Genomic DNA, 72,089 nt, shown 5'->3' on the forward strand with positions numbered 1-72,089 from the left:
ACCGAAACAGAAGCAGACCCCCAAAGAAGGCACCAGAAGACTGAAACAGAAGCAGACCCCCAAAGGCACCAGAAGGCCACACCAGAAGCAGACCCCCCCAAAGGTACCAGAAGACCGCACCAGAAGCAGACCCCCCCCAAAGGCACCAGAAGACCGCACCAGAAGCAGACCCCCAAAGACCGCACCAGAAGCAGACCCCCAAAGGCACCAGAAGACCGCACCAGAAGCAGACCCCCAAAGGCACCAGAAGACCGCACCAGAAGCAGACCCCCAAAGGCACCAGAAGACCACACCAGAAGCAGACCCCCCAAAGGCACTAGAAGACCGCACCAGAAGCAGACCCCCCAAAGGCACTAGAAGACCGCACCAGAAGCAGACCCCCAAAGGTACCAAAAGACCCCACCAGAAGCAGACCCCCAAAGGCACCAGAAGCAGACCCCAAAGACCGCACCAGAAGAAGACCCCCAAAGGCACTAGAAGACCGCAGCAGAAGCAGACCCCCAAAGGCACCAGAAGACCATACCAGAAGCAGACCCCCAAAGACCGCACCAGAAGCAGACCCCCAAAGGCACCAGAAGACCACACCAGAAGCAGACCCCCCAAAGGCACCAGACGCAGACCCCCCAAAGGCACCAGAAGACCCCCCAAAAGCACCAGAAGCAGACCCCCAAAGGCACCAGAAGACCGCACCAGAAGCAGACCCCCAAAGACCGCAACAGAAGCAGACCCCCCCAAAGGCACCAGAAGACCGCACAAGAAGCAGACCCCCCCCAAAGGCACCAGAAGACCGCACAAGAAGCAGACCCCCCAAAGGCACCAGAAGACCGCACCAGAAGCAGACCCCCCAAAAGGCACCAGAAGACCGCACCAGAAGCAGACCCCCCAAAAGGCACCAGAAGACCGCACCAGAAGCAGACCCCCAATGGCACCGAAGACCGCACCAGAAGCAGACCCCCCAAAGGCACCAGAAGACCCCACCAGAAGCAGACCCCCAAAGGCACCAGAATACCGCACCAGAAGCAGACCCCCAAAGACTGCAACAAAAGCAGACCCCCCAAAGGCACCAGAAGACCACACCAGAAGCAGACCCCCCAAAGGCACCAGAAGACCACAACAGAAGCAGACCCCCCAAAAGGCACCAGAAGACCACACCAGAAGCAGACCCCCCAAAGGCACCAGAAGCAGACCCCCAAAGACCGCACCAGAAGAAGACCCCCAAAGGCACTAGAAGACCACACCAGAAGCAGACCCCCAAAGGCACCAGAAGACCGTACCAGAAGAAGACCCCCAAAGACCGCACCAGAAGCAGACCCCCAAAGGCACCAAAAGACCACACCAGACGCTGACCCCCCAAAGGCACCAGAAGAAGACCCCCCAAAGGCACCAGAAGCAGACCCCCAAAGGCACCAGAAGACCGCACCAGAAGCAGACCCCCAAACACTGCAACAGAAGCAGACCCCCCAAAGGCACCAGAAGACCGCACAAGAAGCAGACCCCCCAAAGGCACCAGAAGACCGCACAAGAAGCAGACCCCCCAAAGGCACCAGAAGACCGCACCAGAAGCAGACCCCCCAAAAGGCACCAGAAGACCGCACCAGAAGCAGACCCCCCAAATGGCACGCACAAGAAGCAGACCTCCCAAAAGGCACCAGAAGACCGCACCAGAAGCAGACCCCCAATGGCACCAGAAGACTGCACCAGAAGCAGACCCCCCAAAGGCACCAGAAGACCGCACCAGAAGCAGACCCCCAAAGACTGCAACAGAAGCAGACCCCCCAAAGGCACCAGAAGACCACACCAGAAGCAGACCCCCCAAAGGCACCAGAACGCACCAGAAGCAGACCCCCAAAGACTGCAACAGAAGCAGACCCCCCAAAGGCACCAGAAGACCACACCAGAAGCAGACCCCCCAAAGGCACCAGAAGACCACAACAGAAGCAGACACCCCAAAGGCACCAGAAGACCACACCAAAAGCAGACCCCCAAAGGCACCAGAAGCAGACCCCCCAAAAGCACCAGAAGACCGAAACAGAAGCAGAACCCCAAAGAAGGCACTAGAAGACCGAAACAGAAGCAGACCCCCAAAGGCACCAGAAGACCACACCAGAAGCAGACCCCCAAAGGCACCAGAAGCAGACCCCCAAAGACCGCACCAGAAGCAGACCCCCAAAGACCGCACCAGAAGCAGAGCCCCAAAGGCACCAGAAGACCATACCAGAAGCAGACCCCCCAAAGGCACCAGAAGCAGACCCCCAAAGGCACCAGAAGACCGCACCAGAAGCAGACCCCCCAAAGGCACCAGAAGACCGCACAAGAAGCAGACCCCCCAAAGGCACCAGAAGACCGCACCAGAAGCAGACCCCCCAAAAGGCACCAAAAATTTGGCCTCACTGGACCTAGAGTTGCCACCTCATCCCTTTAAACCGAAACACATATGAATTGCACAGGTTCTGAAACCAATTTAATGCAGATAAGGCACCAAGTGAGTTTAATTACCACCTGAATCAGCCACAGAACCCGTGAAATTCACATGTGTTTGGTTTTAAAGGGATGAGAGGGCAACTCTAAGCCCTTGTACACACGGTCGGAGATTCCGACAACGAAATCCGTCAGATTTTGTCCGACGGATTTTGTCCGAAACTGTTGTATACACACGGTTCACACATAGGTTCTTTACCACATGATCAGCTGTGTCCAATCACAACAAATGTTAGATGACATGCTAGTACATTTTTGGCAGACAACGGTCTGTTGTCAGATTTTTGCATCGTATGTACACAAGCTTGTTGCACAAAAGTCCAAAGTACAAGCACGCATGAGCGGAATAAATGCTCACCAAACACGACATTAGCAGAAGGTGCCCAAAGGGTGGCGCCCAAGAGCTAAAATTCCACGTAGTACATCACTGCATTCGTGTTTGTTGGCCGACAATTGTGTATAATCTTGTATGCAGGACAAGTTTACGGCACACGCCTTTCGGACAAAAGTCTGACGTTTTGTTGGCCAAAAATCCAATCATGTGTACGAGGCTTAAGGCTTGGTAGACAGATGTGGCTCGCAGCAGGGGTCCAGTTATAGTCCATTCACACAGGGGCAACATGACTTCGAGCGAGACTTTGGGAGGCAACTTGGACACGACTTGAGTATGAATCACAGCACGACTTGAGGCAACTTATAAGGCAATTTGAAGTTGCTTCCAGGACAGGGGACTTTACCAGTGGTCAATCACATAATAATCAGCTCTGTGGGAGGGAGGGGTTTGCCTATTTTTACTTCCTGGAAAGTTACTTCAGTTAAGACAGGGGATCAGACTTGGAGGCAACTTCTATTGAAATCAATGGGTACAAGTTGCCTAGAAGTCAGATTGAAGTAGTTGCCACCTGTCCAAGATTAACCCAGACAGTATGGGTTTTGAAACATGTGCCCGGGTCTCTGACCACCTGAGACCCGGGCACATTATTCCTTTCAGACCCGTCAGTGGCTCCCTTCCTGCGCGGCCGTGTCTCCTCAATTTCGGGGTCCGCAGCGGCATAGCGCTTATTAATTTCTGCTCCTGTTTAGCTGTCTGAGACTCTGAGTACAGAACGCGAGGCGGGAGGCAGAGGCGGAGCCTCCATGGTGCTCTCCTCCAATCCCCTGGCTGGCTGCAGAAGGGACAAGGAGGTGGGCGGAGCCTCCATGGTGCTCTCCTCCAATCCTCTGGCTGGCTGTAGAAGGGACAAGGAGGTGGGCGGAGCCTCCCCATTCCCTGCTGCTCTGGAATGTGTGCAGAGATCGCGCTGGACTGCAGCCAAGCTTGTAAGGTACGTTTTTTCATTGTCAGGTTTTCAAAGTACTCTCACCTCTCATTCCCCTTCTCCCCACCATACACTATACATACACCCCTCCCCCCACCATACACCCCCCTCCCCCCACCATACATTATACATACACCCCCCTCCCCCACCATACACCTCCCTCCCCCACCATACATTATACATACACCCCCCTCCCCCACCATACACCCCCCTCCCCCACCATACATTATACATACACCCCCCTCCCCCACCATACATTATACATACCCCCCTCCCCCCACCATACACTATACATACACCCCTTCCCCCACCATACACTATACATGCACCCTCCCCCCACCATACATTATACATACACCCCCCTCCCTCCACCATACACCCCCCTCCCCCCACCATACATTATACATACACACCCCTCCCCCCACCATACACTATACATACACCCCTCCCCCACCATACACCCCCTTCCTCCACCATACATTATTATTATCATTATACAGGTTTTATATAGTGCAAACATGAGGGCAGACATCACATTTACATTACAATTTGGTACAAGAGGAATCAGAGGGCCCTGCTCGCTAGAGCTCGCAATCTAAAAATATACATACACCCCCTCCCCCACCATACACCCCCCCACCATACATTATACATACACCCCCCTCCCCCCACCATACACTATACACACACCCCTCTGCCCTACTGACACCGCCCTCCTGCCCTACTGACACCGTCCTCCTGCCCTACTGACACCGTCCTCGTGCTCTGCTGACACCGTCCTCCTGCTCTGCTGACACCGTCCTCTGCTCTACTGACACCGTCCTCTGCCCTACTGACACCGTCCACTGTCCTACTGACACCATTTACTGCTCTACTGACACCGTCCTCTGGTCTACTGACACCTTTTACTGCCCTACTGACACCGTTTACTGCTCTACTGACACCGTCCTCTGCCCTACTGACACCGTCCTCTGCCCTACTGACACCGTCCTCTGCCCTACTGACACCGTCCACTGCCCTACTGACACCATTTACTGCCCTACTGGCACCGTTTACTGCTCTACTGACACCATTTACACACACCCCTCCCCCCACCATACACTATGCAAACACCCCCCCCTCCATACACTATCCATATATACAGTCCCCCCATATATACTGTTCTCCACTCCCCAGACAGCATCCATATATACAGTTCTCACCGGGTGACACCGTCCTCTGCCCTACTGACACCGTCCACTGTCCTATTGACACCATTTACTGCTCTACTGACACCATCCTCTGGTCTACTGACACAGTTTACTGCTCTACTGACACAGTTTACTGCTCTACTGACACTGTCCACTGCTCTACTGACACCGTCCACTGCTCTACTGACACCGTCCTCTGGTCTACTGACACCACTTACTGCCCTACTGACACCGTTTACTGCTCTACTGACACCGTCCACTGCTCTACTGACACCATCCACTGCTCTACTGACACCGTCCACTGCTCTACTGACACCATCCACTGCTCTACTGACACCATCCACTGCTCTACTGACACCGTCCACTGCCCTACTGACACCATGTACTGCTCTACTGACACCATTTACTGCTCTACTGACACCATTTACTTCTCTACTGACACCGTCCACTGCTCTACTGACACCGTCCACTGCTCTACTGACACCATTTACTGCTCTACTGACACCATTTACTGCTCTACTGACACCATTTACTGCTCCACTGACCCCGTCCACTGCTCTACTGACACCATTTACTGCCTTACTGACATTGTCTACTGCCTGCCCTACTGACACTGTCCACTGCCCTACTGACACTGTCCACTGCTCTATTGACACCATCCACTGCTCTATTGACACCATCCACTGCTCTATTGACACCATCCACTGCTCTATTGACACCGTCCACTGCTCTATTGACACCATTTACTGCCTGCTCTACTGACACTGTCCGCTGCTCTACTGACACTGTCCACTTCTCTACTGACACCATTTACTGCTCTATTGACACCGTCCTCTGGTCTACTGACACCATTTACTGCCCTACTGACACTGTCTACTGCCTGCCCTACTGACACTGTCCGCTTCTCTACTGACACTGTCCGCTGCTCTACTGACAGTGTCCGCTGCTCTACTGACAGTGTCCGCTGCTCTACTGACACCGTCCGCTGCTCTACTGACACCATCCGCTGCTCTACTGACACCCTTTATTGCCCTACTGACACTGTCTACTGCCTGCCCTACTGACACTCTCCGCTGCTCTACTGACACCGTCCACTGCTCTACTGACACCGTCCACTGCTCTACTGACACTGTCTACTGCCCCTACTGACACCATCCACTGCTTTACTGACACTGTCTACTGCCTGCCCTACTGACACTGTCTACTGCCTGCCCTACTGACACTGTCCACTGCCCTACTGACACCATTTACTGCTCTATTGACACCGTCCACTGCCCTACTGACACCGTCCTCTGCTCTACTGGCTGACAGTGTCCACTTTTAAGGTAGGCTATTTTTACTGACATTTCTTTCATTAATCGAATCATATTTTATGGGTACACTAAATGCTTTTGTTTTATTTAATCATGCCCCTTTAAGTCCCCCCACTTTTAATGCAATTTGGCTATAGCAACTGTTCACTGTAGCACACTTAATTACTACTCTTTTTGGGTAACCCAAGGTATTTTACAATCCTATAGCGTGTACTACAAAAAAATTGCCATGCGCCGTGAAAATGTTCAGGTTTGGCTTGAAGAAAAGGTGGCAACCCTAGATTGAAGTAGTACAGGAACTTTTACCCTTGGCTTTAACCTTTCCCTTCACCTTTCATATATTTCTTATTACCTTTTACTCTATATAACTCCCCCTCTATCCCAATAATCAGGCCACACAGGAGTTTTGGAGTATAAATGGCCATAGCAGCCTTTATTAACAACTCTTCAAACCAATAACTTAAATAACTTTATTAAATATATATATATAACCACTGTTTAGTAACAGCAATTTGAAAGAACTCCCAGTCAGTTGGTCTTTGACGGTACCACGTTCCACCTTTTAAACATAACATTCTCCACCATTACACTGTGGGACCACATTTACCATACCAGGCCTCCGGCCGTTTATCAGCCCGGAGACAACCACCTTTCCCGCAGTGCCACCAAATCCCGTATTCCAGCCTACCCTTCCGCTGGGATACACCAAAAGGGGGCCCATATCGCTATGAGCTCCCCCCCACATTTCCATCATCTGTTTTCTTTTGCCCCAGCAAAGACCAAAAGACACCACCGCTACAGCTGCTATGATGACCCTCATCACCGAAACCTGCAAGAAAAAGCAAAACACAGACAACAAGAATGACAACAAACACATAAATACCAGCATTCCCCACAAAAACAAAATCTAGTGCCATCCACTCCAGTGCTACCTGCCCCCAGTGCCATCTGTTGTCAGTGCTATCTGTCCCCAGTGCCACCTGTTGTCAGTGCCATTTGTCCCCAGTGCCACGTATCAGTGCCATCTGTCATCAGTGCCACGTGTCATCAGTGCCACATAGTGCCATCTGTCATCAGTGCCACATATTAGTGCCATCTGTCATCAGTGCCACGTATCAGTGCCATTTGTCATCAGTGCCACCTGTCAGTGTCATGTGCCATCTGTTGTCAGTGTCACGTGTCATCAATGCCACTTATCAGTGCCATCTGTCATCAGTGTCACGCATCATCGGTGCCACGTATTAGTGCCATCTGTCATCGGTGGCACGTATTAGTGCCACGTATTGGTGCCATCTGTCATCAGTGCCACGTATTAGTGCCACGTGTCTTCAGTGCCACGTGTCATCAGTGCCACATATTAGTGCCATCTGTCATCAGTGCCACATATTAGTGCCATCTGTCATCAGTGCCATATATCAGTGCCATCTGTCATCAGTGCCATGTGTTATCAGTGCCACGTATAAGTGTCATCATTGCCACGTATCAGTGCCATCTGTCATCAGTGTTACGTGTCATTGTCCTGGTGCTCCAGGGCCTTCAAAAGTGTAATAAGTAGTCAACAAGTTAGATGTGTAATTTATGCTCCTAGAACACCTGATGGCGCTCCCTGCATGTTGGGCCTCTCTATGTGGCCAGGCTGTGAAAAAGTCCCACACATGTGGTATTGTAATACTCAGGAGGAGTAGCAGAATTTTTTTGGGGGTGTCATTTGTGGTATACACATGCCATGTGAGAGAAATAACCTATTACAATGACAATTTTGTGGAGAAAAATTAAAAAATTTTTAAATCTTAATTTTGCAAAGAATTGTGGGAAAAAAATGACAACATCAAAAAGCTCACTATGCCTCTTACTAAATACCTTGGGATGTCTACTTTCCAAAAAGGGGTCATTTGGGGGGTATTTGTACTTCCCTGGCTTGTTCGGGTCACAAGAAGCGAGATAGGCCACCAGTACATCAGATGTGATCAATTTTGCACGATTCGCACCACAGCTTGTAGACTCTCTAACTTTCACAAAGACCAAATAATATCCACTAATTTGGGTTATTTTTTACCAAAGATATGTAGCAGTATAAATTGTGGCCAAAATTTATGAAGAAAAATTAATAATTTGCATAATTCTGTCACAGAAACAAAGAAATATGCGTTTTTTTCAAAATTTTCGGTCTTTTTTCTCTGACCACCTGAGACCCGGGCACATTATTCCTTTCAGACCCGTCAGTGGCTCCCTTCCTGCGCGGCCGTGTCTCCTCAATTTCGGGGTCCGCAGCGGCGTAGCGCTTATTAATTTCTGCTCCTGTTTAGCTGTCTGAGACTCTGAGTACAGAACGCGAGGCGGGAGGCAGAGGCGGAGCCTCCATGGTGCTCTCCTCCAATCCCCTGGCTGGCTGCAGAAGGGACAAGGAGGTGGGCGGAGCCTCCATGGTGCTCTCCTCCAATCCTCTGGCTGGCTGTAGAAGGGACAAGGAAGTGGGCGGAGCCTCCCCATTCCCTGCTGCTCTGGAATGTGTGCAGAGATCGCGCTGGACTGCAGCCAAGCATGTAAGGTACGTTTTTTCATTGTCAGGTTTTCCAAGTACTCTCACCTCTCATTCCCCCTCTCCCCACCATACACTATACATACACCCCCCTCCCCCACCATACACCCCCCTCCCCCACCATACATTATACATACACCTCCCTCCCTCCACCATACACTATACATACACCTCCCTCCCCCCACCATACACTATACATACACCCCTCCCCCCACCATACACCCCCCTCCCCCCACCATACACTATACATACACCCCTCCCCCCACCATACACCCCCCTCCCCCCACCATACATTATACATACACCCCCTCCCCCCACCATACACCCCCCTCCCCCCACCATACATTATACATACACCCCCTCCCCCCACCATACATTATGCATACACCCCCCTCCCACACCACACACCCCCTCCCCCAACATACACTATACATACACCCCCCTCCCCACCATACACCCCCTCCCCCACCATACATTATACATACCCCCCTCCCCCCACCATACACTATACATACACCCCTTCCCCCACCATACACTATACATGCACCCCTCCCCCACCATACACCCCCCCTCCCCCCACCATACATTATACATACACCCCCCTCCCCCGACCATACATTATACATACACCCCCCTCCCCCCACCATACACTATACATACACCCCTCCCCCACCATACACCCCCTTCCCCCACCATACATTATTATTATACAGGTTTTATATAGCGCCAACATGAGGGCAGACATCACATTTACATTACAATTTGGTACAAGAGGAATCAGAGGGCCCTGCTCGCTAGAGCTCACAATCTAAAAATATACATACACCCCCTCCCCCACCATACACCCCCCCACCATACATTATACATACACCCCCCTCCCCCCACCATACACTATACACACACCCCTCTGCCCTACTGACACCGCCCTCCTGCCCTGCTGACACCGTCCTCCTGCCCTGCTGACACCGTCCTCCTGCCCTGCTGACACCGTCCTCCTGCCCTGCTGACACCGTCCTCCTGCCCTGCTGACACCGTCCTCCTGCCCTGCTGACACCGTCCTCCTGCTCTGCTGACACCGTCCTCCTGCTCTGCTGACACCGTCCTCCTGCTCTGCTGACACCGTCCTCTGCCCTACTGAGGCCGTCCTCTGCCCTACTGACACCGCCCACTGTCCTACTGACACCATTTACTGCTCTACTGACACCGTCCTCTGGTCTACTGACACCTTTTACTGCCCTACTGACACTGTTTACTGCTCTACTGACACAGTCCTCTGCCCTACTGACACCGTCCTCTGCCCTACTGACACCGTCCTCTGCCCTACTGACACCGTCCACTGCCCTACTGACACCGTCCACTGCCCTACTGGCACCGTTTACTGCTCTACTGACACCATTTACACACCCCTCCCCCCACCATACACTATGCAAACACCCCCCCTCCATACACTATCCATATATACAGTCCCCCCATATATACTGTTCTCCACTCCCCAGACAGCATCCATATATACAGTTCTCACCGGGGGACACCGTCCTCTGCCCTACTGACACCGTCCACTGTCCTATTGACACCATTTACTGCTCTACTGACACCGTTCTCTGGTCTACTGACACCACTTACTGCCCTACTGACACCGTTTACTGCTCTACTGACACCGTTTACTGCTCTACTGACACCGTCCACTGCTCTACTGACACCGTCCACTGCTCTACTGACACCGTCCACTGCTCTACTGACACCGTCCACTGCCCTACTGACACCATTTACTGCTCTACTGACACCGTCCACTGCTCTACTGACACCGTCCACTGCTCTACTGACACCATTTACTGCTCTACTGACACCATTTACTGCTCCACTGCTCTACTGACCCCATCCATTGCTCTACTGACACCATTTACTGCCGTACTGACATTGTCTACTGCCTGCCCTACTGACACTGTCCACTGCCCTACTGACACCGTCCACAGGTCTACTGACACCGTCCACTGCTCTACTGACACCGTCCACTGCTCTATTGACACCATTTACTGCCTGCTCTACTGACACTGTCCGCTGCTCTACTGACACTGTCCACTTCTCTACTGACACCATTTACTGCTCTACTGACACCGTCCTCTGGTCTACTGACACCATTTACTGCCCTACTGACACCATTTACTGCTCTACTGACACCGTCCACTGCTCTACTGACACCGTCCACTGCTCTACTGACACCATTTACTGCTCTACTGACACCATTTACTGCTCTACTGACACCGTCCACTACTCTACTGACACCGTCCACTGCTCTACTGACACCGTCCACTGCTCTACTGACACCGTCCTCTGCTCTACTGACACCATTTACTGCTCCACTGACACCATTTACTGCTCCACTGCTCTACTGACACCGTCCACTGCTCTACTGACACCATTTACTGCCCTACTGACACCGTCCACTGCTCTGACACCATTTACTGCCTTACTGACATTGTCTACTGCCTGCCCTACTGACACTGTCTACTGCCCTACTGACACCATTTACTGCTCTATTGACACCGTCCACTGCCCTACTGACACCGTCCTCTGCTCTACTGGCTGACAGTGTCCACTTTTAAGGTAGGCTATTTTCACTGACATTTCTTTTATTAATCATATCATATTTTATGGGTACACTAAATGCTTTTGTTTTATTTAATCATGCCCCTTTAAGTCCCCCCACTTTTAATGCAATTTGGCTATAGCAACTGTTCACTGTAGCACACTTCATTACTACTCTTTTTGGGTAACCCAAGGTATTTTACAATCCTATAGCGTGTACTACAAAAAAATTGCCATGCGCCGTGAAAATGTTTAGGTTTGGCTTGAAGAAAAGGTGGCAACCCTAGATTGAAGTAGTACAGGAACTTTTACCCTTGGCTTTAACCTTTCCCTTCACCTTTCATATATTTCTTATTACCTTTTACTCTATATAACTCCCCCTCTATCCCAATAATCAGGCCACACAGGAGTTTTGGAGTATAAATGGCCATAGCAGCCTTTATTAACAACTCTTCAAACCAATAACTTAAATAACTTTATTAAATATATATATAACCACTGTTTAGTAACGGCAATTTGAAAGAACTCCCAGTCAGTTGGTCTTTGACGGTACCACTTTCCACCTTTTAAACATAACATTCTCCACCATTACACTGTGGGACCACATTTACCATACCAGGCCTCCGGCTGTTTATCAGCCCGGAGACAACCACCTTTCCCGCAGTGCCACCAAATCCTGTATTCCAGCCTACCCTTCCGCTGGGATACACCAAAAGGGGGCCCATATCGCTATGAGCTCCCCCCACATTTCCATCATCTGTTTTCTTTTGCCCCAGCAAAGACCAAAAGACACCACCGCTACAGCTGCTATGATGACCCTCATCACCGAAACCTGCAAGAAAAAGCAAAACACAGACAACAAGAATGACAACAAACACATAAATACCAGCATTCCCCACAAAAACAAAATCTAGTGCCATCCACTCCAGTGCCATCCACCCCAGTGCTACCTGCCCCCAGTGCCATCTGTTGTCAGTGCTATCTGTCCCCAGTGCCACCTGTTGTCAGTGCCATTTGTCCCCAGTGCCACGTATCAGTGCCATCTGTCATCAGTGCCACGTGTCATCAGTGCCACATAGTGCCATCTGTCATCAGTGCCACATATTAGTGCCACCTGTCATCAGTGCCACGTATCAGTGCCATTTGTCATCAGTGCCACCTGTCAGTGTCACGTGCCATCTGTTGTCAGTGTCACGTGTCATCAATGCCACTTATCAGTGCCATCTGTCATCAGTGTCACGCGCCATCGGTGCCACTTATTAGTGCCATCTGTCATCGGTGGCACGTATTAGTGCCACGTATTGGTGCCATCTGTCATCAGTGCCACGTATTAGTGCCACGTGTCTTCAGTGCCACATATTAGTGCCATCTGTCATCAGTGCCACATATTAGTGCCATCTGTCATTAGTGCCATATATTAGTGCCATCTGTCATCAGTGCAACGTGTCATCAGTGCCACGTATAAGTGTCATCATTGCCACGTATCAGTGCCATCTGTCATCAGTGTTACGTGTCATTGTCCTGGTGCTCCAGGGCCTTCAAAAGTGTAATAAGTAGTCAACAAGTTAGATGTGTAATTTATGCTCCTAGAACACCTGATGGCGCTCCCTGCATGTTGGGCCTCTCTATGTGGCCAGGCTGTGAAAAAGTCCCACACATGTGGTATTGTAATACTCAGGAGGAGTAGCAGAATTTTTTTGGGGGTGTCATTTGTGGTATACACATGCCATGTGAGAGAAATAACCTATTACAATGACAATTTTGTGGAGAAAAATTAAAAAAATTAAAAATCTTAATTTTGCAAAGAATTGTGGGAAAAAAATGACAACATCAAAAAGCTCACTATGCCTCTTACTAAATACCTTGGGATGTCTACTTTCCAAAAAGGGGTCATTTGGGGGGTATTTGTACTTCCCTGGCTTGTTCGGGTCACAAGAAGCAAGATAGGCCACCAGTACTTTCACAAAGACCAAATAATATCCACTAATTTGGGGTATTTTTTACCAAAGATATGTAGCAGTATAAATTGTGGCCAAAATTTATGAAGAAAAATTAATAATTTGCATAATTCTGTCACAGAAACAAAGAAATATGCGTTTTTTTTTCAAAATTTTCGGTCTTTTTTCATTTATAGCGCAAAAAATAAAAACCCCAGAGATGATCAAATACCACCAAAAGAAAGCTCTATTTCTGGGAAAAAAAAAGGACAAAAAATTCATTTGGGTACAGTGTTGCATGACTGAGTAATTGTCATTCAAAGTGTGAGAGCACCGAAAGCTGAAAATTGGTCTTGGCAGGAAGGGTGTTTAAGTGCACAGTAAGCAAGTGGTTAATGTTAGGTGCATTTCACACATGACATGTCCATTTTGACAGACTGCTAGCTCAGCAATGATCACTCTGTTTATGCGTGGCATTTAAAAATGGAAAGGTAGAAAAAGTAAAACTCAATGGGCAGGGGCATTTTGAAAGCGCTAAATACAGTGCTTCCAAGCCGCTCAAAAAATGCTGCTTGGAGGAATTTTTCTAACATCCCGCAAGTGCACTGCCCCAGTGTGAAAGCACACAATGCACAGAATGGGAGGCAGTTTCCAGGCACTTTTTAGAGGCCATTTCTAGTGCTAAAATGTCTGAAAACTGCCTCAGTGTGAAAGGGGTCTTAAGGAGATTGTATAGTGTATGACCACCCTAAATGTGCATAACAAGACAGAAAAACTAGATCTATGCAATGCGTTTTTTGTTATGGTTGAAGTCAAGATCTCAAATAGGATACAAGTCCCTGGCATATTCCCTAATCTGTAGTGTCTTAAAGTGGTTGTATATTCATTTTTTTAACTTTTACCTACAGGAAAGCCTATAATAAGGCTTACCTGTAGGTAAAAAAAATATCTCCTAAACCTGTACGGTTTAGGACATATTCCCCTCGGTATGCGCCGCTGACTGCAGCGGCGCATGCGCACAAGGGGATTCTCGGTCTGAAAATCCGGCAGTGGCCGACCGGCCGGAATGAAATCTCCCGCGCATCGACATCGCGGCTCCGGCCACTCACAGTGCTGGAGCCGCGATACCCAGAAGATACACAGAGGGAGCATGTCAGCTCCCTCGGCGTGGATCGGGCCAGATGTCGGGGCCTCGTTCTAAGGTAAGTATTTCATAATGAGCTAGTATGTGGTGCATACTAGCTCATTATGCCTTTTGATTTGCAGGTGTTAAAAAAAAATAGCGGGTTTACTACCGCTTTAATACAGTAAACATAAGGAACACAGCAAATCAATTTCCCTCATGCTTCATTCACAAATAGAACATAATCGCCAACTTACATTAAACTGAAAGATACACTTGGGTATCTGCACTTTAAAATAAGCCCCTCTATCACCTGGACTGTTATTGACAAGAGACACTAAAATCTTTTGCATTTTCAGCTGGCCATACAAGAGACAATCTGATTGTACAGAGGTTGTGCCTTAGAGTTAGCCTGGCTGTACATGGAGTCAAAAAATTTTGCTTGTTTAGCAGGAATGGCTGAATTTTGATCCATGTACAGGCTGGCTGGTTGTACAGAAGTTGATCTATTGGATGACTTGTGTACAACCAGACAATTTTCCCCAATGATCAGTGTGGCTATAGCTGACAACACTAGTAATTTGAAAACAGCCCACTGTCATACTGCAATGCCACAGTAGGAAAGATTACCCCATCCAAAGAGAAATGTGTGAATGGGGGGGGGGGGGGGGGGGGATCCGCTTTTCCCTCCTTCAACCTGCATGTTAAAGTAAAAAAAAAAAAAAAAAACCCTAAAAACCACCATGTGTATGGCTTGAATAAAACTATGCGAAAGAACACAAATGGACAGTCACTTGCACCGTATAGTTTCTGGTAGTTCTAAAGAAGGTTGTAAAATCACATTGTACAGTGTATGGCAAGCTTAAATGTGCTTACAATACAGAAAAACTACAGAATGCAAGATGTTTGCATTACATATCACATACTACACAATATAGAGTATACGGCAGTATGCTCTACCCTTGCATTCTAAGTATATAACATTGAAAAATAAAAAAGGAAGAAGAAACCCTGCAAACCAACTTTCCAGATAAATCCCTCATTCACCAATAGACAGCATCACGCAAGTTTACAAAAGCGGCAAACTGCACTTCAAAAATAAGCCCACATGTCATCTCTCTAGTGACTGACAAACTTCACAACATGAAAGTGGTGTACATACCTGAATGTGACTTGATATTCACTTCTTCCAACGCACTGGATGATCTGGTCACAGACTCTGATAAATTCAATCCACTCTAGATAAAATCCAAAATGCAAAGGAAGAAACAGCACAGAGTCACCTGGGTTTAAAAGTCCAAAACATGTCCTGATAGGAGGATACAACATTGTAACAAGTTAGGGTTCACTGTCTGGTCACAAGCAAAGGCCAGTGCTCCAAATTTTTAAAAAATGCTGCCAATCTCTTGTCTGAAAAACTGGCATCCTGGGAGACAGAAGAAAGCTTTTGCAAGCAAAACCTATACATAAAAAAAAGGTAAGGGTTTTTCCTTGGATAGTTTTTTCTTCATAAGCTATAAGGCTTGATTCACACCCATGCATTTTTTGTGATTTTTGCATTCTGCAGATTTTCACTACAGCCCGCTTAACATGTTTTCATATGGAACACATTCTGTAGTACAAATCTCCAAAATGCACAGGCGTGAATCCAGCCTAAGTGCCCATGCACACTGCAGCTTCTAAATCTGTCCAAGGTCTGATTCACACTTGTGCAGTTTGCAGTTTGCATATTGCAGGCGTATTTAGCATTTTTCAATGCACATCTTTAGACCATTTAAACCATCTAATGTAACCAAAAAACAGAAAATCCCTGGCCCTTTCCAAAAAATGCACAGATGTGAACTACATCCATAGGAAATGTTAGGTGTGACTACTGCAAGTCACCTATTCATAAGTGATGTTACCGTTTCCCAATTATTATTAGAGTCTTATCTAAGCAAGGAGACACGGAAAGAAGTTCTCAGTATGTCTGCTCAGACGGTCGCACTCACTCTGAGGTCCTTTATTATCACACAGCTCTTTTTATACACTAAAAAAGACAGGCGTTAAAAATGTTGAAACAAAACAACTTCTATAAAAGGCAATTTCTAAGTGTCTTCTGCTTTTAGAGCTGATGTGGCAGATGACCCTTACGACATGGTTTCCTCTTATGTGTACGTGACTGCACCCATCCGGCCTTAAGGATGATGTGTCTTTAAAACAACTGAAAACAGACGAGATAAGCATTTAGTGAAACATACTGTCAACCATTTTTATTCTTATACCTTGATCCTCACAATTTCCCCCTTTGACATCACCCTTCCCTCTTACCCTGGGTCCACCTGAACAAGTTCTAGTCGGCCTATGTCCAAAGTACTCTCCCTGACCGCGAGTTGTCAGAGGGGTATACACCCATCCCCCTGGATAGTACCAACATCTAAAATTCAGGAAGAGTGGCTTTTCTGACAGATGGGTGATGTCAAGGAACCAAATCCACCTATCTTATCCAACTTATCAACTTAAAAAAGTTCCATCTTTTCTACAGCATTTACCTTGGCTTTCTTGCAAAAGCACATGAGCAGTTTAAAGCACGCATAAAGAAGAAATACAAATAAAAGCACCACTATAATTGTCATCGCTGCCTTCTTAAGCCAAGAGAATAACCCTGAGAAGCTAAAAGTTCCACCAAACGGATCCCAGTCACGGCCAATATTACGGGCCTTCTCCTGTAGATCCTTTACTTCCGTGCGGTGTCGTGCAATGATGTCATAATAGTCGGGTATCTCGATGCTGGTGTTATGTATCCAAGTACAACATTCATAGTCTTCTGTAGCCTCACAGAGTCCTGTTAATGCTGCACTCATACTTTCAATCGCTAACTCATGTAATTCTATTTGTTTTGTGATGGCTCTGGTCTCTAGATTTAACTTAGTAATGTCATCAGAGTTTTTCTCCAAAATATCATTAATTATTCCAGTATAGTTATTTAGTCGCTTCATTAAGTCTATACCCCATCCTGTCCAGGACGGGAACCAAGCCCATGCCATGTCCTGCTCTAAGAATATTTCTCTCTTGCTACGATATCTGAGGGGATATCTGGGGTGCATACTAGCTTCTAGTAGGTGATCACCTCGTTCATCACCCACTACTCCCATTACTGGTACCAAACTTGCGAGGTAGCACCATCCCTGAGCCCTTCTAGGTATCCAGGTATAACACTTATCCCCACAACAGATGTATATATTGTTTCCTAGAGCTACTGATCTTGAACTGATATCATTTCTATAACGAGAGGTGTATCCATAGAGGGATAAGTTGGATACTAACCACCTAACATTATTATCCACAATGTTAGTGAGGAAGTCAGATAATGTCTGGTGTGTGCTGGAATTACTGGGGTAGAAGCTTCCATTTAATACGACAATGGACAAATTAAACTTGCTGTCTTGGCATTCTCTATTTCCTCCCGTTGTGTTCCCTAAGTTGAAACACCAGGCAGGGGGAAAGGCGAGACCATTTGATTTAAACATTACTGTCTTGCTGATATTTGTTCCAGTTATGTTAATGCTACTGTTAGCAAGGTCAGTATAATTTATAGGAACTGCCATCAGTGGTATGTTTGCTGTACTGGGGTGTAATTTACTGCAAATCCAACATTTCTCATATCCTGACTTCCGAGCATAAGCATATTTAAACTTCAGTAATAACATTTTTTTAGAAAATCCTTCATCCTTGTGAATTTCATTCTGTGAGGTAACCAAACTATTGGTCAGGATTACTGAAACAAAAAGAATAAAAAGATACATGTTGTCATTTGCCAACTGGCTCCTTTTTACAGTGTGAAGCGTGGATCCAGGCTGCTTTACCCTCCAACTTGACCGATGTGGGAGTGGTCAGCAGTACTTGATATGGTCCTTCAAACCGTGGCTCTAAAGCTTTTCTGGTATGTTTCTTTACATAGACCCAATCTCCGGGGCTCAGCGAATGAGTACCTGCAATTGAGTTAGGGTCTGGAAGAGAAGAATACACACTTTTGTGGATCTTAGTTAGATGCTGTTGTAATTGTATCACATATGCAGTCAAACTATCACATTGCAATTGCATACTCTGTGGAAAGTATAAACCTAGTCTGGGTGCATTCCCAAAAAGTATTTCATATGGGGATAACCCTGTTTTTCCCGTTGGAGTATACCTTATGGAGAACAAAGCTAAAGGCAGACATTCTGGCCAAGGTTTATTTAACTCTTGCATAGCTTTTTGTATTTTTAACTTTATTGTCCCATTTACTCTTTCTACTGATCCTGAACTCTGTGGGTGGTAAGGGGTGTGGAAACTTTGTTGAACCCCTAACATAGCCATTACATTCTGCATGATTTCTCCTGCAAAGTGTGTTCCCCTATCTGATTCTATGGTTTCAGGAAGACCAAACCTAGGTATTAACTCTGTGATCAGTTTCTTCGCTGTGGCTTTCGCTGTGGCTGACTTCACTGGATAACTTTCTGGCCAGCCTGAAAATAAGCAGATGCACACGAGACAAAATTCAAATGGGCCGCTCTTAGGCATTTGGATATAGTCAATTTGCAGTCTCTGAAAGGGATACTGGGCCCGAACCTGATGTTTACGTGGGGTTTTCACTCTCTGTCCTGGGTTATTTAACAGACAGATTTGGCATGCAGCACAGTAGTTCCTTGCAGTACTACTGAATCCAGGGGCTAGCCATCCTTGGCTTACAATCCTATACATAGAATTGGAGCTGACATGAGTGGGCAAGTGGACAGCCGCTGCCATTGCGGGGTATAGAGAGGCAGGTAGGCATATTCTGCCTCCTTCCCTCCATATATTGTCAAGGCCTGGTGCTGCTCCCATTTTTACCCATCTATCTTTCTCGCTCTCTCCTGCTTGCTCCTGTAGTTTACTCATCTGCTGCCATGTCGGTTCTGGGATGCTCACCTTTACCGTTGCTAAGGTCTCAGGGCTTACTTCCCCTAGAGCTGCTTGTTTTGCAGTTAAATCTGCAAATGCATTTCCTTTTGCCTCAATTGTTTTTGCGCTCGTGTGTGCCGCTATCTTCATAATGGCTACTCTTCTAACTTTTTGAAGATTGTTCAGGACTCTTTTGATTCCTTCACCATGTTTAACAGGTGTGCCTGCTGCTGTAAGGTAACCTCTAGCTTTCCATATGTGGCCATAATCATGTGCAACACCATAAGCATAGGCAGAGTCAGTGTAAATGTTCCCTTCTTGTCCCTCTAAGTGTTCTAAGGCTTTTTCTAAAGCTGTTAGTTCCGCTTCCTGTGCAGACATGTGTGCTGGTAATGACTTTGCCTCAATTACCTGTGTGTCCGTTACCACAGCATAACCTGTGTGATATTTACCTTTGTCATCGGCAAATCTACTACCATCTATGTACAGTGTGTGTTCTGCATTTGCAATGGGTGTGTCTGTGACATGTGGGAACCCCGTGATCTCTTGTTCCATAAGTTGAAAACAATCGTGTTCATCAGATGTTATGTCATGAAATGAAAGTGTGTCAGAATCCTGAGTTTCTTGTGCTGTGCCTTCACCATTACTCCCCCCTGTCAAATCTGTCTGTAAGGGTAGAAGTTGTGCTAAGTTAAAGGAAGTGCATCGCTGGAAGGTAACATTGGGAGGTAGGAGCAAGGTGCATTGCAGACGCAGCTGCCTCGCCATTGATATGTGCTTTGGCTGAACTTGTGACAAGATGGCGTGTATGTCATGTGTGGTATGTACCACTACAGGATTGTCTAAGACAATTTCTGAGGATTTGTCAATGATAATTGACACTGCTGCGACTGCTCGTACACAGGGCGGTGATCCTCTAGAGACAGGATCGAGAGCCGCTGAGAAATATGCTACCGGCCTTTGTTTGATGTGTTGTTGTGTCAACACCCCTGTTGCGTGTCCCGTGATTTCAGCAATGTACAAATGAAATGTTTTGGTATAGTCAGGGATCCCGATCGCAGGTGCCAAAATTAGTAACTTTCTTAAGGTGCTAAAAGACTTATGACCTGCTTCTGTGAGTACATAGGGTACTATTTTCAAGCAATCATATAATGGCTGCATCAGAGAACTGGCATGTGGTATCCATTGTCTACAATATGACACTATTCCCAGAAACATACGAAGTTGCTTAAAGTTGCGTGGGACATTCATTTGTCTTATGGCCTGGACTCGTTCTTCAGTGAGGTGTCGAGTACCCTGGGATATACAGTGGCCCAAAAAGACAACCTTTTTCTGGCATACCTGTAACTTAGTTCTATTCACTTTGCACCCTTTTTCAGCCAGGAATTGTAACAATGATAGAGTGGCTTTTAAACAAGTATCGTTATCCGGACAACATAACAATAGGTCATCTACATATTGCAACAATACACAAGTGTCAGGCGGTAGCCATTCTCCTAACACTGTCTGCAGGGCTTGTGAGTATAGAGTTGGCGAATGCGCCATTCCTTGCGGTAGGCGTGTCCAGGTCAACTGGCGGTTTTTGAGACGGAACGCAAACCACGGTTGACATTCCTCCGCCAGGGGTACAGAAAAGAAAGCATTAGCCAAGTCTATAACAGTAAATGAGGAGCTATCTGATGGTACTTCTGAAAGTAAAGTATGCGGGTTTGGTACTAGTGGCGTTATTGGGGCCAATATTTTGTTTACCGCCCTTAGGTCTTGTACCATTCTATACTTTACTGGGCCATCCCCCAATGTCTTTTTCTTGACCGGATACAATGGGGTATTGGCTGGTGACTGTATTTCTTTTAATGCTCCACTTTTGAGTAGAGCCTCCACTTGTAGTTCTATAGCTGCTTCCTGGGGCGCACTGAGTGGGTACTGTTTCTGCTGGGGGAGAACTGCTCCTGGAATCAGCTGTAGAGTAACCGGGGGTATGGGCAAAAGCCCAACGTCTGCTGGATGTGTTTCCCATAGCCCTTCCGGAAGGCTAGACAGAATTTGATCTATTTCCGGCGAGGGTGTATTGGACAGTTCTGGTTCTACTTCCAAACATTGTATTTTATTACAGATTTCTATACCCTCTGGGTCATCTCCTATTGCTAAGGTGACCATACCATCTGGATGATAAGTAATGTTTGCTCCTATTTTCTGAAGAATATCTGCTCCTAATAAATTAGTAGGGGCTCCTCTGGAAATCAAAAAGCGTGACAAAAACATGTGATTCCCTATTTTTACTTTTAAAGGTTTAGTCAGTGGGGCATCGGACAAAAGACCGTCATAACCACTTATGGGTATGGTGTCACGGGATGTCATGTGTGGAGGGACTACTGAATCAGATAATAAGCTGCGTGATGCTCCTGTGTCAACTAAACAAGGAATATGTTTACCTTCCACCTTCATCAACATGTGGAGCATTTTATTCTCTGATTCAGCTAGGACTGGGGCAAGTCATGCGGTCGGATCGTCCCTATCGTTGGTACGCCTCTGTCTGTAGTCCCTCGTGTCTCTGTCCGTGTTTCCTTCCTGTTCGTCTTTTATTCTTTTCCTACAGTCTCTTTTTATATGTCCCACCTTGTTGCAGTAATAACAGGTAAGAGGTTTACGGGAGGAATTCCCTCCTTCATTGACCCGGGCAACAGTGTTAACTCCCGGTGTCCTTCTGGGTTTAGCTTCTGCTAAATCAGCCTCTATGCCTTGTGCTTTCTGCAACAATGTTCCTCTGTCCCGTATGGCTCTCCATTCGGGAGTACATGCCTTCAGTTTGTCACCTATTTGGGGTACTAGTCCTTCCATAAACTGTCGATTGAAAGCCCTAATGGTGACGGGTAAGGCTAAATCTAGACCTTCGTCAGCCATCATGCTTTCCATGTTGAGGTAAAATTCTGTAACAGTCTGACCTGGGGCCTGTTTTATGGGCGCTGTCGAACCCCTTTCCTGCTGTTTCCTTTGGCAAAATTCTCGTAACTGATTAATAAACAGGAGTCTAGAGTCTATATGACGGGGGTGTTCTCCTGGTGGATTTGTCGCTGGATCCCCTTGTGGTCTATGTGGAGCAATTTCATTCATAAATTGATTAAACATCGTTAGTGTCATTTTATGTCTACACAAATCTTCCCCATCTTGCCAAGTTGCTTCATGTGTGTCTAGTAATTGTGTCACGAATCTACAGAATGCGGCAGGTTTTGCTACGGGATCAGGAGCATTCTGTATTAATGCCATAAGAGTGTCAGCCGACCAAGGTGTCCATGTCCTCAGAACGACTTGTTGAGTCACTGTAGGTGGCTGTCCTGCTTGACCCACATTTGGATTATTTACTTGTATTACCCTAGTCCGACTGTGGACTGGAGCTACGGACTCTGGTCTTTGAGCTCCGCAATGTACACATTCCTGTGCCCAGTCTGTATTCTGGGTACCGCATACTCGGCATACCCATCCTCTTCCTCTTAAGGAAGGATAAAGTTTTGGTCTTTCGCTACCTGGTGTGGTAGTGGTATAAGGAGGTGGAGTACCTTCCGTTTTTACTCCATCCTCGGGAGCAGAAGGGAGACTCTTGCGTCGGACCTTCATGTCCCATCCACCCTGTTCATGACAATACTTCCATCCCTCCTCTTTAGCCCTGTTGGAAACCTTAATTAAACATTGTATTTGTGATACCCATCTGTTCTGCAGGACCTCTCCCTGTCTGTCTCTCTTTATATTCCCCCAACCTTCTACACTTAGCCCATTTTCTCCATCCATTCCAAATTTCTTGAGAACCCTATTCGTGCCCTGTGCCTTGTCCTTCCCATACAACATTGTAATTATGTCTTTAACAGCATAACATTTCTGAGATTCCTCCTGTGGTTTACCATGTGTCTGGCCCATTTTGACAGTCCTGCCTAGGTGGCGTTTGGATCACTTACTAAGTGTCTCGTTGCCTTCTCCTCCTAGGGTGCCAAAATACTAAAAACCTCTCCTGGATGAGATTTCTGAAATCAAATTACTTTATATGCTAGCTAACTGACAAATATTATGACCAGACTGACGGCTACAACATATACAAGCATTCCTTTTGGTGGCCAAACACATATAACTAGATCTCCGGACTTTGTGGAGACCTTATTCCCTTCCCATTACCATGGAATCTCTCAGCATTCGTTTCTTATTCCTGCTTTATCGAGGCAGTCAGGACTTATACTTTCAACCCGTTTTTAGGCTCATGAATCAAAAAGCGTATATCAAACTTAAGTGTCGGACCCCAAAGTACTCTTACGAGTTAAGGGCGCATTCCGTTACCCATTGGGATGATATATGTTTCAATTCACACCATACAAACAGGGCTTATCTCAGTCACAACAGACAGATGACAAGGAGACAGACAAGAAACAACGGTAACATAAGTCAAATATTAAATTCAAGACTCGCTTACTACAGAGGTTGGTTTTACCTGAAGAACAATACAGACAGATCGGGTGGGCACAAATCTAAGAAGCACAGAGTTTATAAGAAAATAAAGCTTTTCTTACCTGCGCAGGTTTTGTCTGTGGTTCCTGATGTGCCCGACCTCTTCGTTCCGTCCTTATGTTCGTTCGCCTCTTGTAGTTTCTTTAGCGAAGTCCCTTGTTCGTGCGCCAAAAATGTTAGGTGTGACTACTGCAAGTCACCTATTCATAAGTTATGTTACCATTTCCCAATTATTATTAGAGTCTTATCTAAGCAAGGAGACACGGAAAGAAGTTCTCAGTATGTCTGCTCAGACGGTCGCACTCACTCTGAGGTCCTTTATTATCACACAGCTCTTTTTATACACTAAAAAAGACAGGCGTTAAAAATGTTGAAACAAAACAACTTCTATAAAAGGCAATTTCTAAGTGTCTTCTGCTTTTAGAGCTGATGTGGCAGATGACCCTTACGACATGGTTTCCTCTTATGTGTACGTGACTGCACCCATCCGGCCTTAAGGATGATGTGTCTTTAAAACAACTGAAAACAGACGAGATAAGCATTTAGTGAAACATACTGTCAACCATTTTTATTCTTATACCTTGATCCTCACAGAAACCATGTTAAATGGACTGTAGGGTGTTTATGCAAAACTGAAAATGCACAAAAAAAAAAGCATAGGTGTGCTTTTTTATGCATTTTACACCAGACTATTGACTATTAGGCCTCATTTACACTGGCCTTGAGTGGATTTTAAGGCTGGATTCACACTAACGCGTTTTTTGATGCATTTTGCAGAGATGCAGGGACATTTTTTTTAACATGGGTTCCTATGGAACATGTTCACATTAATGCATTTTTGTGCCTCTGCATTTTTGGAAAGGGCGGGGCATTTTTTTCATGCAAAAATGCAGCGTTTTTTCATTAATAGAAGTCAATGGAGCTGCATCAAAAAACGCAAGCACTGCATTTTTACTGCGATTTGCAGTTTTTTTTTTTTTTTTTTTTTTTTTCACTGTATATAGCTGGTTGGCAAGCAACCACAGTGAAGAAAAAAAATAATAAACGCGGCAAAAACGCATGTCCAAAAACGCAACAAGCACTGCAAAAACGCTCAAAAGCAACATGCATAGATGTGAATCGAGCCTAAGGCCCCCTTCACACTGGGGTGGTTTTCAGGCGCTACAGCACTAAAAATAGCACTTATGTAGCGCCTGAAAAAAACAGCCGCTTTCACACTGGAGTGGTGCGCTAGCAGGGCAGTGAAAAAAGTCCTGCTAGCCACATCTTTGGAGCGGTTTATTCACCGCTCCTACCCATTGAAATCAATGGGGCAGTGCGGCTATACTGCCGGCAAAGCGCCGTTGCAGCGGTGCTTTGTGGGCGGTTTTAACCCTTTTTTGGCCGCTAGCGGGGGTTAAAACTGCAGCACTAGTGGCCGCATACCGTTGCTAAAACGACGGTAAAGCCCCGCTAAAAATAGCAGCACTTTACCGCCGACGCCAGCACCGCCCTAGTGTTAAAAAAGTCCATGAATATAGGTTCCCATACAAGAGTTCTTCAACATCAAAACATGAACTGGAGAAAATGCTAGCCAACCTGGCTATGCTTCCATAGTCCTGCTGCTATGCATACCAGTCCCTCAGACCAGCGGCTGTTCAGACTCGCTTAGCCTTGAAGATTGCTGCACCTTGCTGCACAGTAGAGCTGCACAATTATTCGTTCAAAAATTGTGATCTTGATTCAACCCCCCCTCCCGATCTCTATGCGCATTTCCCTGATTCATTCCCGTAACAAGTGCAGAAAGTTCTCTGCTCACTCAGCTGTCAAAAAAACAGGTAGCTTGCCACATTTTTCACAAAATTGTCAGCGCTGGGAGATAACTATAAACATTGTAACATTTAGTACTTTTAGAGATGAAAGGGATGAACTTTGTGTAAATGAGGTCAGTTTAACCACTTAAAGATTAAACCTTTTTCTGACACTTGTTGCTTACAAGTTAAAATCAGTATTTTTTGCTAGAAAATTACTTAGAACTTCCAAACATTACATATATTTTTTTTAACAGAGCCTACACAATAAAATGGCGGTTGTTGCAATATTTTATGTCACATTGTATTTGTGCAGGGGTCTTTCAAGCACAGTTTTTTGGGAAAAAATACACTTCAACAAATAAAAAATAAATAGAAAAACAGTGACGCTAGCCCGATTTTTTTATATATTGTAAAAGATGATGTTACGCAGCGAGAATCGTGATCTTTATTTTAAGCAAAAAAAATCATGATTCTCATTTTAGCCAGAATCGTTCAGCTTTACTGCACAGATACACACTCTGACCTCTTGATAGGAGCCCACCTGACTCCTGGGATGAGAACTCGAGGCTGCAAGTTTCCAGCAAAACCCAGACACAGGATTGAAGGTTAGCAGCCATCACCGAAAATCATGCTAGGTCTTATTTTCGGGGAAACAGGGTATGTGGGTTATATCGACATATCAGGTGCTGGACACTGGCACGCCCCTTAAGGCATGAACTTCCCCCATGTAACCCCTCCCATTATTGGGAGTCCTCAGTTTTGTAGCCAAGCAAAGTGTATAAGAAGAAGAAGGGAGGGACCTCTGTGTCCCCTGATGTACATCAAAGAAAAGGATTTTACAGGTAAGCTGTTTTAAAAATCCTATTTTCTTTTCTTACATCAGGGGACACAGAGCCATAGTAATAACTATGTGGGATGTCCCATAGCAATGGCAACTGAAGGGGGGAGACAGAATCAAGGAAACAGCAGGCCAGAGGACTCATACTGCAGTCTGCAGTGTATACTGTGCCCAAAGGCAATATCCTCATGACCTTTAATATCGATTTGAAAAAAACAGATAAACGTCTGAACCAAAGACCAAGTTGCGGTCTTACAGATCTTAGCCATAGAGGCCTAATAATGCAGGGGTTGACAAATTTGCTTGGAATCTAGGAGCCAGCTAAAAAAGTTAGGAGCCGGGTCCGTGACGGCGATCCGGACCTGTCCCTGGCCTGACATGGAGACGAGTGAGGGGAAGATAGCCCCCAGCCCCTCACTTGTCTCCAAGTCATTGCCCATAGCTCTTAGAGGGACATTTTATTTATTTTTTTTAAATTGCATTTTAGTGTAAATATGAGATGTGAGGTCTCTGACCCCAGATCTCATATACAAGAGGACCTGTCATGCTTTTTTCTATTACAAGGGATTTTTACATTCCTTGTAATAGGAATAAAAGTGACACACTTTTTTTTTTTTTTTTTAAAGAACAGTGAAAAAATAAAAGTTAAAATAAAAAAATATATATTTTAAACGCGCCCCGTCCCGCCAAGCTTGCGTGCAGAAGCGAACGCATATATGAAAGCGGTGTTCAAATCACATATGTGAGGTATCGCTGCGATCGGTAGAGTGAGAGCAATAATTCTAGCCCCAGACCTCCTCTGTAACTTAAAAAGTGCAACCTGTAGAATTTTTTAAATGTCGCCTATGGAGATTTTAAAGGGTAAAAGTTTGTCGCCATTCCATGAGCGGGCGCAATTTTGAAGCATGACATGTTTGGTATCGATTTACTCGACGCAACATTATCTTTCACAATATTAAAAAAAATTGGGCTAACTTTACTGTTGTGTTTTTTTTTTTTTATTAAATACATTTTCCCCAAAAAAGTGCGCTTGTAAGTCCGCTGTGCAAATACGGTGTGACAGACAGTATTGCAACGACCACCATTTTATTCTTTAGGGTGTTAGAATAAAATATATATATAATTTTTAGGGGTTCTGAGTAAAGGGAAGGAAGATAGGCTGGCAGGCAGGGAAAATTAGCATTGCATCCATTAGCATTGCTCGTTGTAATTCCAACGGCCACCACAAGAGGGCGCCAGATTCCAGAAGGAACCCTAGGATCGTAGAAGGCCTCAAAGCCGGGGGCTAAATTACTGGCCGCCGGCGGCGCGGCCCGACGCGATCGCGCCGGGGGGGTCCGCGGAGACAGCATACCCCCAGCTGTGCTGCCCCAGGCGCCAGTTCGCTACTTCTAGTCGCAAATGCGACTTGGCGCCCGGGTTTTGTCGAGCCCTGTAATAATGCACCACCCAAGAGGCACTAATCGCCCTGGATGAATGTGCTCTTAATATGAGAAGGAAGAATTTTCTTCTTTAAGCTGAAGCTTGATCAATCACTTGACAAATCCATTTGGAAAATAGTGGCTCTTGATGCTGCCTGTCCATATCTTGGACCCTCTGGCTGTACAAACAAAACCCGTGTTTTGCGAATCTGAGCGGTCGCCTTTAAATAGATTCTGATCGCTCTTACTACATCAAGTGACTGTAGTGCTTTCTCTTCCCCAGATTAAGGCTTCTGGGGAGAAAAAGGGAAGAATAATATCTTGGTTTAAATGAAAACCTGTTACCACCTTTGGTAAGAATTCAGGATGAGGACATCAAACCACCTCATCCTTATGCATGATGAAATATGGCTCTTACAAGACAGAGTCGTTAGTTCCAATACTCTTCTAGTAGAAGAAATGGCAAGCAAAAAAAGATTATCTTACTTGTCAAAGAACCAAGAGAATTTCTCGTAAGGTTCAAACGGCTGATTTAACAAAGCCGACAAGACCAATTTTAAATCCTAAGTATTAAGAGGTGCCTTGATATGGGGGATAAACTGTGTTACCCCCTGAATAAGCTACGCACCAAGAGTAGGAAGCAACAGGCCGTAGGAAAAGACATTGACATGGCCTGGATCTGGCTCTTGATAAAAGTCAAGGCCAGCTTCATTTCAGATCACATAGGCAGGAATCCTGCCTATTGACATACTTCCTGGGGTGCCAACTCCTGGATCCATACCAAGAAACCTATGCCTTCCAGATTCTATAGTAAGTAATTGTGGAAGCCGGCTTCCTGGCATTAGTCAAAGTAGACACTACTGAAGGAGATCACCCACGATCTTTTATAGAGTCTTATCTTTATCTTTTTATAAACTCCTTGTCCATAAAGTTGGATGAAATACCGGACCTTGTGCAAGAAAGGTCTGGCTATAATGGCAGAGTCCAAAGGACTCCTACTGCCATCTTTATGATCTTGAAAAATTAAGATCTTCTGGGACCTGGCTGGGGTCACCAGAATCGCCTCTTCTTGTTCCTGCTTAATCCTGCGGACAAGGCGCGGAAGTATCAGAACTGGAGGAAAAGCATAGATCAGTGAAAACTGATCCCCTGGGAAGACTAATGCGTCTGTTCCTCCTGCTAGCGGACCCCTTGTTTGACATAAAGTTGTCGACCTTCTTTTTTTTTTTATCCAGAAAAAAAACTAGTATCCAGCCACGGCCCCCATAGTTTTTCAAATTTATCAGGGCAACCTCTATGCTGATAGACAATTTTGTCTATTCTCAGCGTATTACCAACTGTCAGGGAAATAGGCGCAATCTCACGAGGTACGTTCGTGTTAACGCGCGTCAGCGCCTACGGAAGCGTAAGGTAGTTTCAAGACGAACGGCCGACGCTACGTCTAACCAGGCGGGCATACGCGGTGTTGATACGAACACGCAACGTACTCGACGTAGCCGTACGATCGCCTCGACGCGCTCACGACGTGACCTGGGCACCTCGCCTATTTAAACGTTCGCCTGACAGTGCTGCACCGCTGGATTATTGTCAGCTCCCCTGTGTACCTGTACCCGTGATTTCTGCTATCCGATCTCCTGTGTACCGACCCGGCTTGCTCGACCTGCTCCTGTTGTTCTCCTGGCTCTTACTCCTGGCTTGTACCCGACGTTCCTTGTCTGCTCCCTGCACCCGATCCCGGCTTGGCTTGACTACTCTTCTAAACTTCTGCTGCTCCGCTCTTGGACTTCCTAGCACGGTTGCCCCCAGAGACTTGTTTACCCAGGCTCTTGTCCTCTGCTGCTGCTACCTGGCAACCTGTGCTACTGTGGGCACTGCATCCCTGTGTCATCTTCAGGGTTGTGCTGCACTCGGCCGCAAGGGGAGCCCTCTCAGCATCTCGGCCTCACTCCTGATCGTGACAGTATAATCCAGCCATGCCAGGGGCCGACAGAGGTGACTCCCTAATGGAGGCCATTTTACAAGAAGTTAAGGCCCTTACTCCAGCTATTCAGGAGCTCCAAGAAAGATATCTCTGGCTGAAGGAACACCTGCAGCACTCTTGAACCGCCCACCTCCTCTGGTCAAGTTCCTGTTTTTACAACTTCAACCTCTCCAGAACCACGAGTCCCAGCCCCAGAGCACTTTTATGGGGACCGAAGGAAATTCAGATCCTTCAAGAACTCATGTTTTCTTTACTTCTCCCTGCAACCTTAGACCTTTTCTTCAGAAGCGACCAAGGTGGGGTTCACCATTTCACTGTTGAGGGACGATCCCCAGACGTGGGCTCATGGCCTGCTGGAACAATGCAGCCCTTCTGTGAATACCTTGGATCAGTTCTTCAAGGCTATGGCACGCCTGTATGATGACCCTTTTCGGACAGCAACAGCTGAAGCAACCTTGTACGCCCTTCGCCAGGGTGAGCGGCCTGCAGAGGACTATACAGTAGAATTTCGTACCTGGAGCTCTGATTCCGGCTGGAATGAAGCAGCACTAAGATATCAATATCGGGTGGGGTTGTCTGAAGCCCTCAAAGACGAGTTAGCCAGATTAGAGGTTCCCTCTACCCTTGAGGATCTTATCCTACTCACTATCCAGCTCGACAGGCGTCTACGGGAGCGCCAGTCTGAACGCGCTCGGATTTCTTGTTCTATCCAGGCTCCACCTTCAGCTCGCCCAGCAGTAACCTCCGTTTGGAAGGGCATGCCTCATCCCGCTTTAACCTCCGAAGAGAGACTTCATCGCCGACAGGCACACCTTTGTTTCTATTGTGGGGAATCAGGACATTTCATTAACAACTGCCCCACAAGAGCAAGTAAACCAGTCAACTGCACTCCTTTTCACCTTCAGGTAGCAAAGTCGGCTTCCGCCCATATCACCCTTCCGGTCACATTGATGGTGGCAGGTAAAGGAGTTCTTCTACAGGCAATAATTGACTCCGAAGCCTGTAGCTGCTTCCTGGACTTAACCCTGGCTAAGAGTCTGGCTCTCCCACTTAACCTCAAGAAACAGAGATTGACTGTCCATCTGGCCGATGGCTCCTTACCTAGTTCTGGCCATGTCACCAGGGAAACAATACCCATTCTGGCGATCACCGATTCAGGTCATCGGGAATTCCTTAAATTCGATGTTCTGAGTTCTCCGATGTTCCCTGTTATCCTAGGGATTCCTTGGCTACAGGCTCACAACCCCCGGATCGATTGGCTCAAGAAGGTGGTATCCTTCACATCTGCCTATTGCCAACAGCATTGCCTGGATTCCGTATCCCATGACTTGCCCAGTTGTCTGACCGTTCAACCTGTACCCAGTCCAGTTCCTCACATACCAGCAGTTTACCAGGAATTTAGAGATGTGTTCGACAAGAAGAAAGCCGATACCCTACCTCCACACCGCCCCTATGATTGCCCCATCGAGTTATTACCCGAGGCTCCCATTCCCTTTGGCCGGATATTTCCCCTTTCTGAGACTGAACTTGAGGCCCTGAGACAATACATAGATGAGAACCTGGCCAAAGGATTCATTCGTCCCTCTTCATCCCCTGCCGGTGCAGGCATCTTTTTTGTGGAAAAAAAGGACAAGACTTTAAGACCATGTGTGGACTACAGGGAATTAAATAATATTACCATTAAAAACTGTTACCCACTTCCGCTCATCCCCGAACTCTTCCAAAGATTCCACACCTCACATATCCTCACCAAACTTGATCTACGTGGGGCTTACAACCTTGTCCGTATCCGGGAGGGGGACGAGTGGAAGACCGCTTTCAGAACAAGATTCGGGCATTTCGAGTATTTAGTCATGCCCTTTGGACTATGTAATGCCCCAGCAACCTTTCAGCATTTCATTAATGATATCTTCCGGGAGCATTTAGACCACTTTGTTGTCGCTTATCTTGACGACATTCTTATTTTTTCAACTTCTCTGGAACTTCACAGGGTACATGTTAAGAAGGTACTATGTATTCTTAGAACACATGGGTTATATGTCAAAGCCGAGAAGTGTGATTTCGAAAAGGAATCCATTCATTTCTTGGGACTCATCACCACAGGTGGAATTGCCATGGACCCGCAGAAAGTAAAGTCTATCCTGGTATTCCCAGGCGGTCTCCCATCTCCAGTCCAGTGCTGCTTCTCTGTAGCCCAGGTCAGGCGCTTCTGCCACTGTTTCTGGTTCAAAAGTGGCTTGACCTGGGGAATGCGGCACCTGTAGCCCATTTCCTGCACACGCCTGTTCACGGTGGCTCTGGATGTTTCTACTCCAGACTCAGTCCACTGCTTCCGCAGGTCCTCCAAGGTCTGGAATCGGTCCTTCTCCTCATTCAATCCAGTGCTGTGCACATCTACAGCTCTTCTCTCCCCTCACTCACTCGGCTCATAGGCTTTGCCAAGGCACCAGAAGCCATTGGCTCCCACTGCTGTCCATCAAATCCAGAGATGGAGTGAGGGGCAGGGCAGAGTCCTGCTTTCTATAGACATCAGTGCTCAGGTGCAAGCCTGCATAAGTGCCCCCTTAGGAATCTGCTTCCCATGCGGGCACTGGACATATGAGGAGCCAGTAATGCCAGTGGGGTACCCAAGAAAAGGAGGTTCAGTTAGGAAAGTGGGAACTTTTTTTTTCTTTTTTCTTGGTGTGTGTGTGTCTGTTTTTTGTATGGGTTTTTTTTTTTTTTTTTTCTTCAATGTTACATTGATAAGCAAGTTAATGGCTAAACACCCATTTTTATTTCTGGAGACCCGAGGACGAGACAGGAAGCAGTGCCAGTTGAAGACAAGGAGATGACCTTCAGAAGAGTACAAGATGCCTTTCCGATGGGAACCGACACAAAACCGCCAGGTTTGAAGACATGCCGAATCTTTACAACGGCACACGAGGCTTATGCTACAAGAGGTGGAGGCAACAGCAGTACGTGATGCGCGTCAATGAGGTCGTCGGTGAGTATTTTATAGTTTTCCTAGCATCTGTGAATTAACCACTTAACAACCGCCCATAGCCGATTAATTAGATGTTATAACAGAAACGAAGAAACACCCTTAATAACCAGACCAATTTTCAGCTTTTGGTCCTCTCACAATTTGAATGACAATTACTCAGTCATGCAACACTGTACCCATATGAAATTTTTGTCCTTTTTTTCACACAAATAGAGCTTTCATTTGGTTGTATTTAATCACCTCTCAGTTTTTTTTTTTTGTGCTATAAAAGAAAAAAGACCGAAAATTCTGTGAAAAAATTAATTTTTCTTCGTTTCTGTTATAACATTTAGCAGATTAGTAATTTTTTCTTCATAAATTTTGGCCAAAATTTATACTACTACATATCTTTGGTAAAAATAAGTACAAATTGGTGGCTATTATTTGGTCTTTGTGAAAGTTATAGAGTCCACAAGCTATGGTGCCAATATCTGAAAATTGATCACACCTGAAGTACTGACGGCCTATTTCAATTCTTGAGACCCTAACATGCCAGAAAAGTACAAATACCCCCCAAACGACCCCTTTTTGTAAAGAAGACATTCCAAGGTATTTAGTAAGAGGCATGATGAGTTTTTTGAAGTTGTCATTTTTTCCCACAATTCTTTGCAAAATCAAGATTTTTTTTCCTTTTTTTTTTCCACAAAATTGTCATATCAGTTTATTTCTCACACACAGCATATGCATACAACAAATTACACCCCAAAACACATTCTGCTATTACTCCCGAGTACGGCAATACCACATGTGTGAGACTTTTACACAGTGTGGCCACATACAGAGGCCTAACATGCAAGGAGCGCCATCAGGCGTTCTGGAGCACCCAGGACAATTCTGACATTTCTCTCCTACATGTAAAAATCATCATTTATTTGCTAGAAAATTACACAGAACCCCAACATTATATATTTTTGTTTAGCAAAGACCCTGGAGAATACAATGGTGGTCGTTGCAAATTTTTATCTCACACGGTATTTGCGCAGCAATTTTTCGAACGCGTGAAATATGTGTGCCCTAGATTCAGGCTTTACGCAGACTTGTACAACTAGAGGGGAAGAGTTAATGAGCCCAGCTGAAGTAAGTGGGCTCATTAAGACCTCTACAAAAAACCCCAGCATGCTTAGGGAGATGCTCCATCCTGGAACCAGTTTTGTGTGTATAGACTGGGGAGTGTGATACCTGTTCTGTGCGGTGAGATAACGCCTGTGTGGCAAACCCCTACAACAGAGACAGGGACTGGGGGCAGCACAAGGCTGCACTCAGTTGTTAGACAGGGAGTCTAAGTGTGTAATTAGAGGTCAAGCTGACCAGGATTTATTTTCATGTTTTATTTTTGTTTGGCTGTTATGTTTCACTGCATGTAGCATAAATAAACTGCATCTTTTGTTTTTTTGCACCTACAACGCTGTCTGCTGTGCCTAATTTTGTGTTGTGAACCCATCCAGGGGGTCACACACACCCGACAGTCTCTCCTCAGCTGACGAGAAGACAATCACCCTACAACACAAGGACACGAGCTGTGGGACATGTGAGGGTTTCAAACTGGTATTCCTGATACAGGAACGACTGTTTTCCCAGCACCAGGCTCAATTTTATAGCGGCTTTAAATTTCAGCGATTAAGTGCAATATGTATAGTGCCTCTGTTTTTGTATCTGGGACTATGCCTACTATGCCTATGCCTACCAAAAGACACCACAGACCCAAAAAAGTCAAGGTTTCACCCCCAGGTGCTAGGATCCCGAGTCGCATTTCTATGCGGTCATCCTCTCCTGAATGACCAATTATGGCAAGCCAGGATGAGCCATTGGAACAAATTGATGGTGTAACTACTTCTCACATTTCAGCCCCTGTATATGTGATTGAAGATGTCCTTTCCTCCTCCCTGCAGGGTCTGGAAGAAAGATTAGTGGCTTTAATTGCATCCTCATGATGGATAGGAAGAGTGCTAGATTCCCCTCCCCCACTTGCGAACCTTTGCAAGGTGAACAGTGGGCACAGGATAAGGTGTTACTCTCGGTTGATCAGGAGGAAAACAGATTCCTCTGCGGAGCAAACAATGCTAGATGAGCTGTTTTCAGCCTCTCAAATCTAAGAAATTGCTGATGCAATCTTAGGAGCTGGTTCGTTCTACTTTCATGCTACCGCTAACGGAGTCTCCTCAAAGTTTGGTTTCTTCCTTGGTTCCTTTAAAACGCTCAACATTTGCAGGCGTTTCCTGCACATGCATTACTAGAACAGCTTATTGTTGCTGAATGGGATCACCCGGATAAGCATTTTTTCCCTCTTAAGGAAATTGCAATTCTCTATCCCCTGGAGGAGAAATTCTCCAAAAGATGGAAAATACCAGCAGTTGACACTGCAATTTACAATGTGAATAAAGACCTAACTTGTCCAGTAGACAATGCACCGATTCTTAAGGATCCAACAGATAAGGAGTTGAAATCCCTGTTAAGATCTACTTTTTCCATGGCAGGTGAAACTACTTAGTCTGCAGTCGCTGCAATAAGCGTCTGTCAATCCCTAAAGAACCAATTTAAACAGGCCCTTAGAGAGCTTCCTGCACAACAAGCCCGAGATTTGGCTGAACTACCAAAAGCATTATGCTTTGCCATATATGCTATTAAAGATTCTATTCACCAGGCGTCATGTCTTATGCTTGTGCATATGCGTAGAATCCCGTGGTTAAAAAATTTGGTCAGCTGAAGCATCATGTAAAGACCTTGTAACTGGGCTCCTTTTCATGGGGAGTGACTATTTGGAGAAAACTTGGACAAATATATCCAAACAATTTCTAATGGGAAAAGTACTCTTTTGCCAGTCAAAAGAAAGTATAAACGCCCTTCATTTAAAAGGGCTCTTTCCCCCTATGCCAGGGGCTTCCGCCTCTAGGCAGAGGTGACGGCCTCCACCGTCACACTCTAGAGGAAAATCCCAAAGTCAGACCCAGGCTTTAAAAGAAGTCCTGGGGTCGGAAACCTGCAAAGCAGAATCATAAAGCCTCATCGTGAAGAGGCAACACCCCTCACCAAAGTGGGGGGAAGACTTCTACAGTTTCCAGAATTCTGGAAAGCAAGAAATTCTGGACAGATGGGTCATCTCCACTGTAACGATGAGGTACAAGCTGGAATTTTGGCACTTTCTACCGTCTTGCTTCCTGAGGTCAAGCACTAGACCAATTAATATCTCAAAGGGTGATCATACAGATCCCCCAAAAAGGAGCAAGGCTTGGGGTTTTATTCAAACCTTTTTACAGTACCGAAACCAAAGGGACATGTCAGACCCATTCTAGATTTAAAAAATCTAAAGCCGTTCCTAAAGATACATGCCTTTCGCATGGAGACTATCAGGTCAGTAGTTTATATCCTAGGAGGAGAGCTTCTGGTATCAATCGACATCAGGGATACATATCTGCATGTCCCTATATTTCCCACTCATCAAGAGCTCTGCGGTTTGAGTTGGAACAGCAGCATTTCCAGTTCGTAGCCCTGCCCTTTGGGCTAGCCACAGCACCCCAGGTGTTCACTAAAGTGCTGGGTCCACCTCTAGCCAGATTAAGGGCACATGGCATAAGTCGTAGCATACCTAGACAATCTGTTAATAATCAGTTGGCTCATTTGGAGCAAAGCATACGCACTACAACCATCTGAAGAGTTCGGATTCTAAACCTAGAGAAATCTTCCTTAATACTGCTAAAAAAGCTGGAGTACTTGGGTCTGATCGTAGACAGAGCCCACGAAAAAGGTGCTCTTGCCTCGGGCAAAGATCAACTCCATAAGAGTTGGTGCGGATGGTCAGGTCAAATGGCCTAATCTCGGAGGCTAAGCAGGGTCAGGCCTGGTTAGTACCTGGATGGGAGACTGCCTGGGAATACCATGTGGCATAGGCTTCTTTTTTTTTTTTGCCGTTGACTTGTTATTTTCCCTTGTTTACCAAGGTGACAATCTTGGTGTTTGTCAAGAGAGTTGAGGGTGCCCAAAGCAATTGCCTATGGGCACATCACCCTGAAAGCACCCTATCTTGTCCGATCTCGGAGGTTATGCAGGGTCGGGCCTGGTTAGTACCTGGATGGGAGACCACCTGGGAGTACCAGGTGCCGTAGGTTTATTTTTTTAAATTTTTTTGGTGTTGACTTGTTTTTTTCCCTTGTTTCCCAAGGTGACAATCTTGGCATTTGTCAAGAGGGCTGAGGGTGCCCAAAGAGATTGTCTACGGCACATCACCCTACTACTCTGAGAAGTAAGGGCGGGCTGGGTTAGTACGCAGATGGGAGACCGCCTGGGAATACTAGGTGCTGTAGGTTTCTTTTCTTTTTTTCTCTTTTTACCCATGGATACCATCTTGGCATTTGTCAAGAGGGTTGAAGTTGCATAAAGAGCTTGCCTACGGCCACATCACCCTGAAAGCGAACCATCTCATCTGATCTCGGAGACTAAGCAGTGGCGGGCCTGGTTATTACTTGGATGGGAGACCGCCTGGGAATATCAGGTGCTATAGGCTTCTTTTTTTTTTCTTTTTGGCATTGACTTGTTTTTTTCCCTTGTTTCTCAAGGTGACCATCTTGGCGTTTGTCAAAAAGGGTTGAGGATACCCAAAGGGATTGCCTACAGCCATATCACCGTGAAAGCGCCCAATCTCATCTGATCTCGGAGGCTAAGCATGGTCGGGCCTAGTGGCCATCTTTGCATTTGTCAAGAGGGATGAGGGTGCCCATAGAGATTGCCCATGGGTAGGGTCGGGCCTGGTAAGTACCTGGAAGTGTATTTTGGCATTTGTCAAGGGGGTTGACGGTGCCCAAAAAGATTGGCTACGGCCACATCACCTTGAAAGCGCCCCATCTTGTCTCACCTCGGAGGCTAAGCAGGGGCTGAGCCTGGTTAATACCTGGATGGCCAGGTGCCGTAGGCTTATTTATTTTTTTGCGTTTACTTGTTTTTTTCCCTTGTTTCCCAAGGTGACTATATTGGCGTTTGTCAAGATGGTTGAGGGTGTCTGAAGAAATTGCCTATGGCCACATTGCCCTGAAAGTGACTAATCTCGGAGGCTAAGCATGATCAGGCCTGGTTAGTACCTGGATGAGAGACTGCCTGGGAATACCAGGTGCCATAGGCTTCTCTTTTTTTCTTTTTTGGGCTTTTTTTTCAAGAGGGTTCAGGGTGCCCAAAGCGATTGCCTACAGCCACATCTCCCTGAAAGCAACTGATCTCATCTGATCTCGGATGCTTAGCAGGGTTGGGCCTGGTTAGAACCTGGATGGGAGACCCCCTAGGAATACCAAGTGCTGTAGGTTTCTTTTTTTTGTTGTTGTTGACTTGTTTTTTTTCCCTTGTTTCCCAAGGTGACCATCTTGGCGTTTGTCAAGAGGGTTGAGGGTGCCGCAAGAGATTGCCTATGGCCACATCACCCTGAAAGCTCCTGATCTTGTCTGATCCCGGAGGTTGAGCAGCATTTGGCCTGGTTAGTAACAAATGGGAGACCTCCTGGGAATACCCAGTGCCACGGGCTTCTTTTTTTCTTTTTTTTTTGGTGTTGACTTGTTTTCTCCCTTGTTTACCAAGGTGATTATCTTGGCGTTTGTCAAGACGGTTGAGGGCACCCAAAGAAATTTCCTATGGCCACAGTTTGAAAGCGACCAATCTCGTCTAATCTCGGAGGATAAGCAGGGTCAGGCCTGGTTAGTACCTGGATGGGAGACTGCCTGGGAATACCAGGTGGCATAGACTTTTTTTTTTTTTTGGGTGTTGACTTGTTATTTTCCCTTGTTTACTAAGGTGACCATCTTTGCGTTTTTTATGAGGGTTGAGAGTGCCCAAAGCAATTGAATACGGCCATATCTCCCTGAAAGTAACAAATCTCATCTGATCTCGGAGGCTTAGCAGGGTCGGGCCTGGTTAGTACCTGGATGGGAGACTGCCTGGGAATACCAGGTGGCATAGACTTTTTTTTTTTTTTGGGAGTTGACTTGTTAATTTCCCTTGTTTACCAAGGTGACCATCTTGGGATTTTTCAAGAGGGTTGAGAGTCCCCAAAGCGATTGCCTACGGCCACATCTCCCTGAAAGCAACCAATCTCATCTGATCTTGGAGGCTTAGCAGAGTTGGGCCTGGTTAAAACCTGGATGGGAGACCCCCTGGGAATACCAAGTGCCGTAGGTTTCTTTTTTTTTTTTTTTATGTTGACTTGTTTTTTTTTTCCCTTGTTTCCTAAGGTGACCATCTTGGCGTTTGTCAAAAGGGTTGAGGGTGCTGAAAGAGATTGCCTACGGCCATATCACAGTGAAAGCGCCCAATCTCGTCTGATCTCGGAGGCTAAGCAGGGTCGGGCTTAGTGACCATCTTTGCATTTGTCAAGAGGGATGAGGGTGCCCAAAGAGATTGCCTATGGGCAGGGTAGGGCCTGGTTAGTACCTGAATGGGAAACCGCCTGGTAATACAAGGTGATGTAGGCTTCTTTTTTTTGGGGGGGGGGGCGTTGACTTGTTTTTTTCCCTTGTTTCCCAAGGTTATTATCTTGGCGTTTGTCAAGACGATTGAGGGCACCCAAAGAGATTTCCTATGGCCACATCACCTTGAAAGCGACCAATCTTGTCTAATCTCGGAGGCTAAGCAGGCTTAGGCCTGGTTAGTACCTGGATGGGAGACTGCCTGGGAATACCAGGTAGCATAGGCTTCTTTTATTTTTTTTTGCCGTTGACTTATTTTTCCTTGTTTTCCATGGTGACTATCTTGGCATTTGTGAAGGAGGTTTAGGGTGCCCAAAGAGATTGTCTTTGGCCTCATCACCCTGAAAGCTCAAAATCTCGTCTTATCTTGGAGGCTAAGCAGGGTCGGGCCTGATTAGCATCTGGAGGGGAGACCGCCTGGGAATACCAGGAGCTGCAGTCTTCTTTTTTTTTTTTTTTGCGTCGACTTGTTTTTTTCCCTTGTTTCCCAAGGTGACCATCTTGAGGTTTGTCAAGAGGGTTGACGGTGCCCAAAGAGATTGCCTATGGCCACATCACCCTCAAAGCCCTAATCTCGTCTGATCTCGGAGGCTAAACAGGGTCAGGCCTGGTCAGTACCTGGATGGGAGACCGCCTGAGAATAGCATGTGCCATAGGCATCTTTTTTTTTTTTTTGCCGTTAACTTGTTTTTTTTTCCCTTGTTTCCCAAGATGACCATCTTGGCGTTTGTCAAGAGGGTGGAGTGTGCCCAAAGAGAATGCCTACAGCCACATCACCCTAAAAGCACCTGATCTTGGAGGCTAAGCAGAGTCGGGCCTGGCTAGTACCTGCATTAGTTGACCTGTTTTTTATTTCTGGTTTCCCAAGATGACCTTCTTGGCATTTCTCAAGAGGGTTTTGGGTGCCAGAAGAGATTGCCTATGGCCACTCCACTCTGAAAGCACCCGATCTCATCTGGTCTTGAAGACTAAGCAGAGATGGGCCTGCTTAGTACCTGGATGGGAGACTGCCTTTTTTTGTGGTTCCCCAAGGTGACCATCTTGGCATTTCTCAAGAGGGTATTCCCAGGCGGTCTCCCATCTAGGTACTAACCAGGCCCGTCCCTGCTTAGTATCAGATGCTTTCAGGGTGATGTTGCCATAGGCACTCACTTTTGGCACCCTCAACCCTCTTGACAAACACCAAGATGGTCACCTTGGGAAACAAGGGAAAAAAAGAAGTCAACTATGCCATATTAGCACCTCAAGAAATGAGATAGGCAGTCATAAACTAAAAGATGCGTAAATTCCAGAAAATGTACCATCGTTTTCAGACGCTATAACATTTGAGCAAACCAATAAATATACACTTATTAACATTACCAAAGACATGTGGCTGAATACATTTTGACCTAAAAGTATGAATAAAATTGAGTTTATTGGATTTTTCTTATAACAAAAAGCAGAAAATATAATTTTCTTTCAATATTTTTTAGATTTTTCCGTTTATATCGCAAAAAAAAAAAAAAAAAAAAAAAAATTGCAGAGGCAATCAAATACCTTCAAAAAAAAAACCTCTCTATTTGTGGGGAAAAAAGGATGAACTACGTGACCCACACTGACCTACCTGACACACGCTGACCTACCTGACATACATACACTGACCTACCTGACACACACTGACCTGGTCCCTGACATACAAACTCTGATTGACCTACCTGACCAGGAGGAGATAGACTTCATGTGTTCAGGTACTACAGCAGCAGCTCATCCGTGGTGCTGGTGTGCAAGGAAGCCAGAGGAGAAGAGGAGAGCCGCCCGTCCAAGTGGGTATTGATGTGGTGCGGCCGCCGCATTGTCATTTCTGCCTTCTTCCTGCTCCAGTACAGCAAGCTGGGAGAGGACTAAGATTGCAGGAGTGTAGGCTAAGGGAGCCGCTGCGAATGCTGCTCAGGGTGGCGGCGTCATCCCTTTCTCTCCCTCCTGGGCTCTACACTCCACGCTACCATAACAGCTGCGGGACAATCCAGACCAGAAGTCGTAGGCCAGGCCCCACGAGCACTAGCGCGGAGGAGGAGGAAGTGCAATCCTCCTCTGCTTTGAATGTTGGGCAGTGTGGGCACAGTGGGCAGTGACGTTAATGGTTGCTAGCCGCCAGGCGGCTATAGCAATCAGTGACCAAGAGTAAAGTCGGGTGGAAGCGGGGCAGAGCTAAAGCTGGAGCTGGAGCCAACCATGGCTCAGTCTGCCCCTGTTCCCTGCATTCTGGACCGAGACTCTGGGCTACTGGTCCCAGACTACGGCCACCCCCTAAAGATGCCTCTGTTTGTTCCCAAAGTAGGGACGTACATCAGAGTGCAATGGTCGGCAAGTGGTTAAAGCGACGCAGTGCCGAATCGCAAAAAGTGCTCTGGTCTTTGGCCAGCCAAATGGTCCTGCGCTGAAGTGATTAAATGCCCACTCTCACACAGGGGGACACTCTCACACACATACAGGGACACTCACACACGGGGAGACACACACGGGGAGACACTCACACAGGGGGACACTCTCACACACACACACACACAGGGGGACACACACAAACACAGGGGGACACACACACAGGGGGACACACACACAGGGGGACACACATACACACACACACACACACACAGGGGGACACACACACACACAGGGACACACACACACAGGGGAAGACACACACAGTGGGAGACACACACACAGGGGGACACACACACACACACAAGGGGAGACACACACAAGGGGAGGCACACACACAGGGGACACACTCTCTCAAACAGGGGGACACACACACACGGGGACACACACACTCCCACCACACACACAGGGGGATACACACTCACACACACACACAGGGGGACACACACACACAGGGGGACACACACTCACCACACAGGGGGACACTCTCACACACACACACATACAGGGACACACACACGGGGAGACACACACACGGGGACACTCACACACACGGGGAACACACACACACACGGGGGACACACACAGGGACACACACATAGGGGGACATGACATACAAACTCTGATTGACCTACCTGACCAGGAGGAGATAAACTTCATGTGTTCAGGTACTACAGCAGCAGCTCATCCGTGGTGCTGGTGTGCAAGGCAGCCAGAGGAGAAGAGGAGAGCCGCCCGTCCAAGTGGGTATTGATGTGGTGCGGCCGCCGCATTGTCATTTCTGCCTTCTTCCTGCTCCAGTACAGCAAGCTGGGAGAGGACTAAGATTGCAGGAGTGTAGGCTAAGGGAGCCGCTGCGAATGCTGCTCAGGGTGGCGGCGTCATCCCTTTCTCTCCCTCCTGGGCTCTACACTCCACGCTACCATAACTGCTGCGGGACAATCCAGACCAGAAGTCGTAGGCCAGGCCCCACGAGCACTAGCGCGGAGGAGGAGGAAGTGCAATCCTCCTCTGCTTTGAATGTTGGGCAGTGTGGGCACAGTGGGCAGTGACGTTAATGGTTGCTAGCCGCCAGGCGGCTATAGCAATCAGTGACCAAGAGTAAAGTCGGGTGGAAGCGGGGCAGAGCTAAAGCTGGAGCTGGAGCCAACCATGGCTCAGTCTGCCCCTGTTCCCTGCATTCTGGACCGAGACTCTGGGCTACTGGTCCCAGACTACGGCCACCCCCTAAAGATGCCTCTGTTTGTTCCCAAAGTAGGGACGTACATCAGAGTGCAATGGTCGGCAAGTGGTTAAAGCGACGCAGTGCCGAATCGCAAAAAGTGCTCTGGTCTTTGGCCAGCCAAATGGTCCTGCGCTGAAGTGATTAAATGCCCACTCTCACACAGGGGGACACTCTCACACACATACAGGGACACTCACACACGGGGAGACACACACGGGGAGACACTCACACAGGGGGACACTCTCACACACACACACACAGGGGGACACACACAAACACAGGGGGACACACACACAGGGGGACACACACACAGGGGGACACACACACAGGGGGACACACATACACACACACACACACACACACAGGGGGACACACACACACACAGGGACACACACACACAGGGGAAGACACACACAGTGGGAGACACACACACAGGGGGACACACACACACACACAAGGGGATACACACACAAGGGGAGGCACACACACAGGGGACACACTCTCTCAAACAGGGGGACACACACACACGGGGACACACACACTCCCACCACACACACAGGGGGATACACACTCACACACACACACAGGGGGACACACACACACAGGGGGACACACACTCACCACACAGGGGGACACTCTCACACACACACACATACAGGGACACACACACGGGGAGACACACACACGGGGACACTCACACACACGGGGGACACACACACACACGGGGGGACACACACAGGGACACACACATAGGGGGACATGACATACAAACTCTGATTGACCTACCTGACCAGGAGGAGATAGACTTCATGTGTTCAGGTACTACAGCAACAGCTCATCCGTGGTGCTGGTGTGCAAGGCAGCCAGAGGAGAAGAGGAGAGCCGCCCGTCCAAGTGGGTATTGATGTGGTGCGGCCGCCGCATTGTCATTTCTGCCTTCTTCCTGCTCCAGCACAGCAAGCTGGGAGAGGACTAAGATTGCAGGAGTGTAGGCTAAGGGAGCCGCTGCGAATGCTGCTCAGGGTGGCGGCGTCATCCCTTTCTCTCCCTCCTGGGCTCTACACTCCACGCTACCATAACAGCTGCGGGACAATCCAGACCAGAAGTCGTAGGCCAGGCCCCACGAGCACTAGCGCGGAGGAGGAGGAAGTGCAATCCTCCTCTGCTTTGAATGTTGGGCAGTGTGGGCACAGTGGGCAGTGACGTTAATGGTTGCTAGCCGCCAGGCGGCTATAGCAATCAGTGACCAAGAGTAAAGTCGGGTGGAAGTGGGGCAGAGCTAAAGCTGGAGCTGGAGCCAACCAAGGCTCAGTCTGCCCCTGTTCCCTGCATTCTGGACCGAGACTCTGGGCTACTGGTCCCAGACTACGGCCACCCCCTAAAGATGCCTCTGTTTGTTCCCAAAGTAGGGACGTACATCAGAGTGCAATGGTCGGCAAGTGGTTAAAGCGATGCAGTGCCGAATCGCAAAAAGTGCTCTGGTCTTTGGCCAGCCAAATGGTCCTGCGCTGAAGTGATTAAATGCCCAAAATGGTCCTTGGTGACTAAAAAAGGCACACTCCTGACCTTTGAATGCCAAAAAGGTCCTCGGTGACCAGGGGCGGACTGACAGCTAATGGGGCCCCCAGGCAATAGAAGCTCATGGGGCCCCCTTGGGCACCACACCTGCACAGGGAGACACGGGGGGGAGCACACAGGGGGAAACTGGAGGAAGAACGCACACGCACACACAGGGACACACACACAGGGACACACACACACACAGGGGGACACACTCACACACACACACACACACACACACACACAGGGGGACACACTTACACACACAGGGGGAACCACTCACACACAGGGACACACTGACGCACACAGGGGGACACACACAGGGGGTCACACTCACACACAGGGGGAGAGACACACACACACACACACACAGGGGGAGAGACACACAGGGGAAGAAACACACACACACTCACACACACACAGGGGGAGACATACACACACAGGGCTAGACACACACACACAGGGGGAGACACACACACAGGGGGACACACACACTCACACCACACACAGGGAGACACGCACACTCACACAGGGGAGCACACACACTCACACGGGGGGGACACACAATCACATGGGGGGACATACACTCACACTGACACACACACACACACACACACAGGGGGGACACACCACACAGGGGGACACACTCACACAGAGACACACACTCACACAGGGGGACACTCTCTCTCACACACACACAGGGGGAGACACACACACAAAGAGGGAAGACACACACAAGGGGAGGCACACACACAGGGGGACACTCACACACACACAGGGGGACACACACACACGGGGACACTCACACACGCCGCACACAGGGGGACACACTCACACCACACACACACACACACACAGGGGGATACACTCTCACACACACACACACACAGGGGGATACACACGCACACTCACTCACACAGGGGGCGCACACACACAGGTGGACACACACTCACACCACACAGGGGGACACTCTCTCACACACACACACATACAGGGACACTCACACACGGGGAGACACACACAGGGGGACATTCACACAGGGGGACACTCTCACACACACACACAAGCACAGGGACACACACACACAAACACAGGGGGACACTCACACAAGGGGAAAACACGCACACAGGGGGACACACACTCACAGGGACACACACACACACACACACACAGGGGAAGACACACACAGTGGGACACACACACAGGGGGACACACACCCAGGGGGACACACACACAGGGGGAGAGAGACACACACACAGGGGGAGAGACACACAGGGGAAGAAATACACACACAGGGGGAGACACACACACAGGGGAAGAAACATACACACACACACACACAGGGGGACACACACATTCACACCACACATGGGGACACGCACACTCACACGGGGGGCACAAGCAATCACATGGGGACACACACACACTCATACGGACACACACACAGGGGGACACTCTCTCTCACACACACAAGGGGAGACACACACACAGGGGGACACACACAGGGGACACTCTCTCAAACAGGGACACACACACACGGGGACACTCACACACACCACACACAGGGGGACACACACACACTCACACCACACACACAGGGGGATACACACTCACACACAGGGGGACACGCACACTCACTCACACAGGGGGACACACACACACAGGGGGACACACACACACACAGGGGGACACACACACACAGATGGACACACACTCACCACACAGGGGGACACTCTCACACACACACATACAGGGACACACACACGGGGAGACGCACACACACGGGGACACTCACACACACGGGGGGGACACACACGGGGAGACACACACAGGGACGCACACATAGGGGGACATACACAGGGACACACACACACAGGGGGACACTCACACACACATGGGGACACTCACACACACAGGGGGACACTCACTCACACAGGGGGACACTCACATGGGGACACAAACACAGGGGGACACACTCACACGGGGGCACAGGGGGACAAACACACAGGGGGACACTCACAAACGGGGGGGCACTCACAGAGGGGGACACTGTGGGTTGGGGGGATCCGGGGCCACATGCATTCTGTACTGCCGCCTCCCATCACTTGTGGCAGGCCCAGGCTTCACTTACCGGATGCTGATAATAACGGCGCAGCTCCCTGCCGGCCCCTCCACTTATCTGCTGTGCCCGTATCACATGCCGCGATCATGCCAATTACAATACTGCTAACGGTGCGCTGCTCCCCACCGGCCCCTCCTCCCCTCCCGTCCGTCCCAGGTGCTTGTACGGTATGCGTTGTGACATCACCTGGGACGGACGGGAGGGAAGGAGGGGGCGGCGGGGAGCAGCGTGCCGTTAGAAGTACCGTTTGCAGTATTGTAATCGGCATGATCGCGGCATGTGATACGGCACATCCGCTTCAAGTGGCCTCTCATCTGGCCGAGACCGGGCCGGGCACCTAATGACCTCGGGCGGCACCCGAGTGACCGACTGGTCAGTCCGCCCCTGTCGGTGACCAAAAATAGCTGGGTGTGCTGTTTTTTTTCACTGGGGCCCATTTTTGGCCTCCAAGGATAATATTTAGTCTAGAAGGTCCGGGCTTTTTTTGGTAACTGAGGACCATTTTTGGTATTCAATGTTTGGTTGTTTGTATTGCACAGTGACCTTTCTGTAACCTCTAGCCTCCCTCTGCTGTGATTTATTACAGTGTACAGTATTTAAAAAAAATCGTATTCAGTTTGTTAGATCTTTTTTAGATCAGGTTAGATCAACTGTTGTTTGCGTTAGATCTCATACAGAAGAAGCAATATTAACAGTTATTTGCAGGGGGGGCTAACCCGTCATCAGCCCGCCTTATCAAATTTTCTGGCCAAAAATCATTCAGGCTGATAAATATTTGTTAGATCCGGTAAGATCAAGTGGTTTTAATGTTAGATCTCACATAATTAGAGACTTATTAAGAGATTAATGAGGGGGGCTGCCCCCTCCCCTTATCTCCTTTCCCATCAAAATAGAGATATTAGGTGGTACATATGGACGGGTTATCCCCCCACATGCAATTTTGGCCAGAAAAAAATATTCATTAGATCCGGTAAGATCAAGTGGTTTTGACGTTCGATCTCACATAATTAGAGACTTATTAAGTGAATAATGAGGGGGGTTGCCCCCCTTATTTAATTTTCTGCCCAAAAACCATTCAGGCTAATAGATATTCCTTAGATCCGGTAAGATCAAGTAGTTTTAATGTTAGATCTCCCATAATTTCAGAGATATTACACATCAAAATACAGATATTACGTGGTACATATGGACGGGTTAGCCCCCCCACATGCAATTTTCTGCCCAAAAATCATTCAGGCTAATAGTGTCAGAAACCATTAATCAGACCGAGACAGAAGTACAATTAAATCACACTTGTTTATTAAATAAAAAGGTGAGTAGAGAAAGTGTAGTCAAAGCATAGCCAGACTCCAGCAACCCGATCGAGTAGTCAGCCAGGCCAGAGTTCAATAACCAGATCGGGTAATCAGCCAGGCCAGAAGTCAGGGATCCAAGTGAAACAGCAGCAAGTGGAAAAAGGAGCCAGAAGGGATGTCAGCAAGCCAGTCTTTAAACAGAACTGCAGGAGATGGTTTCTTGTGATGTGACCAAGGCGAAGGCAGAGATGAAGTCAGCTGGACAGCTTTAAGTAGGCAGGTCAGACGAGCATGATAAGGAACAGCTGGTAACTGTGGAGAGAGATGAGAGCTGGCAATTAGCCAACAGCTGAGCAGCCAACCCAGAGAAGTAAGGGCTAAACCAGCCCTGAAAAATAGATATTCATTAGATCCGGGAAGAGCAATTGGTTTTAACGTTTGATCTCACATCATTTCAGAGATATTCCACATCAAAATAGAGATATTAGGTGGTACATAAGGAAGGGTTAGCCCCCCTTATCAAATTTTCTGGCCAAAAATCATTCAGGCTAATAGATATTCGTTAAATCCGGTAAGATCAAGTGGTGTTAACGTTACCTAACGGATCTCAACCAGTGTCAGTCTGCCCCAGTCAGCTCTTTAGCGCGGGCTAGGGGAGAATGAACGCAGGGGGACTCTTATGACAATACATATAAAAATACATCTAAGATTTTCCACAACGTGCCACCAGAGCCAGATTTACAGTTCACACCCATGGACTCACAAAGATCTCAGCCAGTGACTGTATCTCACTCTCTACCCGTTTCTGAAGATGAAAACAGAGGATAAAGAGAAAGATTGTCTGTGGCCATCTCAAATGTCAGGGCCTGCCACCTCCCCTTTTCTTCTCCTCCCAAGGTGATTGAGGTGACTCTCAGGCCAGAGGATCCTGAGTTTGGACCTTAAAGTCCACCTTTTGAAGAGTTGGAAGACGCTCAATCTTACCTGCTGACAACAGACCCCTAACACTTTCCATCCATCTTTGAGGAAACTGAAGCTGATATGCAGGAAGAAGAAACCAGTGTGCCTGTAACCCCAGAACCTAAAGAACAGCAAGAGCAAAGGGTTATTCACCCACCCAAAAGACTGCTCTGAGGAGGTCTTTCTCATTGTAAAAAGGACTCTTGAAGTAACTGACGCTTCCACCGCAGATTTGGTGGTGGCAGGGCTGGTGCAAGGTCTTTTGAGGCACCAGAAGACCGAACCAGAAGCAGACCCCCAAAGGCACCAGAAAACCACACCAGAAGCAGACCCCCCAAAGGCACCAGAAGACCACACCAGAAGCAGACCCCCCAAAGGCACTAGAAGACCGCACCAGAAGCAGACCCCCCAAAGGTACCAAAAGACCGCAGCAGAAGCAGACCCCCAAAGGCACCAGAAGCAGACCCCCAAAGACCGCAACAGAAGAAGACCCCAAAAGGCACTAGAAGACCGCACCAAAAGCAGACCCCCAAAGGCACCAGAAGACCGTACCAGGAGCAGACCCCCCAAAGACTGCACCAGAAGCAGACCCCCAAAGGCACCAGAAGACCACACCAGAAGCAGACCCCCCAAAAGGCACCAGAAGCAGACCCCCCAAAGGCACCAGAAGCAGACCCCCAAAGGCACCAGAAGACCGCACCAGAAGCAGACCCCCAAAGACCGAAACAGAAGCAGACCCCCCAAAGGCACCAGAAGACCGCACAAGAAGCAGACCCCCAAAGGCACCAGAAGACCGCACAAGAAGCAGACCCCCCAAAGGCACCAGAAGACCACACCAGAAGCAGACCCCCCAAAGGCACCAGAAGACCACAACAGAAGCAGACCCCCCAAAGGCACCAGAAGACCGCACCAGAAGCAGACCCCCAAAGACAGCAACAGAAGCAGACCCCCAAAGGCACCAGAAGACCGCACAAGAAGCAGACCCCCCAAAGGCACCAGAAGACCACACCAAAAGCAGACCCCCAAAGGCACCAGAAGCAGACCCCCCAAAAGCACCAGAAGACCGAAACAGAAGCAGACCCCCAAAGAAGGCACCAGAAGACTGAAACAGAAGCAGACCCCCAAAGGCTCCAGAAGACCAATCCAGAAGCAGACCCCCAAAGGCACCAGAAGACCGCTCCAGAAGCAGACCCCCAAAGGCACCAGAAGACCACGCCAGAAGCAGACCCCCCAAAGGCACCAGATGACCACGACCACACCAGAAGCAGACCCCCCAAAGGTACCAAAAGACCGCACCAGAAGCAGACCCCCAAAGGCACCAGAAGCAGACCCCCCAAGACCGCACCAGAAGAAGACCCCCAAAGGCACTAGAAGACCGCACCAGAAGCAGACCCCCAAAGGCACCAGAAGATCGCACAAGAAGTAGACCCCCCAAAGGCACCAGAAGACCACACCAGAAGCAGACCCCCAAAGGCACCAGAAGCAGACCCCCCAAAAGCACCAGAAGACCGAAACAGAAGCAGACCCCCAAAGAAGGCACCAGAAGACTGAAACAGAAGCAGACCCCCAAAGGCACCAGAAGACCACACCAGAAGCAGACCCCCCCCCAAAGGCACCAGAAGACCGCACCAGAAGCAGACCCCCAAAGACCGCACCAGAAGAAGACCCCCAAAGGCACCAGAAGACCGCACCAGAAGCAGACCCCCAAAGGCACCAGAAGACCGCACCAGAAGCAGACCCCCAAAGGCACCAGAAGACCACACCAGAAGCAGACCCCCAAAGGCACTAGAAGACCGCACCAGAAGCAGACCCCCCAAAGGTACCAAAAGACCCCACCAGAAGCAGACCCCCAAAGGCACCAGAAGCAGACCCCCAAAGACCGCACCAGAAGCAGACCCCCAAAGACCGCACCAGAAGCAGACCCCCAAAGGCACCAGAAGACCACACCAGAAGCAGACCCCCCAAAGGCACCAGACGCAGACCCTCCAAAGGCACCAGAAGACCCCCCAAAAGCACCAGAAGCAGACCCCCAAAGGCACCAGAAGACCGCACCAGAAGCAGACCCCCAAAGACCGCAACAGAAGCAGACCCCCCAAAGGCACCAGAAGACCGCACAAGAAGCAGACCCCCCCCCAAAGGCACCAGAAGACCGCACAAGAAGCAGACCCCCCAAAGGCACCAGAAGACCGCACCAGAAGCAGACCCCCCAAAAGGCACCAGAAGACCGCACCAGAAGCAGACCCCCCAAAAGGCACCAGAAGCAGACCCCCAATGGCACCAGAAGACCGCACCAGAAGCAGACCCCCCAAAGGCACCAGAAGACCCCACCAGATGCAGACCCCCAAAGGCACCAGAATACCGCACCAGAAGCAGACCCCCAAAGACTGCAACAGAAGCAGACCCCCCAAAGGCACCAGAAGACCACACCAGAAGCAGACCCCCCAAAGGCACCAGAAGACCGCACCAGAAGCAGACCCCCCAAAGGCACCAGAAGCAGACCCCCAAAGGCACCAGAAGACCGCACCAGAAGCAGACTCCCAAACACTGCAACAGAAGCAGACCCCCCAAAGGCACCAGAAGACTGCACAAGAAGCAGACCCCCCAAAGGCACCAGAAGACCGCACAAGAAGCAGACCCCCCCAAAGGCACCAGAAGACCGCACCAGAAGCATACCCCCCAAAAGGCACCAGAAGACCGCATCAGAAGCAGACCCCCCAAAAGGCACCAGAAGACCGCACCAGAAGCAGACCCCCCAAATGGCACCAGAAGACCGCACCAGAAGCAGACCTCCCAAAAGGCACCAGAAGACTGCACCAGAAGCAGACCCCCCAAAGGCACCAGAAGACCGCACCAGAAGCAGACCCCCAAAGGCACCAGAAGACCGCACCAGAAGCAGACCTCCCAAAAGGCACCAGAAGACTGCACCAGAAGCAGACCCCCCAAAGGCACCAGAAGACCGCACCAGAAGCAGACCCCCAAAGGCACCAGAAGACCGCACCAGAAGCAGACCCCCAAAGACTGCAACAGAAGCAGACCCCCCAAAGGCACCAGAAGACCACACCAGAAGCAGACCCCCCAAAGGCACCAGAAGACCACAACAGAAGCAGACCCCCCAAAGGCACCAGAAGACCACACCAAAAGCAGACCCCCAAAGGCACCAGAAGCAGACCCCCCAAAAGCACCAGAAGACCGAAACAGAAGCAGAACCCCAAAGAAGGCACCAGAAGACCGAAACAGAAGCAGACCCCCAAAGGCACCAGAAGACCACACCAGAAGCAGACCCCCAAAGGCACCAGAAGCAGACCCCCAAAGACCGCACCAGAAGCAGACCCCCAAAGACCGCACCAGAAGCAGAGCCCCAAAGGCACCAGAAGACCATACCAGAAGCAGACCCCCCAAAGGCACCAGAAGCAGACCCCCAAAGGCACCAGAAGACCGCACCAGAAGCAGACCCCCCAAAGGCACCATAAGACCGCACAAGAAGCAGACCCCCCAAAGGCACCAGAAGACCGCACCAGAAGCAGACCCCCCAAAAGGCACCAAAAATTTGGCCTCACTGGACCTAGAGTTGCCACCTCATCCCTTTAAACCCAAACACATATGAATTGCACAGGTTCTGAAACCAATTTAATGCAGATAAGGCACCAAGTGAGTTTAATTACCACCTGAATCAGCCACAGAACCCGTGAAATTCACATGTGTTTGGTTTTAAAGGGATGAGAGGGCAACTCTAAGCCCTTGTACACACCGTCGGAGATTCCGACAACGAAATCCGTCAGATTTTGTCCGACGGATTTTGTCCGAAACTGTTGTATACACACGGTTCACACATAGGTTCTTTACCACATGATCAGCTGTGTCCAATCACAACAAATGTTAGATGACATGCTAGTACATTTTTGGCAGACAACGGTCTGTTGTCAGATTTTTGCATCGTATGTACACAAGCTTTTTGCACAAAAGTCCAAAGTACAAGCACGCATGAGCGGAATAAATGCTCACCAAACACGACATTAGCAGAAGGTGCCCAAAGGGTGGCGCCCAAGAGCTGAAATTCCACGTAGTACATCACTGCATTTGTGTTTGTTGGCCGACAATTGTGTATAATCTTGTATGCAGGACAAGTTTACGGCACACGCCTTTCGGACAAAAGTCTGACGTTTTGTTGGCCAAAAATCCAATCATGTGTACGAGGCTTAAGGCTGGGTAGACAGATGTGGCTCGCAGCAGGGGTCCAGTTATAGTCCATTCACACAGAGGCAACATGACTTCGAGCGAGACTTTGGGAGGCAACTTGGACACGACTTGAGTATGAATCACAGCACGACTTGAGGCAACTTATAAGGCAACTTGAAGTTGCTTCCAGGACAGGGGACTTTACCAGTGGTCAATCACATAATAATCAGCTCTGTGGGAGGGAGGGGTTTGCCTATTTTTACTTCCTGGAAAGTTACTTCAGTTAAGACAGGGGATCAGACTTGGAGGCAACTTCTATTGAAATCAATGGGTACAAGTTGCCTAGAAGTCAGATTGAAGTAGTTGCCACCTGTCCAAGATTAACCCAGACAGTATGGGTTTTGAAACATGTGCCCGGGTCTCTGACCACCTGAGACCCGGGCACATTATTCCTTTCAGACCCGTCAGTGGCTCCCTTCCTGCGCGGCCGTGTCTCCTCAATTTCGGGGTCCGCAGCGGCGTAGCGCTTATTAATTTCTGCTCCTGTTTAGCTGTCTGAGACTCTGAGTACAGAACGCGAGGCGGGAGGCAGAGGCGGAGCCTCCATGGTGCTCTCCTCCAATCCCCTGGCTGGCTGCAGAAGGGACAAGGAGGTGGGCGGAGCCTCCATGGTGCTCTCCTCCAATCCTCTGGCTGGCTGTAGAAGGGACAAGGAGGTGGGCGGAGCCTCCCCATTCCCTGCTGCTCTGGAATGTGTGCAGAGATCGCGCTGGACTGCAGCCAAGCTTGTAAGGTACGTTTTTTCATTGTCAGGTTTTCAAAGTACTCTCACCTCTCATTCCCCCTCTCCCCACCATACACTATACATACACCCCTCCCCCCACCATACACCCCCCTCCCCCCACCATACATTATACATACACCCCCCTCCCCCACCATACACCCCCCTCCCCCACCATACATTATACATACACACCCCTCCCCCACCATACACCCCCCTCCCCCACCATACATTATACATACACCCCCTCCCCCCACCATACACTATACATACACCCCCTCCCCCACCATACACCCCCCTCCCCCCACCATACATTATACATAAACCTCCCTCCCCCCACCATACACTATACATACACCCCTCCCCCCACCATACACCCCCCTCCCCCCACCATACACTATACATACACCCCTCCCCCCACCATACACCCCCCTCCCCCACCATACATTATACATACACCCCCCTCCCACACCACACACCCCCTCCCCCAAACATACACTATACATACACCCCCCTCCCCCACCATACATTATACATACCCCCCTCCCCCCACCATACACTATACATACACCCCTTCCCCCACCATACACTATACATGCACCCTCCCCCCACCATACATTATACATACACCCCCCTCCCCCCACCATACATTATACATACACCCCCCTCCCCCCACCATACACTATACATACACCCCTCCCCCACCATACACCCCCTTCCTCCACCATACATTATTATTATTATTATACAGGTTTTATATAGTGCAAACATGAGGGCAGACATCACATTTACATTACAATTTGGTACAAGAGGGATCAGAGGGCCCTGCTCGCTAGAGCTCGCAATCTAAAAATATACATACACCCCCTCCCCCACCATACACCCCCCCACCATACATTATACATACACCCCCCTCCCCCCACCATACACTATACACACACCCCTCTGCCCTACTGACACCGCCCTCCTGCCCTACTGACACCGTCCTCCTGCCCTACTGACACCGTCTTCCTGCCCTGCTGACACCGTCCTCCTGCTCTGCTGACACCGTCCTCCTGCTCTGCTGACACCGTCCTCCTGCTCTGCTGACACCGTCCTCCTGCTCTACTGACACCGTCCTCTGCCCTACTGACACCGTCCACTGTCCTACTGACACCATTTACTGCTCTACTGACACCGTCCTCTGGTCTACTGACACCTTTTACTGCCCTACTGACACCGTTTACTGCTCTACTGACACCGTCCTCTGCCCTACTGACACCGTCCTCTGCCCTACTGACACAGTCCACTGCCCTACTGACACCATTTACTGCCCTACTGGCACCGTTTACTGCTCTACTGACACCATTTACACACACCCCTCCCCCCACCATACACTATGCAAACACCCCCCCTCCATACACTATCCATATATACAGTCCCCCCATATATACTGTTCTCCACTCCCCAGACAGCATCCATATATACAGTTCTCACCGGGTGACACCTTCCTCTGCCCTACTGACACCGTCCACTGTCCTATTGACACCATTTACTGCTCTACTGACACCATCCTCTGATCTACTGACACAGTTTACTGCTCTACTGACACAGTTTACTGCTCTACTGACACTGTCCACTGCTCTACTGACACCGTCCACTGCTCTACTGACACCGTCCTCTGGTCTACTGACACCACTTACTGCCCTACTGACACCGTTTACTGCTCTACTGACACCGTCCACTGCTCTACTGACACCATCCACTGCTCTACTGACACCGTCCACTGCTCTACTGACACCATCCACTGCTCTACTGACACCATCCACTGCTCTACTGACACCGTCCACTGCCCTACTGACACCATGTACTGCTCTACTGACACCATTTACTGCTCTACTGACACCATTTACTTCTCTACTGACACCGTCCACTGCTCTACTGACACCGTCCACTGCTCTACTGACACCGTCCACTGCTCTACTGACACCATTTACTGCTCTACTGACACCATTTACTGCTCTACTGACACCATTTACTGCTCCACTGCTCTACTGACCCCGTCCACTGCTCTACTGACACCATTTACTGCCTTACTGACATTGTCTACTGCCTGCCCTACTGACACTGTCCACTGCCCTACTGACACTGTCCACTGCTCTATTGACACCATCCACTGCTCTATTGACACCGTCCACTGCTCTACTGACACCGTCAACTGCTCTACTGACACTGTCCCCTTCTCTACTGACACCATTTACTGCTCTACTGACACCGTCCTCTGGTCTACTGACACCATTTACTGCCCTACTGACACCATTTACTGCTCTACTGACACCGTCCACTGCTCTACTGACACCATTTACTTCTCTACTGACACCGTCCTCTGCTCTACTGACACCATTTACTGCTCTACTGACACCATTTACTGCTCTACTGACACCGTCCACTGCTCTACTGACACCATTTACTTCTCTACTGACACCGTCCTCTGCTCTACTGACACCATTTACTGCTCTACTGACACCATTTACTTCTCTACTGACACCGTCCACTGCTCTATTGACACCGTCCACTGCTCTACTGACACCGTCCTCTGCTCTACTGACACCATTTACTGCTCCACTGACACCATTTACTGCTCCACTGCTCTACTGACACCGTCCACTGCTCTACTGACACCATTTACTGCCCTACTGACACCGTCCACTGCTCTACTGCCACCATTTACTGCCTTACTGACATTGTCTACTGCCTGCCCTACTGACACTGTCCACTGCCCTACTGACATTGTCCAATGCTCTACTGACACCGTCCACTGCTCTACTGACACCATTTACTGCTCTACTGACACCATTTACTTCTCTACTGACACCGTTCACTGCTCTATTGACACCGTCCACTGCTCTACTGACACCGTCCTCTGCTCTACTGACACCATTTACTGCTCCACTGACACCATTTACTGCTCCACTGCTCTACTGACACCGTCCACTGCTCTACTGACACCATTTACTGCCCTACTGACACCGTCCACTGCTCTACTGCCACCATTTACTGCCTTACTGACATTGTCTACTGCCTGCCCTACTGACACTGTCCACTGCCCTACTGACATTGTCCAATGCTCTACTGACACCGTCCACTGCTCTACTGACACCATTTACTTCTCTACTGACACCGTCCTCTGCTCTACTGACACCATTTACTGCTCTATTGACACCGTCCACTGCTTTATTGACACCGTCCACTGCTCTACTGACACCATTTACTGCCCTACTGACACTGTCTACTGCCTGCCCTACTGACTGTCTACTGCCTGCCCTACTGACACCGTCCGCTGCTCTACTGACACCATCTGCAGCCCTACTGACACCATTTACTGCCCTACTGACACCATTTACTGCCCTACTGACACCATTTACTGCTCTACTGACACTGTCTACTGCCTGCCCTACTGACACCGTCCGCTGCTCTACTGGCACCGTCCACTGCTCTACTGGCACCGTCCACTTCTCTATTGACACCGTCCACTGCTCTACTGACACCATTTACTGCCCTACTGACACTGTCTACTGCCTGCCCTACTGACACTGTCTACTGCCTGCCCTACTGACACTGTCCGCTGCTCTACTGACACTGTCCGCTGCTCTACTGACACTGTCCGCTGCTCTACTGACACCGTCCGCTGCTCTACTGACACCGTCCGCTGCTCTACTGACACCCTTTATTGCCCTACTGACACTGTCTACTGCCTGCCCTACTGACACTCTCCGCTGCTCTACGGACACCGTCCACTGCTCTACTGACACCGTCCACTGCTCTACTGACACCGTCCACTGCTCTACTGACACTGTCTACTGCCCCTACTGACACCATCCACTGCTTTACTGACACTGTCTACTGCCTGCCCTACTGACACTGTCCACTGCACTACTGACACCATTTACTGCTCTATTGACACCGTCCACTGCCCTACTGACACCGTCCTCTGCTCTACTGGCTGACAGTGTCCACTTTTAAGGTAGGCTATTTTCACTGACATTGCTTTTATTAATCGAATCATATTTTATGGGTACACTAAATGCTTTTGTTTTATTTAATCATGCCCCTTTAAGTCCCCCCACTTTTAATGCAATTTGGCTATAGTAACTGTTCACTGTAGCACACTTCATTACTACTCTTTTTGGGTAACCCAAGGTATTTTACAATCCTAAAGCGTGTACTACAAAAAAATTGCCATGCGCCGTGAAAATGTTCAGGTTTGGCTTGAAGAAAAGGTGGCAACCCTAGATTGAAGTAGTACAGGAACTTTTACCCTTGGCTTTAACCTTTCCCTTCACCTTTCATATATTTCTTATTACCTTTTACTCTATATAACTCCCCCTCTATCCCAATAATCAGGCCACACAGGAGTTTTGGAGGATAAATGGCCATAGCAGCCTTTATTAACAACTCTTCAAACCAATAACTTAAATAACTTTATTAAATATATATATATAACCACTGTTTAGTAACGGCAATTTGAAAGAACTCCCAGTCAGTTGGTCTTTGACGGTACCACGTTCCACCTTTTAAACATAACATTCTCCACCATTACACTGTGGGACCACATTTACCATACCAGGCCTCCGGCCGTTTATCAGCCCGGAGACAACCACCTTTCCCGCAGTGCCACCAAATCCCGTATTCCAGCCTACCCTTCCGCTGGGATACACCAAAAGGGGGCCCATATCGCTATGAGCTCCCCCCCACATTTCCATCATCTGTTTTCTTTTGCCCCAGCAAAGACCAAAAGACACCACCGCTACAGCTGCTATGATGACCCTCATCACCGAAACCTGCAAGAAAAAGCAAAACACAGACAACAAGAATGACAACAAACACATAAATACCAGCATTCCCCACAAAAACAAAATCTAGTGCCATCCACTCCAGTGCCATCCACCCCAGTGCTACCTGCCCCCAGTGCCATCTGTTGTCAGTGCTATCTGTCCCCAGTGCCACCTGTTGTCAGTGCCATTTGTCCCCAGTGCCACGTATCAGTGCCATCTGTCATCAGTGCCACGTGTCATCAGTGCCACATAGTGCCATCTGTCATCAGTGCCACATATTAGTGCCATCTGTCATCAGTGCCACGTATCAGTGCCATTTGTCATCAGTGCCACCTGTCAGTGTCACGTGCCATCTGTTGTCAGTGTCACGTGTCATCAATGCCACTTATCAGTGCCATCTGTCATCAGTGTCACGCGTCATTGGTGCCACGTATTAGTGCCATCTGTGATCGGTGGCACGTATTAGTGCCACGTATTGGTGCCATCTGTCATCAGTGCCACGTATTAGTGCCATCTGTCATCAGTGCCATATATTAGTGCCATCTGTCATCAGTGCCACGTGTCATCAGTGCCACGTATAAGTGTCATCATTGCCACGTATCAGTGCCATCTGTCATCAGTGTTACGTGTCATTGTCCTGGTGCTCCAGGGCCTTCAAAAGTGTAATAAGTAGTCAACAAGTTAGATGTGTAATTTATGCTCCTAGAACACCTGATGGCGCTCCCTGCATGTTGGGCCTCTCTATGTGGCCAGGCTGTGAAAAAGTCCCACACATGTGGTATTGTAATACTCAGGAGGAGTAGCAGAATTTTTTTGGGGGTGTCATTTGTGGTATACACATGCCATGTGAGAGAAATAACCTATTACAATGACAATTTTGTGGAGAAAAATTTAAAAAATTAAAAATCTTAATTTTGCAAAGAATTGTGGGAAAAAAATGACAACATCAAAAAGCTCACTATGCCTCTTACTAAATACCTTGGGATGTCTACTTTCCAAAAAGGGGTCATTTGGGGGGTATTTGTACTTCCCTGGCTTGTTCGGGTCACAAGAAGCGAGATAGGCCACCAGTACATCAGATGTGATCAATTTTGTGCGATTCGCACCACAGCTTGTAGACTCTCTAACTTTCACAAAGACCAAATAATATCCACTAATTTGGGTTATTTTTTACCAAAGATATGTAGCAGTATAAATTGTGGCCAAAATTTATGAAGAAAAATGTATAATTTGCATAATTCTGTCACAGAAACAAAGAAATATGCGTTTTTTTTTCAAAAATTTCGGTCTTTTTTCATTTATAGCGCAAAAAATAAAAACCCCAGAGATGATCAAATACCACCAAAAGAAAGTTCTATTTGTGGGAAAAAAAGGACAAAAAATTCATTTGGGTACAGTGTTGCATGACTGAGTAATTGTCATTCAAAGTGTGAGAGCACCGAAAGCTGAAAATTGGTCTTGGCAGGAAGGGTGTTTAAGTGCACAGTAAGCAAGTGGTTAATGTTAGGTGCATTTCACACATGACATGTCCATTTTGACAGACTGCTAGCTCAGCAATGATCACTCTGTTTATGCGTTGCATTTAAAAATGGAAAGGTAGAAAAAGTAAAACTCAATGGGCAGGGGCATTTTGAAAGCGCTAAATACAGTGCTTCCAAGCCACTCAAAAAATGCTGCTTGGAGGAATTTTTCTAACATCCCGCAAGTGCACTGCCCCAGTGTGAAAGCACACAATGCACAGAATGGGAGGCAGTTTCCAGGCACTTTTTAGAGGCCATTTCTAGTGCTAAAATGTCTGAAAACTGCCTCAGTGTGAAAGGGGTCTTAAGGAGATTGTATAGTGTATGACCACCCTAAATGTGCATAACAAGACAGAAAAACTAGGTCTATGCAATGCGTTTTTTGTTATGGTTGAAGTCAAGATCTCAAATAGTATACAAGTCCCTGGCATATTCCCTAATCTGTAGTGTCTTAAAGTGGTTGTATACTCATTTTTTTAACTTTTACCTACAGGAAAGCCTATAATAAGGCTTACCTGTAGGTAAAAAAAATATCTCCTAAACCTGTACGGTTTAGGACATATTCCCCTCGGTATGCACCGCTGACTGCAGCGGCGCATGCGCACAAGGGGATTCTCGGTCTGAAAATCCGGTAGTGGCCGACCGGCCGGAATGAAATCTCCCACGCACATGCGTGGGAGTGACGACATCGCGGCTCCGGCCACTCACAGCGCCGGAGCCGCGATACCCGGAAGAAACACAGAGGGAGCATGTCAGCTCCCTCGGCGTGGATCGGGCCAGATGTCGGGGCCTCGTTCTAAGGTAAGTATTTCATAATGAGCTAGTATGCGGTGCATACTAGCTCATTATGCCTTTTGATTTGCAGGTGTTAAAAAAAATAGCGGGTTTACTACCGCTTTAATACAGTAAACATAAGGAACACAGCAAATCAATTTCCCTCATGCTTCATTCACAAATAGAACATAATCGCCAACTTACAGTAAACTGAAAGATACACTTGGGTATCTGCACTTCAAAATAAGCCCCTCTATCACCTGGACTGTTATTGACAAGAGACACTAAAATCTTTTGCATTTTCAGCTGGCCATACAAGAGACAATTTGATTGTACAGAGGTTGTGCTTTAGAGTTAGGCCGCGTACACACGGGCGGATTGTCTGCCCAACTAAGTTCGTCAGACAATCCGACAGACAGTCCATTCAAAATTTGAATGAACGGACTTGACCACACACGATGAGCAGACAGTCCGCTGAAAGCATGCGTGATGACGTGTACAGCACGTACGACGGGACTAGAAAAACGACGTCCTATACACTGCAATGCAACCTTCGGCCGTGTAAATCCTTACTGAGCATGCGCCATACTTAGTCCGTCCAACTTGCCTACACACGAGCGGACTGTCCGCTGAAACCAAGTTTGGACGGACAAAACCAAGTTTGAACGGACAAAACCAAGTTTGAACGGACAAAATTACGGAAATTCCGTAAGACTTTGTTCGTCAGACAGTCCGCTGAAAAAGTCCGCTGAAGCCCACACACGAGCGGATTGTCCGCTGAAACACGGTTCAGCGGACTAAGTTGGACAGACAATCCGCCCGTGTGTACGCGGCCTTAGCCTGGCTGTACATGGAGTCAAAAAATTTTGCTTGTTTAGCAGGAATGGCTGAATTTTGATCCATGTACAGGCTGGCTGGTTGTACAGAAGTTGATCTATTGGATGACTTGTGTACAACCAGACAATTTTCCCCAATGATCAGTGTGGCTATAGCTGACAACACTAGTAATTTGAAATCAGCCCACTGTCATACTGCAATGCCACAGTAGGAAAGATTACCCCATCCAAAGAGAAATGTGGGAAGGGGGGGGGGGGGGGGGGGTGGGATCCGCTTTTCCCTCCTTCAACCTGCATGTTAAAGTAAATAAAAAAAATAAAAACCACCATGTGTATGGCTTGAATAAAACTATGCGAAAGAACACAAATGGACAGTCACTTGCACCGTATAGTTTCTGGTAGTTCTAAAGAAGGTTGTAAAATCACATTGTACAGTGTATGGTTAGCTTAAATGTGCTTACAATACAGAAAAACTACAGAATGCAAGATGTTTGCATTACATATCACATACTACACAATATAGAGTATATAGCAGTATGCTCTACCCTTGCATTCTAAGTATATAACATTGAAAAATAAAAAAGGAAGAAGAAACCCTGCAAACCAACTTTCCAGATAAATCCCTCTTTCACCAATAGACAGCATCACGCAAGTTTACAAAAGCGGCAAACTGCACTTCAAAAATAAGCCCATATGTCACCTCTCTAGTGACTGACAAACTTCACAACATGAAAGTGGTGTACATACCTGAATGTGACTTGATATTCACTTCTTCCAACGCACTGGATGATCTGGTCACAGACTCTGATAAATTCAATCCACTCTAGATAAAATCCAAAATGCAAAGGAAGAAACAGCACAGAGTCACCTGAGTTTAAAAGTCCAAAACATGTCCTGATAGGAGGATACAACATTGTAACAAGTTAGGCCGCGTACACACGGGCGGACTATCCGTCCAACTAAGTCCGTCAGACAATCCGACAGACAGTCCGTCCTACTTTTGAATGAACGGACTTGACCACACACGATGAACAGACAGTCTGCTGAAAGCTTGCGCGATGACGTGTACAGCACGTACGACGGGACTAGAAATACGACGTCCAATACACTGCAATGCAACCTTCGGCCGTGTAAATCCTTTCTGAGCATGCGCCATACTTAGTCCGTCCAACTTGCCTACTCACGAGCGGACTGTCCGCTGAAACCAAGTTTGGACAGACAATATTACGGAAATTCCGAAAGACTTAGTCCGCCAGACTGTCCGCTGAAAAAGTCCGCTGAAGCCCACACACGAGCGGACTGTCCGCTGAAACACGTTTCAGCGGACCAAGTCCGTCAGACAGTCCGCCCGTGTGTACGCGGCCTTAGGGTTCACTGTCTGGTCACAAGCAAAGGCCAGTGCTCCAAATTTTAAAAAAATGCTGCCAATCTCTTGTCTGAAAAACTGGCATCCTGGGAGACAGAAGAAAGCTTTTGCAAGCAAAACCTATACATAAAAAAAGGTAAGGGTTTTTCCTTGGATAGTTTTTTCTTCTTACGCTATAAGGCTTGATTCACACCCATGCATTTTTTGTGATTTTTGCATTCTGCAGATTTTCACTACAGCCCACTTAACATGTTTTCATATGGAACACATTCTGTAGTACAAATCTCCAAAATGCACAGGCGTGAATCCAGCCTAAGTGCCCATGCACACTGCAGCTTCTAAATCTGTCCAAGGTCTGATTCACACTTGTGCAGTTTGCATATTGCAGGTGTATTTAGCATTTTTCAATGCACATCTTTAGACCATTTAAACCATCTAATGTAACCAAAAAACAGAAAATCCCTGGCCCTTTCCAAAAAATGCACAGATGTGAACTACATCCATAGGAAACCATGTTAAATGGACTGTAGGGTGTTTATGCAAAACTGAAAATGCACAAAAAAAAAAAAAAAAGCATAGGTGTGCTTTTTTATGCATTTTACACCAGACTATTGACTATTAGGCCTCATTTACACTGGCCTTGACGGCTGCATCTATAGTCATTTAGAGGAAATTTCTAAATAAAATATAATGGATTTTAAGGCTGGATTCACACTAACGCGTTTTTTGATGCATTTTGCAGAGATGCAGGGACATTTTTTTTAACATGGGTTCCTATGGAACATGTTCACATCAATGCATTTTTGTGCCTCTGCATTTTTGGAAAGGACGGGGCATTTTTTCCATGCAAAAATGCAGCGTTTTTTCATGTAATAGAAGTCAATGGAGCTGCATCGAAAAACGCAAGCACTGCATTTTTACTGCGATTTGCATTTTTTTTTTTCACTGTATATAGCTGGTTGGCAAGCAACCACAGTGAAGAAAAAAAAAAAAAACGTGGCAAAAATGCATGTCCAAAAACGCAACAAGAGCTGCAAAAACGCTCAAAAGCAACATGCATAGATGTGAATCGAGCCTAAGGCCCCCTTCACACTGGGGTGGTTTTCAGGCGCTACAGCGCTAAAAATAGCACTTATGTAGCGCCTGAAAAAAACAGCCCCTTTCACTCCAGTGTGAAAGCCGGAAGGCTTTCACACTGGAGTGGTGCGCTAGCAGGGCAGTGAAAAAAGTCCTGCTAGCCACATCTTTGGAGCGGTTTATTCACCGCTCCTACCCATTGAAATCAATAAGGCAGTGCGGCTATACTGCCGGCAAAGCTCCGTTGCAGCGGTGCTTTGTGGGCGGTTTTAACCCTTTTTTGGCCGCTAGCGGGGGTTAAAACTGCAGCACTAGTGGCCGCATACCGTCGCTAAAACGACGGTAAAGCCCCGCTAAAAATAGCAGCACTTTACCGCCGACGCCAGCACCGCCCTAGTGTTAAAAAAGTCCATGAATATAGGTTCCCATACAAGAGTTCTTCAACATCAAAACATGAACTGGAGAAAATGCTAGCCAACCTGGCTATGCTTCCATAGTCCTGCTGCTATGCATACCAGTCCCTCAGACCAGCGGCTGTTCAGACTCGCTTAGCCTTGAAGATTGCTGCACCTTGCTGCACAGTAGAGCTGCACAATTATTCGTTCAAAAATTGTGATCTTGATTCAACCCCCCCTCCCGATCTCTATGCGCATTTCCCTGATTCATTCCCGTAACAAGTGCTGAAAGTTCTCTGCTCACTCAGCTGTCAAAAAAACAGGTAGCTTGCCACATTTTTCACAAAATTGTCAGCGCTGGGAGATAACTATAAACATTGTAACATTTAGTACTTTTAGAGATGAAAGGGATGAACTTTGTGTAAATGAGGTCAGTTTAACCACTTAAAGATTAAACCTTTTTCTGATACTTGTTGCTTACAAGTTAAAATCAGTATTTTTTGCTAGAAAATTACTTAGAACTTCCAAACATTACATATATTTTTTTTAACAGAGCCTAGACAATAAAATGGCGGTTGTTGCAATATTTTATGTCACATTGTATTTGTGCAGGGGTCTTTCAAGCACAGTTTTTTGGGAAAAAATACACTTCAACAAATAAAAAATAAATAAAAAAACAGTGACGTTAGCCCGATTTTTTTATATATTGTAAAAGATGATGTTACGCAGCGAGAATCGTGATCTTTATTTTAAGCAAAAAAAAATCATGATTCTCATTTTAGCCAGAATCGTTCAGCTTTACTGCACAGATACACACTCTGCCCTCTTGATAAGAGCCCACCTGACTCCTGGGATGAGAACTCAAGGCTGCAAGTTTCCAGCAAAACCCAGACACAGGATTGAAGGTTAGCAGCCATCACCGAAAATCATGCTAGGTCTTATTTTCGGGAAAACAGGGAATGTGGGTTATATCGACATATCAGGTGCTGGACACTGGCACGCCCCTTAAGGCGTGAACTTCCCCCATGTAACCCCTCCCATTATTGGGAGTCCTCAGTTTTGTAGCCAAGCAATCAAAGTGTATAAGAAGAAGAAGGGAGGGACCTCTGTGTCCCCTGATGTACATCAAAGAAAAGGATTTTACAGGTAAGCTGTTTTAAAAATCCTATTTTCTTTTCTTACATCAGGGGACACAGACAGAGCTATGCTACCCTTTTAAGCAGGTTCTTGTTGAAACACCCCCTGCGGTTAAAAGGAAATGGGAATTAGATGTGGGACCCCTGGAAGATGAGCAGTGGGAGGAGGTGTTGCAATCGGTGGCAATCTGCTCGCTGAATGTGACGCATAGACTTACCCAACTGTACACCATACTGAGAATTTACTATACTCCCCGTAGGCTACACTCTATGGGCCTTACACCGACACCGGTGTGTATCAGATGTAAAAAGGGATCACGGTGACTTACTACACATGCTGTGGCGATGCCCCAAACTTCATGTCTATTGGAGGGGGGTGAGGGGCACCCTGAGCACGGTGTTTCGGGTGTCAGTCCCCTGGGATCCTCGGTGTTGCATTCTGAACTTGCTGGATGAGTTGGACTGGGAATGGCATACTAGAGAGGCTCTGACCAGGGCGCTCTTTATTGCCCGCAAGTTGATAATGCTCCACTGGAAATCGGACTCCATCGGTCCGGTAGTGGACCACCACTGTTAGTAATACGCTGAGAATAGACAAAATTGTCTATCAGCATAGAGGTTGCCCTGATAAATTTGAAAAACTATGGGGGCCGTGGCTGGATACTAGTTTTTTTTCTGGATAAAAAAAAAAAGAAGGTCGACAACTTTATGTCAAACAAGGGGTCCGCTAGCAGGAGGAACAGACGCATTAGTCTTCCCAGGGGATCAGTTTTCACTGATCTATGCTTTTCCTCCAGTTCTGCTACTTCCGCGCCTTGTCCGCAGGATTAAGCAGGAACAAGAAGAGGCGATTCTGGTGACCCCAGCCAGGTCCCAGAAGATCTTAATTTTTCAAGATCATAAAGATGGCAGTAGGAGTCCTTTGGACTCTGCCATTATAGCCAGACCTTTCTTGCACAAGGTCCGGTATTTCATCCAACTTTATGGATAAGGAGTATATAAAAAGATAAAGAAAAGACTCTATAAAAGATCTTGGGTGATCTCCTTCAGTAGTGTCTACTTTGACTAATGCCAGGAAGCCGGCTTCCACAATTGCTTACTATAGAATCTGGAAGGCATAGGTTTCTTGGTATGGATCCAGGAGTTGGCACCCCAGGAAGTATGTCAATAGGCAGGATTCCTGCCTATGTGATCTGAAATGAAGCTGGCCTTGACTTTTATCAAGAGCCAGATCCAGGCCATGTCAATGTCTTTTCCTACGGCCTGTTGCTTCCTACTCTTGGTGCGTAGCTTATTCAGGGGGTAACACAGTTTATCCCCCATATCAAGGCACCTCTAAATACTTAGGATTTAAAATTGGTCTTTGTTAAATCAGCCGTTTGAACCTTACGAGAAATTCTCTTGGTTCTTTGACAAGTAAGATAATCTTTTTTTGCTTGCCATTTCTTCTACTAGAAGAGTATTGGAACTAACGACTCTGTCTTGTAAGAGCCATATTTCATCATGCATAAGGATGAGGTGGTTTGATGTCCTCATCCTGAATTCTTACCAAAGGTGGTAACAGGTTTTCATTTAAACCAAGATATTATTCTTCCTTTTTTCTCCCCAGAAGCCTTAATCTGGGGAAGATAAAGCACTACAGTCACTTGATGTAGTAAGAGCGATCAGAATCTATTTAAAGGCGACCGCTCAGATTCGCAAAACACAGGTTTTGTTTGTACAGCCAGAGGGTCCAAGATATGGACAGGCAGCATCAAGAGCCACTATTTTCCAAATGGATTTGTCAAGTGATTGATCAAGCTTCAGCTTAAAGAAGAAAATTCTTCCTTCTCATATTAAGAGCACATTCATCCAGGGCGATTAGTGCCTCTTGGGTGGTGCATTATTAGGCCTCTATGGCTAAGATCTGTAAGACCGCAACTTGGTCTTTGGTTCAGACGTTTATCTGTTTTTTTCAAATCGATATTAAAGGTCATGAGGATATTGCCTTTGGGCACAGTATACACTGCAGACTGCAGTATGAGTCCTCTGGCCTGCTGTTTCCTTGATTCTGTCTCCCCCCTTCAGTTGCCATTGCTATGGGACATCCCACATAGTTATTACTATGGCTCTGTGTCCCCTGATGTAAGAAAAGAAAATAGGATTTTTAAAACAGCTTACCTGTAAAATCCTTTTCTTTGATGTACATCAGGGGACACAGAGGTCCCTCCCTTCTTCTTCTTATACACTTTGATTGCTTGGCTACAAAACTGAGGACTCCCAATAATGGGAGGGGTTACATGGGGGAAGTTCACGCCTTAAGGGGCGTGCCAGTGTCCAGCACCTGATATGTCGATATAACCCACATACCCTGTTTCCCCGAAAATAAGACCTAGCATGATTTTCGGTGATGGCTGCTAACCTTCAATCCTGTGTCTGGGTTTTGCTGGAAACTTGCAGCCTTGAGTTCTCATCCCAGGAGTCAGGTGGGCTCCTATCAAGAGGGCAGAGTGTGTATCTGTGCAGTAAAGCTGAACGATTCTGGCTAAAATGAGAATCATGATTTTTTTTTGCTTAAAATAAAGATCACGATTCTCGCTGCGTAACATCATCTTTTACAATATATAAAAAAATCGGGCTAACGTCACTGTTTTTTTATTTATTTTTTATTTGTTGAAGTGTATTTTTTCCCAAAAAACTGTGCTTGAAAGACCCCTGCACAAATACAATGTGACATAAAATATTGCAACAACCGCCATTTTATTGTCTAGGCTCTGTTAAAAAAAATATATGTAATGTTTGGAAGTTCTAAGTAATTTTCTAGCAAAAATACTGATTTTAACTTGTAAGCAACAAGTGTCAGAAAAAGGTTTAATCTTTAAGTGGTTAAACTGACCTCATTTACACAAAGTTCATCCCTTTCATCTCTAAAAGTACTAAATGTTACAATGTTTATAGTTATCTCCCAGCGCTGACAATTTTGTGAAAAATGTGGCAAGCTACCTGTTTTTTTGACAGCTGAGTGAGCAGAGAACTTTCTGCACTTGTTACGGGAATGAATCAGGGAAATGCGCATAGAGATCGGGAGGGGGGGTTGAATCAAGATCACAATTTTTGAACGAATAATTGTGCAGCTCTACTGTGCAGCAAGGTGCAGCAATCTTCAAGGCTAAGCGAGTCTGAACAGCCGCTGGTCTGAGGGACTGGTATGCATAGCAGCAGGACTATGGAAGCATAGCCAGGTTGGCTAGCATTTTCTCCAGTTCATGTTTTGATGTTGAAGAACTCTTGCATGGGAACCTATATTCATGGACTTTTTTAACACTAGGGCGGTGCTGGCGTCGGCGGTAAAGTGCTGCTATTTTTAGCGGGGCTTTACCGTCGTTTTAGCGACGGTATGCGGCCACTAGTGCTGCAGTTTTAACCCCCGCTAGCGGCCAAAAAAGGGTTAAAACCGCCCACAAAGCACCGCTGCAACGGAGCTTTGCCGGCAGTATAGCCGCACTGCCTTATTGATTTCAATGGGTAGGAGCGGTGAATAAACCGCTCCAAAGATGTGGCTAGCAGGACTTTTCTCACTGCCCTGCTAGCGCACCACTCCAGTGTGAAAGCCTTCCTGCTTTCACACTGGAGTGAAAGGGGCTGTTTTTTTCAGGCGCTACATAAGTGCTATTTTTAGCGCTGTAGCGCCTGAAAACCACCCCAGTGTGAAGGGGGCCTTAGGCTCGATTCACATCTATGCATGTTGCTTTTGAGCGTTTTTGCAGCTCTTGTTGCGTTTTTGGACATGCATTTTTGCCACGTTTTTTTTCTTCACTGTGGTTGCTTGCCAACCAGCTATATACAGTGAAAAAAAAAAAAAAAAAACTGCAAATCGCAGTAAAAATGCAGTGCTTGCGTTTTTCGATGCAGCTCCATTGACTTCTATTAATGAAAAAACGCTGCATTTTTGCATGGAAAAATGCAGAGGCATAAAAATGCATTGATGTGAACATGTTCCATAGGAACCCATGTTAAAAAAAATGTCCCTGCATCTCTGCAAAATGCATCAAAAAACGCGTTAGTGTGAATCCAGCCTTAAAATCCATTATATTTTATTTAGAAATTTCCTCTAAATGACTATAGATGCAGCCGTCAAGGCCAGTGTGAATGAGGCCTAATAGTCAATAGTCTGGTGTAAAATGCATAAAAAAGCACATCTATGCTTTTTTTTTTTTTTTGTGCATTTTCAGTTTTGCATAAACACCCTACAGTCCATTTAACATGGTTTCCTATGTATGTAGTTCACATCTGTGCATTTTTTGGAAAGGGCCAGGGATTTTCTGTTTTTGGTTACATTAGATGGTTTAAATGGTCTAAAGATGTGCATTGAAAAATGCTAAATACACCTGCAATATGCAAACTGCACAAGTGTGAATCAGACCTTGGACAGATTTAGAAGCTGCAGTGTGCATGGGCACTTAGGCTGGATTCACGCCTGTGCATTTTGGAGATTTGTACTACAGAATGTGTTCCATATGAAAACATGTTAAGTGGGCTGTAGTGAAAATCTGCAGAATGCAAAAATCACAAAAAATGCATGGGTGTGAATCAAGCCTTATAGCTTATGAAGAAAAAACTATCCAAGGAAAAACCCTTACCTTTTTTTATGTATAGGTTTTGCTTGCAAAAGCTTTCTTCTGTCTCCCAGGATGCCAGTTTTTCAGACAAGAGATTGGCAGCATTTTTTTAAAATTTGGAGCACTGGCCTTTGCTTGTGACCAGACAGTGAACCCTAAGGCCGCGTACATACGGGCGGACTGTCTGACGGACTTGGTCCGCTGAAACGTGTTTCAGCGGACAGTCCGCTCGTGTGTGGGCTTCAGCGGACTTTTTCAGCGGACAGTCTGGCGGACTAAGTCTTTCGGAATTTCCGTAATATTGTCCGTCCAAACTTGGTTTCAGCGGACAGTCCGCTCGTGAGTAGGCAAGTTGGACGGACTAAGTATGGCGCATGCTCAGAAAGGATTTACGCGGCCGAAGGTTGCATTGCAGTGTATTGGACATCGTATTTCTAGTCCCGTCGTACGTGCTGTACACGTCATCGCGCAAGCTTTCAGCGGACTGTCTGTTCATCGTGTGTGGTCAAGTCCGTTCATTCAAAAGTAGGACGGACTGTCTGTCGGATTGTCTGACGGACTTAGTTGGACGGATAGTCCGCCCGTGTGTACGCGGCCTAACTTGTTACAATGTTGTATCCTCCTATCAGGACATGTTTTGGACTTTTAAACTCAGGTGACTCTGTGCTGTTTCTTCCTTTGCATTTTGGATTTTATCTAGAGTGGATTGAATTTATCAGAGTCTGTGACCAGATCATCCAGTGCGTTGGAAGAAGTGAATATCAAGTCACATTCAGGTATGTACACCACTTTCATGTTGTGAAGTTTGTCAGTCACTAGAGAGGTGACATATGGGCTTATTTTTGAAGTGCAGTTTGCCGCTTTTGTAAACTTGCGTGATGCTGTCTATTGGTGAATGAGGGATTTATCTGGAAAGTTGGTTTGCAGGGTTTCTTCTTCCTTTTTTATTTTTCAATGTTATATACTTAGAATGCAAGGGTAGAGCATACTGCTGTATACTCTATATTGTGTAGTATGTGATATGTAATGCAAACATCTTGCATTCTGTAGTTTTTCTGTATTGTAAGCACATTTAAGCTTGCCATACACTGTACAATGTGATTTTACAACCTTCTTTAGAACTACCAGAAACTATACGGTGCAAGTGACTGTCCATTTGTGTTCTTTCGCATAGTTTTATTCAAGCCATACACATGGTGGTTTTTATTTTTTTATTTTTTTTTATTTACTTTAACATGCAGGTTGAAGGAGGGAAAAGCGGATCCCACCCCCCCCCCCCCTTCCCACATTTCTCTTTGGATGGGGTAATCTTTCCTACTGTGGCATTGCAGTATGACAGTGGGCTGTTTTCAAATTACTAGTGTTGTCAGCTATAGCCACACTGATCATTGGGGAAAATTGTCTGGTTGTACACAAGTCATCCAATAGATCAACTTCTGTACAACCAGCCAGCCTGTACATGGATCAAAATTCAGCCATTCCTGCTAAACAAGCAAAATTTTTTGACTCCATGTACAGCCAGGCTAAGGCTGCGTACACACGGGCGGATTGTCTGTCCAACTTAGTCCGCTGAACCGTGTTTCAGCGGACAATCCGCTCGTGTGTGGGCTTCAGCGGACTTTTTCAGCGGACTGTCTGACGAACAAAGTCTTACGGAATT

General features: G+C 47.4%; 4 pseudogenes; all 4 read left to right on the forward strand.

Annotated features, from left to right (window-relative positions):
* The first annotated feature begins 36,917 nt into the window (after window positions 1-36,917).
* LOC143932323 (5S ribosomal RNA) lies at window positions 36,918-37,036 on the forward strand (annotated as a pseudogene).
* A 1,066-nt stretch (window positions 37,037-38,102) lies between these two features.
* On the forward strand, window positions 38,103-38,221 carry LOC143931043 (5S ribosomal RNA; annotated as a pseudogene).
* Window positions 38,222-38,751: 530 nt separating this feature from the next.
* Window positions 38,752-38,870, forward strand: LOC143932121 (5S ribosomal RNA; annotated as a pseudogene).
* A 97-nt stretch (window positions 38,871-38,967) lies between these two features.
* Window positions 38,968-39,086, forward strand: LOC143931579 (5S ribosomal RNA; annotated as a pseudogene).
* The last annotated feature ends 33,003 nt before the right edge of the window (window positions 39,087-72,089 follow it).

The sequence above is a fragment of the Lithobates pipiens genome, unplaced genomic scaffold (genome assembly GCF_037356315.1).
Source record: "Lithobates pipiens isolate NorthernLeopardFrog02 unplaced genomic scaffold, aLitPip1_a1.2 Scaffold_25, whole genome shotgun sequence".
Classification (NCBI taxonomy): domain Eukaryota; kingdom Metazoa; phylum Chordata; class Amphibia; order Anura; family Ranidae; genus Lithobates; species Lithobates pipiens.